This window comes from Ranitomeya variabilis, chromosome 3 (assembly GCF_051348905.1).
Source record: "Ranitomeya variabilis isolate aRanVar5 chromosome 3, aRanVar5.hap1, whole genome shotgun sequence".
In the NCBI taxonomy this organism is placed as follows: Eukaryota; Metazoa; Chordata; class Amphibia; order Anura; family Dendrobatidae; genus Ranitomeya; species Ranitomeya variabilis.
The window spans coordinates 400259419-400331507 of NC_135234.1; the positions used below are offsets into that span (position 1 = coordinate 400259419).

At 43.9% G+C, this 72089-nt stretch overlaps 1 protein-coding gene across 1 annotated transcript; it reads left to right on the plus strand.

The window, feature by feature from the left end:
- The first annotated feature begins 2523 nt into the window (after positions 1-2523).
- PPIE (peptidylprolyl isomerase E) lies at positions 2524-29931 on the plus strand. Its single transcript, XM_077296168.1, has 10 exons — positions 2524-2677; positions 2771-2869; positions 5516-5559; positions 5681-5707; positions 9981-10062; positions 10145-10245; positions 13863-13986; positions 21914-22099; positions 29288-29430; positions 29730-29931. Exons 1-10 carry the CDS (start codon positions 2647-2649, stop codon positions 29796-29798), a joined length of 906 nt encoding a protein of 301 aa, XP_077152283.1. The 5' UTR covers positions 2524-2646; the 3' UTR covers positions 29799-29931.
- The last annotated feature ends 42158 nt before the right edge of the window (positions 29932-72089 follow it).

Here is a 72089-nt window from a genome sequence, read left to right on the forward strand (position 1 = left end):
AGCCAGTCTTCCAGAAATTGCTCGGGTTGTTGACCCTCCGAACGCTCCGGGAGACCGATAATTCGAATATTGTTACGACGTAATCTATTTTCCAAATCATCCGCCTTCTGTTTCCAAGCGTTTACGGAGCCAGCAGCTTTTGTCAGTTTAGCCTCCATAGGAGTAATGGTATCTTCTATATGAGACACTCTTGTTTCAACCTGCAAGATACGCCCTCTCATAGCTTGCATGTCATGCCGCAAACGGCCCACCTCAGTATGCACATCCTCTATTTTCTCTGTAAGAGAAGATCTAGTGAGGGAGATAGCCTGCATTAACTGCTCGGATGCTTGTTTGAGAGTAAGTTCGTCTTGTTCTCCCTCCTCATTACTATCAGAAGGACGGCCCTTACGCTGGGCAGGTGCAGGGTTATTTCTGAGAGTGCGCACATTATCAGGGGGATCATCCCTGGCATATTTCCTTAGTTTATCAGCAGCCCCTGTTCCCTTAGGGTGTTGCATGGTAGGCAGCAAAAAAGGGACTCCACAAAGTAATCACAGTTGTAATTATAAATAGACAGTGTCTCAATTTCAAACCCCGTAGGGTTAAATACTGGACTGTATTCCAAGGATGCCACTGGACAGGCAGCTGGGGTATTGAAAGTTACAAAGGCAGTAGCTGTAATTTTCACCTGAGCTCTCTATATATCTAAGCAAGTCCACAGTCTCCACAGGGGGAACAGCAGGGAGGGGGTTAATCCCTCTTGTTATGGCGCCGGCAGTTGAGGTATCTATCTGATAGGGGGGCGCAGGGCCCAATTTCTCAGGGCACACACTGCATCACCCCTTTATTATCTCAGGTTATGAGCTCACCTTCCTATCGGCAGATGTAACAAGAAGCACCGCTCCCCTTGCTGTTAGGGCACGTGCTGTGATAATGGCCGCTGTCCCCCGCAGGCACCGCCGTCCATCTCAGGTATCCATACTCCTGCACACAGATCTTCCACAGCGCTCACCGCTAAGGTCCGGCGACCGCTGATTCCCAGGAGGTTGAAGCCCAGCTCTAGGAGAAGCCGGCGCCGCGTCCTGTATCCTGGAGCGCGCACCTCTAAAAATGGCCGCCGCTGCACGTGTAGTCCTCTGAGCGTCCCAACCACCGCAGCTCCCGACGCCTCAGATCCTTATAGTAACTGCTCGGAGAGCTCACCAGACTCCTGGGGGTATAGGGCTCCAGCCCCAGCTGTCGCAGCTCGTTAGCAAGTAGTTCACACGGCAGGATAGGATCAGGATACTTGGAGCTCACATTAGGTGCGTCTTCCTCCTTCGGCTACATAGCCACGCCCCCCAAGGTGTTATTAATAATTTAAGGAGAGTAGGGTCCAAATATAAGAGAGTGGCTTATCGGAGACACTTGCTGGGTCAGGACCTGCCTGTTGGTGGTTTGGTGTGTTTGTTCAATTTTGAGTTCAAAAAGTCAATCAGCGCTCCTTCCGTTCCGTGCCCTGCTTTGCGCCAAAACAGTAGTTTTATCACACATATGGGGTATCTGCATATTCAAGAGGAATTGCACAACACTTTTTGGGGTCCATTTTCTCCTGTTACCCATGTGAAAATAAAAAGTTTGGGGCTAAAAGTACATTTGTGTAAAAAAAAAAAAAAAAAATTTTTTTTTTTTACATTTTCACAGCTTGATGTTATAAATTTCTGTGAAGCACCTGGGGATTCAAAGTTTTTGCAATATATTTACATAAGTTCCTTGCGGGGTCTAGTTTCCAAAATGGGGTCACTTGTGGGGGTATCCACTGTTTATGCGCATCAGGGGCTCTTCAAATGCGACAGGGCATCCTCTCTTGATTCCAGCCAATTTTGTTTTCAGAAAGTCAAACGGCACTCTTTCGCATCCAAGCCCTGCTGTGCATCCAAACAGTAGTTTTCTCCCACATATGGGGTATCGGTGTACTTTGGAGAAATTGCACAACAAATTTTGCGGCCCATTTTTTCCGGTTACCCTTGTGAAAATAAAAAACATGTGGGTCTAAAGTAAATAGTAAGTGAAAATGTTAATTTTTTCCTTCCACGTTGCTTCAGTTCCTGTGAAGCATAGGAAGGGTTAATAAACTTATTGAATGTGCTTTTGAGAACCTTGAGGGGTGCAGTTTTTAGAATGGTGTCACTTTTGGGTACTAAAAAGTCATATCGAATAAATTTTACCACTAACATGAAGTACAATGTGTCACGAAAAAATAAAGATAGAATCAGTGGGATGTGTTGAAGCGTGGTCAGAATTGTAAACTTTGGTCAGGAAGATGACAACAGGAAATATTAAAGTTGTGCTCATTCTATGCTGGAAGTCATGCTGACCAGTATTATTGCTGACTACTATTGTATAACTTGGCAGGGTAACGCCATAGAGGGCTCCATTACTCCGTGAGGACGGCTAGGAGCTATTATACAGGGAGCTATTATAATTATACGTAACAAGAAGAGGAAATAGTTTATCCCTAGTGACTGTGGAAAGCTTCTGACAAAGCGCATGCGCACTGCGGGAAGCCTGAGCTAGGAGCCCGTGACAGAAGACGCCGCTCTTCCTTTTCCCTCTAGTGTTTGCAGACGTCGTACGTCGTGACGTTAATGACGTGGAGGGTAAAGGTGAACGATTTAATCCAACATGTCTGCCACCAAGCGGGTGTTGTACGTGGGTTAGTAATGAGTGCCTGTCGGTGAACCGGCGCCATAGACAGGTGTTGTCTCTCCCGACTGCGGACGTTACAGCTGTTCTCTGTGTGTTGCAGGCGGCCTGGCTGAGGAGGTGGATGAGAAGATCCTGCACGCAGCGTTCATCCCCTTCGGAGACATCACAGACATTCAGATACCTCTGGACTATGAAACGGGTGGGTATTACAGTGGGGGGCGCTAGTGAGCCCAAAGTGTGAGCTGTCTGGTGACCGAGTCACCGCAGGGACACGGAGCATGGCCGGCTGCAGGACAGCACTGGTATGGTGAGGTGGCCGGTAACCTTGGCAGCAAGCTGTGAATCATAGAGTGAAAAATCCCACCTTTCTTCAGATGAATCTGTTCATTAATAGGAGGCAGAGATGCTTAGTTACAAGGACTTTGCACATGTACCCATCTAATAAGATGAGACAAGGAGGTTTTCTCACTTTATGTGAGTAAACTCTAAAGGGATTGTGCGCAGTAACCTACAGACAGTGTCAGGTCGGCGCCGTTATACTGATTACACTGATACCGGAGGTGATGAAATCCGTCTTGTGGTTGTTGTTTAATCTGCAGTTGTAGTTTTCAGTTAATGATATGCTCGTGCTTTGGGCGGCCTGTGGGGGGTCTGCACTTGGTTCTCTGCTTCTGCTTAGGTATTCGTCTGTATTGGCTTACGACAGGTCAGTGACCTGCTTTGTTAGTCCAAGGATGACAATTGCGATGAAGTTTAGAATGGGCTGTGTTTAGGCAGTGATAGTGAACGAACGCTGCCCCGGCCGTTGGCAAGCATGCAAGAATCACTGCTGGTTCACCTACACGGTGGATACCGCTACTGGGTAAGGTAGTGACGTCACTCCCATACCTATGGTCAGGTCTATCGGGTGATGTAAGGGTCTCAGTCCGACGCGTTTCGGGAGCTAACGTCAACTTGTCTTGCAGAAAACAGTCCCTCGTGTGGCTATGTCAACGGAGAAATACAAAAGCTTTCATTGAAGGAATAAATGGAGGATAAAACTTAATCCCCACATTTTCCGTGGCTGTGAGGGGTGACACTAGAGCTAATGACCAGTGAAAAGATTACACTTCATGTGTTCCTTTTTATTTATTTTTTTAAGTACCGTATATTATGGTTTCGCCTCCCTTGTAACCCACAGAAAGTCTTTGGTTTAGACTCATATTAGAATTGTGGATTGGTTACAAACTTGCTTGGCAGTTTCCTAAAATTATCAGACTTAAAGTGAGCCTGTCAGTAGAGCAAGACAGAGCAGTAGAGCAAATTTGATTGGGTCAGGGTTTATTCGGCAAGCTATAGATCTTACCGACTAAGCTGCAGGGTAGAGCTGAGCGAGTGTGGCGGCTGTGTGACAGACAGGACACATGCCTGGATAGCCCAACACACAGGCTCTCCATGCATGTGCTGTGACAGTGAAACAGCCGTGACACATGCAGCTGCGGAGCTGATCAGCCGGTGCGCTCCATGTATCCGGGTTCCCTCTGCAGCTTATTCGATTAGCGCTATAGCTTGCTAAATAAGGAGGGACCCGATGAAATTCGCTCATCTCTACCTGTCAGCTAATACATGCTTCCCAAACTATGGGCAGCTTGTTGAAATACTGGCTGTAGTATCCCAGCCATGGATGTTTGTCTCTAAAATGCTGCAGTGTTTCATAGAAAAACATACTTTTAACAGCCCCCGGTGACCGAGCCGCGTTATTTACTAGTCTTACAGGCAGGTCCCTGATGCGGCTTCTCCCCGCCCGCTGATACTAAGAATCCTCTGCCTATATGACTAATCAATAGCACCGCTCAGTCCCTGGCAGCTATTAAATGTAAGTGTTTCTCATCTGCAGCGCAATAATCTCCGTCCCATCACATGCACAGTGGTGAGCGAGCTGTCACATGCCACCCACATCCCCCCCTGACACAGTAGAAGTCTATAGTCATATGTGTGCAAGAGTGAAAATATATAGTGAAGAGCTGCATAATACACAACTCAGCTGCTGCAGAACCTCCCAATACTTCTTAGCTGTTATCATTGCATTAAATTGATAGGATGGCTTTTATTTCCACATTGAGCCATTACATGATGATCTGGAGATGGCAGTATGTAAAGTATGATGCTGAGGCTTCCAATGTTATTTTGACACACTATAAGGAACGTGGCAGCTGATTCCTACTGCTCGACCCCCGGGCCGCATGAATCGGACATTGGCTCAATTATTGCAGATGTTTGTTTTACTCTGATGCCGCATTTCTGATGCAACATAGGTTTGATACCTGTCCGGCAGCTATGGTGACTAGCTCCAGTGTCCGGTCCTTTACGCCTTTTCCCTGCTTTGCTCCCGTAGGCTGACAGGAGTATCCCTGTGTTTGTACTTCTGCAAGTTGACACTGACATGCTGAGTCCTAAAGTTGTGTAATATGCGCTCTGTTGGGATTTTACTCTACTTGCTGATTCCAGCGTTCGTCACGAGATCGCTCACATGCGCTTTGCAGACTTGTGGTGATGTGCCGACTGATGTTCCTCCTGCTTCTCTCAATTGAAAATTGGAACAGAGACAAAGCAGATGCCCTGTGATGATCAAGGAAATCTGTCGGGGCCTTATGCAGCAGAATGTAGTGACAGGCAATCTAGTGTCAGGTTTGGCAATTAGGAGTTAAAGGGGTTGTCTGGGCTTTCTGAATAATGGGTGTACCTAGGCTGCAGAATGCTGACAGGTTGTAATATATAGAACTCCCTGCCTCTTTAGTTGTGCTTTCTGAGTGCTCGTTTTCTGTACTTTTTATTTTTACCATTTGTTATTGTGTTTTCTTAACAGAAAAGCACAGAGGATTTGCTTTTGTTGAGTTTGAGCTTCCAGAGGTTAGTTGAACTTTTTTTTTTTTTCCTTTTCTTTTTACCCTTCTAATGCACAGTAATAAATGTATGAACTTTTGAATGTAATTCTAACCTTGGCAAATTTTTTTTTTTTTCCTTTTTTTAGGATGCGGCTGCAGCTATTGATAACATGGTAAGATATGGACTTCTTTTCTCTTGCGGAAATGTGCTGTATGGCTAAATATAGTTCAAACTGTGTGATCCCGCAGTGTTGATAAGTAGTGATGAGTGAGTATACTCGTCGCTCGGGTTTTCCCAAGCACGTTCGGGGGGTCTCCGATTATTGGTGACTGCTCAGAGATTGTTTTCTTTGCCGCAGCTGCATGATTTGCGGCTACTAGACAGCTTGATTACATGTGGGGATTCCCTAGCAACCAGGCAACCCCCACATGTACTCAGGCTGGCTAATAGCTGTAACTCATGTAGCTGCCGCAATGAAAACTAAATCTCCGAGCACTAACAAATATTCGGAGACCACCCGAGCGTGCTCAGGAAAACCCAAGCAACGAGTACACTCGCTCATCACTAGTGATGAGCGCAAGTGCTCGTTACTCGATTTTGCCTGTTGGGCACCTGTATGCACCGAGTATCGCTTTTGAAGTTTAATTTAAAAGTTAAATATTTTTAGAAATGTAACAAATAACGGCACAATATACAACGTTTTATCAGATTGTTTCAGTATAAACAGCCTAACCTATAGAGGACAGAAAAGAAAGCAACTTAACCATGCAAATATCATGCAATAAGGAAGAGTGAGCTTCCACCTCCAGAAAAGGCGAACCTTAGCGAAAGTCTACCATAATTGTAATGGTTTTAGAGACAAAGTAATAGTGTGTCCGTAAAGTCATGGTGCACTTTTGACCAGTCACTGGTAAGCAACAAAAAACGATAGAAATGTGAAGTCTGCTCCAAATAAAAGAAAAACTCTCCCAGTTTCATGTTTACTCAGTTAAGTTTGATGTGGGCCCCATTTGTTGTCCTACACACATCCAAACGATAGCATAAGCTTGTGGTTGCATGATGTTATAGACTTGGCAGTGTATTAATCAGAGTTCAGTTTATCAGGGGTTAATCTGACTGGGGGCTCAGCAACAGCTTAAATGAGTTTGTGTTGTTTGATTGGTTCTTGTTATCTCTCCTCATGAACAGATCTGATATGATTGGGCCAGAGAAAGGGCGCCAAAATCTTTTAAACTATAAAAGTGCACCATGACTTTACGGACACACTGTAGTTTTTCATTCAGCTTTTTGAGCTAAAACCTGCAGTGAACCTAGTAGGAAAGAGATGTGTAGGTCCTTACTGTTAGTTGTGTATTTTTAATTTTTTTATCTGTGTGAAACAACTCTTATAGGATATCTGAACACACACAGTTCAGGCCTAAGGAGAGATCAATTATTAGCAAAAAAGAAAATTGAAGTATTTCTATATATGATCTGCTTCACTGGTTAGCGTTGCTCATTCAAGTGAATGGGTCCTTGAAAATAAATCAGATAACACACGGATGCCATGTGTGCGTCTTCTGTGTGCTGTTTTCTGCTGAGCAATTGATGGAGAAAAGCTTTGAAAAATCTATAGAATATGTATTTTTGTGAAATAAAATGAAACCTTAAATTTAATATCTGACACACTGGACTAATGAGTCCAGCACACTGTATAAAACGGTCGACTTTCACCTTTGAGGAAACAAAACAGTCCTATGAATAAGACCTTTTGAAGACTAGGTCCTTTGCAATGCAGAGGGTGAAATCTGTGACAAGAATCCAGCAAGACCAGTGAATGGTTTGTGGTCATATTCTAAAAAAAGAGAGGACTGGGCAAAAATTGATTGATTTTGTAATAGAGAAAATTATGTAAAATAGCAAACTTAAACCCGAGTGCTTACTGGAAACCCACACAAGCACAGGGACAGCATAGAAACTCCTTCAAGATGATGTCTTGATGGGATTTGAACCCAGGACTGCAAGGCTGCAGTATTACTCATTAAGGTGAAAAGGCATCTGACTTGCCATTGCTAATGTAGAAAAACCACCAAAAACTTAATGGAGAGTGGGAAGGGAAGTCAAAACAGAGGACTAACACCACCCTTTCTACTGCCACAGGCCATTGAGATTAGAAAGAATTGTAGTATTAATTTAAAGGGAACCTGTCGGGAGGATTGTGCACAGTAACCTACAGACCGTGTCAGGTTGGTGCTGTTATACTGATTACAATGATACCTTGGTTGATGAAGTCCGTCTTGTGGTTGTTTAATCTTTATTCTCAGTTTTCAGTTATTGAGATTCCCGTGCTCTGGGGCGGCCTGTGTGGGGGCTTCATGTGGTGCACTGCTTACATATTCATCCTTTACGGTTTATGACAGGTCACTGATTCTTCAGTGACCAGCCCCCTATATTTTTCATACTGCATAGAATATTGTTTGAAAAAAAAAATTTACATTTATCAGGCAGGCAGCGGCGCCTGCGCTGTAGCATGATACAATACATAACATGCCTGTATTCATTTGATTTTGTTGGGGGGGGGGGAGAAATCTTAATCAAAATGGCGCCAGTGGCCGCACATGCGCAATAGCATCATTCGAAACGGGTTAGATGCTGCTGTGTTGGCATCATTTGGCTCCATAAATATGGCTTTGCTGCAGTTTTGCTAGAAAAAAAAATTGGCTCCATCAAAATGGCAGCGGTGGCACCACCTGTGCAGTAGCATCTATCTGCGATCCAATAGATGATGCTGCGCCGACGCCATCTTGATGGAGCCAATTTTTTCCTCTAGCAAAATGGCGGTAGCACAGTAGCATCTATCGCGTTCCGTTTGATGCTACCTCCCAGGTGCGGCCACTGGCGCCATTTTGATATATATGTGTATATATATTTTTTTTCATTTCCCCCCCCCCCCCCCATCAAAATTCTGACAAAATCAAATGAATATAGGCATGTTATCCATCGTATCATGCTGCAATGCAGGGACTGGCGCCTGACTGATAAATGTTACATTTTTTATTTTTTGTTCAAACAATATTCTATGCAGTATGTAAAATCGAGAACAGGTCACTAGGGGATCAGTGACCTGTCATACGCCATACTGATGAATATGTAAGCAGAGCATCACATAAAGCCCCCCCACAGGCCTCCCCGGAGCACGAGGATCTCATCTGAAAGCTGAAAATAAAGATTACACAACAACCACAAGATGGATTTCATCAACCAAGGTATCATTATAATCAGTGTAACAGCGCCAGCCTGACACTGTTTGTAGTTTATTGAGCACAGTAATGCTTATAGGTATAGTGTAAAAGTGATGGCAAAATTATCTATACATATTTTGCACCCTCTTATTAGAAAGTGTGTATGTATACTCTTTTGCCAGAGTTCACTGTGTAAAAAGCTTTATGCAGTTCTACAGCAAGGCATAAGACTTCTCTAGTTGCAAAATAACCCCCAAAAGCTTGAACCAAAGATAACATTTAGGATTTGAATGTTTGGGTAGACTTCCCAATGCGTTTTGCAATAATTCTCACAACCACTCCTAATAAGAAATATGGGATACAAAATCTGACAGGATTGATCGTTTCCCAGGTTGGCAATAATAAAAATTCAGTCTTAAGGGGTTGTTGTAATTAGCAGCAGGGTTTGTATGTTAAAATTAAAAGGAAGGTCAACCAGTATATTTTTGGGTGCTGTGACTGGAGAACATTTCAGATTCTCGTGCACGGACAGTGAAAGGTGCACCAAATTCAATAGGAGGCATAGATTTGGGGCATCTTTACTCAAGCACACCATATAACAAGAGTGATGTATAAAATATATCAAGCTTGATTAATTTTCCCATAGTGCTAAAGTCGATGTCTGGATTATGGCAGCCTCTAGATGGTGCTATGTACTTTGTGTGCTCTACAATGTCATTATTATTGAAAGACTGCAGCGTTCCTTTTACATGATAACTATAATTATTTAGGCCATATAAAAGGTGATCAGTGGATAGACATGCAAATGGATGATCACGTTCATCTTTACCCAGGCCGTTGATGAGAAACTAGCTTTATTACAAGCTTGCATGTGGCTCATTATCGACCGAAGTAAAATTCCCTTTAGTAGTCGCTGAGACATTTTGTAGTTTGACATTTTTCCATGGAGTAGTCAAAACGTCAACAAGTAATTTTTTGCATATTAGTCTGAAAGAATAAAGTTGCTTTTACCTTTCAGAATCTCTAGAAAATTTCAAGTCACCCAATTTATTCCTATGGACAGTGATTTTTGAAAGAAGATGGGAAGGGTCAAAAAATTTTAAGTGTAACCCTAACCTAAGGCTGCTGACAAGTCCACTATATATTCATTTTAATCTTCTGCAGTATATTTTGTTAATGCTTCACATTCAAACTAATAATTAACACTTGTCATATAATATCTAGAATGAATCTGAACTTTTTGGTCGAACCATACGTGTAAATCTTGCAAAACCTATGAGGCTAAAGGAAGGCTCTTCAAAGGCAGGTTAGTTCAACTAATGTATACAGTACAATTTTTTTACTCTTTTTTGCAAACTCTAATTTTTTTTTCATTTTACAAATCATAGTTTGGTCTGATGACGACTGGCTCAAAAGATTTTCTGGTAAAACACTGGATGAGACTGAACAGGCTGAAGGGACAGATGCTCCTAAAACTGCAGCACAAGAGGTAATGGTCATCTAATAATCATTGCTCAATGGGAAAGTATAGCTATCCGCTATATTAAGGGCCGATTCATTTAGGTGTTTACAACAGAATTGTGGTGTAAAACACCTTTAATCATTTTCAATATTTTTCACGCAAATTCCAAAAATATTGTGACCTTTTGGAGTTTACACACTAGCCTCGGCTAGCTACACCCATATGGGCGTAGCATGGGTGGGACAGGATGTGTCTATGCCCTCCTGTCAAATTCATGACTAGTTACACTGCTTAAGTGGCATAACTGTCTCCTGAAATGTACTCTAATTCCTCATGGTGTACATTTTTGGTGGAGGCATACAATCAGTTGTGCCTAATTCATGAAGTTGCCTGTGCCTCTTAATGAATTATGCGCATTGTACTCTAGCTAGACCCTTCATTGGCACTGGCATGCTGAACTCCAGTCAGGTTTTTCTTGGGTGCAATTTAACCCCTTAGTGACTGACTGAGCCAATTTTAACCTGATCTCCTTCACGACATGTACAGAAACCTTTGTTTGGAGAAACAGCAGGGCTCAGAAGGAAGGTGCACCATTTGAAGTTAGGAACACAAATTTGGTTGAAATATATTGTCGGCACCATGTTGCATTTGCAGGGTCCCTAAGGCACCCAAACAGAAAAAAATACCCACAAGTGACCCCATTTTGGAAACTGCTCCCCTCAAAGATTTTATCCAGGGATATAGTGAGCATTTTGTTTTTGTTTTTTCATGAAAATTTTGCTTTAGCCCCAAATTTTTTCACTTTTGCAAGAGGTAACATGAGAAAGTGGACCACAAAGTTTGTTACCCACTTCTCAGCTTGGCAATATCCCACATGTAGTCAAACATTTCTGTTTGGACACACTGCAGGGCTCGGAAAGTAAGAAGCAAAATTCTCTATTTGGAATGAAAATTTGGCTGGAATAGATTGTGCAAACACCATGTCTTATTTGCAGAGCCCCTGAGGTACCAAAACAGAAGAAACCCCCCACAAGTGACTACATTTTGGAAACTAGACTCCTCAAGAAATTCATATAGGGGGAGTTGAGCTTGTTGAAACCTGTAGGTGCTTCACAAAAACATTTTAAAATGTGAATACGAAAATTACATTTTTTTTTTTTCTTCTACAATGTTGTAAAAAAAAACATACATTTTTTAGCAATTCCTTCCAAAAAGAAGGTGCCAGAACAGCAGAAAACCCCCAAAGTGTCCCCATTGTAGAAATTGCACCTCTCAATTACTTCATCTACGGCTGCAGAGACTATTTTGTAACATCCCATGCCAGGATTTTTTTCTGAATTGCAAATCTGCCAGTTTAGTGCCCATACATTTGTGTCCCCATACAGTGTAGAGCTCCCATATATTGTAGCGCCCCATATATTGTGCCTAGCTTGTGCTTCTGGCAAGACACACCCCGGAAATTGTTAAATGCTCTCCCCACTACAACAATGCCAAACATGTGGCCGCTTACTGTGGTTTAGGCACAATGGGGATCAGAAGGAGGGGAGCATTTGGATTTGGGAGCGCAGAATTCACTGGATTTTATTTGAGTGGGCGTAAGCCATGTCGCTTTTCCAGAGTCTTTGTTCTACCAGTAACGTATAGTTGCAGTGACAGATGATGGACCTGAGTGGGGGCTGGTTTTGTGCGGTATAAATTAGAGTTTTTATTGGTAACATTATGGGGTACATATTTTTCGGTCACTTCCAGAATAAGACTGGATCACATTCTTGTATTCTATGCTGAGCACGTACGTCGGGGTTTCCGTGTGGATCACACAAAAATGTGATTCAGACTAAACCCCAACAGAACCATTCACTATAATGAGGCAGATGGAGACACTTTTGAGTCCATTTGGCTTCTGCTCCAGTGGTCTTTTACACATGCACAGATCTGTGGTCGCCCACACTTGTGCACTAAAAGACACCTAAAAAGATGGGACACCACTGGAACACAGACCCGATGGAGCACAAAGCGACTCCATGTTCCTCATAAGTGTGTAGTTCTTTCGGGGTTTTGTCCGAGTCATGGTTTTGGAGATTTACACGGAAACCCCAGACGTAAGCACTCAGAGAAGAGCACAGAATAAATATGAGCAGAGCCTTATTCCAATTTTTGGGAGGCACAATGCACAAATAGACAGCAGTACGAGACTAGTCTTTATTTTTGCATGGTAAAAGTGATCAGACGGCTTTATTCTTTGGTTCTTTGGGTCAGTGATATTACAGCGATACCAAATTTAGCTAGCTTTTTTTTTTATGTCTATCTCACAGTAAAAGTGCTTTTTATAAAATAGTTGTTTCATCGCGATGTTCTGAGAGCTGTAACTCTTGTATTGTTTGTTGAACACAGCTGTGTGAGGGCTTATTTTTTGCGTGACGAGTTGGAGATTTTTTTTGGTACCAATTTGGGGCACATAACATTTTTTGATTGTCTTAAAAATCTGAATAAAAAGCACAGAATGAACTAAAACCAGCAATTCGGTTAGTTCATTGTGCGTTGAAATTTATAAGACTTTTTCTTGTCAGTACAATTCTAGCAATATCAGATTTATATAGTAAGTTTTTTCCATGCTTGCTGCTTTTACAGACTAGAAACAGTATTTACAAAAATGATTTTGATTTTTGCATTTCCATATTCTGAGAGCTGTAACTTTTTAATCTCTTTTTCCCCAAGTGAGCCATATTACTTGTTTTTTTGCGGGACGGTTTGGCATTTTTATGTATACCATTTGTTATTTTTTTTATTTTTTACATGTGACTTTGATCGCTTTTTTGTGTCAGTATGATATAAAAGCAACATTTTCTTTTGTGTTTTTCTTTTTGCTTTGTTTGTTTGTTTGTTTTTCTACGGTGTTCACCGTTCAGAATAAATGACGGTTTTATAGATCTGGTTATTACAGAGCGGCGATATCAGTCATGTTTACTTTTTGTTTCTTTTCTGCTTATCTTTGTTTAATCACAAGGATTGTGTTTTTAGTAGCAAAACGGCTTTTCATGTTTTGTGTGCTTTTTTTTTTTTTTTAACATTTTATTTGACTTCTTTTCAGTTTTACACTTGGTCTCACTGTGGGACATGTGTATTATTTAACTTTGATCGCTGGTCTCATGTGCTGCAGTACTCGTGTACTGTAGTGCCTGAGACCTGTCAGTGAGTCACTGACATATCCTGCTATAAGCAGGGTCTCACAGGTTCTAACAGGCCACTGTACCCTGGGGTCATCAGATGGCCTCAGAGTACCATGGTAACAATCGGCATCGTGTTTACGATCATGGGGAGTCCAATCTGCCCTAGAGGGTCTTTTAACCACTTGGATACCGCGGTCGCTATTCAAAGCAGTATTTGTGGGGGTTAATCTGCCCCAATCGGCTAAAAAATTGTCCGGGGCCAATACCGAAGGGTGTCGAATGTCATGTACCACCTGGAATTTTGTCTGCAAGGCAGCGCTATAAACCTATTCTTACGAGGGAATAAGGCCCCTTAACTGCCACTGTTTAAATCATAATGGCGGGCATTATGGGTTAATGTTAGACTGAGAATAACGGAACAAATGTTCTTATTTACTTTTAGACCTCTTATCTTTGTGCTCCTTTTGATGCATACAGGGAGAGCCACCTCCTAAAAAAATACGAGCTAACCCCCAGGTCTACATGGATATCAAGATTGGGAACAAGCCCGCCGGACGTATTCGCTTTTTATTACGAGCAGATGTTGTTCCCATGACAGTAGGTGAGTGTCCATGAATTATTTATTGGATCTCAGATAATGGAATCTGTAAATTAGAAGAAAAGCAAAGTATTGGTATCTGTGGTTAGAGATAAATATTATTTGTCAGAAGTGTCATTTGTATATGTGTAAAATAAGTGTTTATCGTTCTCCTCTTGTTCTCTTGCGCTCCCTTTTCTTTCTCTCACTCTCCCTTTTCTTTCTCTCGCTCTCCCTTTTCTTTCTCTCAATTCATTTGAATTTGCCTTTCTCAGGACAAGGTACATGTTAGCATTGCCAAAGCAAGTGGTAAAATAACAGGGGGATGGGGATTTGGACACATCTAGGGAGGGGTATAGGAGTCCCTGACATATCAGGCTCCTCTTAGTCTGTGGCAGCCACTGACTTCTTGCGCTGCTATGGCCGCTGCACTTTCCTCTTCCCCACTGTAGTATAGGCAGTTTCTCTTATTCCTCCATGGAGGTGAAGTCTAGGAGGAGATCGGTGTGTCCCTCCCTGTTGAGTATTTGGAGCACCTCAGCAAGAAGTTGGCATCATCTTCCATGGCTTCCTGGGGGCACTGCTGGCAGCCGGTTCTCTCTGGGCTTGTAGTTCTGTCGCGGCAACCTGGATTCGATGAGTAGGCTGTGGGTGCTCAGTCTGTACCGGCTTAGTATCTGTTGCTCTTTGGGGTTTGCTAGTTTCTCTAGATATGGGACCAGTTTATATTCCCTGTGTAGGTTCTGGTATACTGTCAGTTTCTGTGATTTGTTCATGTCATTCTTACAGAAGCTGAGATATTCCTCTTTGCCTTTGTGTACCATCTTCTGAATTTTGCCTTTTGTGAGGTCATGCAGGTTGGTGGGTTGGTAAGGCTGGTTCTGGGTGATTTGTGTTGGGGGGGCTTCGTTCTCCTGGGGCTTTCTGGTGTAGCAAAGCATTGTGATGGTAGTAGCTGGGACTACTACTTTGTAGATAGCAAAGTAGATTGCTACTACTTGAATGATAGCACCTTCTTTTGGATCAGAAGGTGCAGTGGGAAACTGCTCAGCAGGCACTGTTTCATGTGCTCCTATGGACTTGGAGGAAGTGTTTTCAGAACTTAAGGTGGAATATTTCTGTTGGCCCAGTGTCCCACATCAACCGGTTTGGGAATGAGACTGGACCCCTGACTTTGCTGCTATAGAGAAGGATTGGGGAAATGATGTCTGACTAAAAATATTTGATACCGATTGTACTGGTGGCATAGAAGGCTTTGCACGCCTTGTCTTTCAGCAACTCTAAGCTCCCTGATTGTAAGTTTCCTTGACGGGTGAATGGCAAGCTGTTTTTTTTTGTTTTTTTTCTTTTCTGGATCACCATATTAGTTTTCTTCCAGTTGATTGGCAGTGCCCTTGTCGTGTAAAGGTCTCTAGGGTTTTCAGATTATCTTGAGGCCTTTCTCAGTTGGTGATAACAGCACGATTTTATCAGCATACTGCAGAAATTTCACCTTGGTGTCATGGAGGGTAAGTCCTGGTGCTGAGGAAGGCTCCAGAGCCACTGCCAGCTCATTGATGTAATGTTGAAGAGCATTGGACTGAGGCTGTCGCCCTGTCTCATTCATCAGCTCTGGTGGAAATAGGCTGTCCTCCTTCCATTTACACTCACACTGCAGTCTCTTTTTCTCATGCCAGTGCCGTGTGTCGCTGGCATAGTCTGTTCTCCCACGGCTTATATGTCTGTCGGCGCCGTCCTGTTTCCACCTCTAGGCCGTGGGCACTCAATCTGCACAGACTATCTTTGGGGTGACGTAACCGCTTCAGATATGGGGCCAAAGTGTAATCCCTCCGCAGTGACTGATAGATGGTGAGTTTCTGGACATTTTCTAATTCACTCATCCATCCCTTTATGTATCCCTTCTTGCCGCTTTCTGAGGTCCCCTTTATTTGGGCTTTTGTCTGGGTGTGTTGCTGACTTTGGCTGGACTGGCTGCTGTGGTTTCAGCAGGGCTTTATAATTGTAGGAGCTGGGGTTGCTGCTTTGTATGTGCGCCTGGTATTATAAATTGAGCCATATGGGAAATCGGCCCTGAATACTGCCAGCACTCTCGCTTTCTCGCTCTTTCGCTTTTTCACGCTTTCGCTTTTTCACGCTTTCGCTTTTTTGCCCTCTCTCGCTTTCACTTTTTTGCGCTTTCGCTTTTTTGCGCTCTCTCGCTTTCGCTTTTTTGCGCTCTCGCTTTCGCTTTTTTGCGCTCTCTCGCTTTTGCTTTTTTGCGCTTTTGCTTTTTTGCGCTCTCTCGCTTTCGCTTTTTTGCGCTCTCTCGCTTTCGCTTTTTTGCGCTCTCGCTTTCGCTTTTTTGCGCTCTCTTGCTTTCGCTTTTTTGCGCTCTCTTGCTTTCGCTTTTTTGCGCTCTCTCGCTTTCGCTTTTTCGCGCTCCCTCGCTCTTGCTTTTTCGCTCTCCCTCGCTTTTGCTTTTTCGTTCTCGCTTTTTCTCTCTCTCCTCAATAACTGTTTGCTTGTCATTAATCTTGCCTCTGCTGTTGTTGAGACATATAGATACAGACACGGAAAGCACATATGACTCCTATAGCAAAAAAATGGCATAATGCCATGAAAAGAAGTCAAAATTGGAAATGATGTGTAGGACACACCAAAATATATATAAACCACAACAAAAAAAGTGTACTAGTCCAGATTAAATAGAAATATAAACTTTATTAAAGTACAACCATTTACAAAACAAGGCTAAAATGACGAGGGGTAAAAAACCAACCCTCAAATTGCACATATAAGGGGGATCCAGCAACCCACATCCTACAAATGAATGTATGCTAGTCCATAAAAGCCCAAAAGATTCCACTGCTCATCCATATATATACACAAATCAACCTAACAGTGAGAGAATAGACAAATAGCAGCGGGCAGAGGCACAGCGGACCAACAGCATACCTGATGACAATGTAGACCGGATGTGAGATGCGGCGTCCCCCACCTCCCTACGCGCGTTTCGGATGTTCCTTCCTCAGGAGAGGCATGTCAGCAGTCATAAACCCCATCCTTTTATGCGCCGCGAGACCGGAAACCAATTCGCCATTCAGCCGCCCACCGCACTGGTTCACATGGGCCCATGTGACCAAATGCGGGGAGACGGCAGGAAACGGCAGAGAGGTAACAGAGCGCATATCGCGCATAACCGGAAATAGAGCCGCGGCCATCTTGGAAAAGGTAATATGTGCCCTCAAAGATATACACTCCATATAAGCGGCATTCAATGATGAAACACAGGTGTGCCGATATACATATATAACAATTAAATGCGAAATAAGGACAGAGTGGCCATCCAAATTAATTAAGACAATATAACATTTATCAGAATCAACTTAAATAACATTTATCAAAAATATCAGGACACTGGTATATACTGAATAGCAACAAAATCATGACCAGTATACAATTTCGGCACATAGCAAAACATATAAATAAATAAATAAATAAATGACCATACATATATGAAGCTAGGCAAAACATGCGGATATGATAACCGCATAATTATACAAAATAACATGATATATATTACTACAACACACTACATAACAGCCATATATCACAGATATTGATGAAATAAGAAGATGGTATCGGCACAATCATTTCAGATGAAGAGGCAGCACATAATACAGACTGCAAGTAATAAAGAAAACAAGATTAGAAACACAAAATAAAATCAAGAATTAAAAACAAGTACAACAGAGCGCTTGGTTACTATGCACAGCAGCCAGCAGACATCCATTTACAGAAAAGGAGCAAAGGAGAGTCCCTCGTTCAGCCCAAACGGATGAATAGTATTAAGTTGCCAGATCCATCTGGTCTCCAGTCTACCCAGTCTTTTGGTGAGGACACCCCCCCTGATGTTAATTTTGAGTGCATCAATCCCTCTCACCCTCAAGTGTGATGGTGCTTCCTTGAGGGTGAGAGGGATTGATGCACTCAAAATTAACATCAGGGGGGGTGTCCTCACCAAAAGACTGGGTAGACTGGAGACCAGATGGATCTGGCAACTTAATACTATTCATCCGTTTGGGCTGAACGAGGGACTCTCCTTTGCTCCTTTTCTGTAAATGGATGTCTGCTGGCTGCTGTGCATAGTAACCAAGCGCTCTGTTGTACTTGTTTTTAATTCTTGATTTTATTTTGTGTTTCTAATCTTGTTTTCTTTATTACTTGCAGTCTGTATTATGTGCTGCCTCTTCATCTGAAATGATTGTGCCGATACCATCTTCTTATTTCATCAATATCTGTGATATATGGCTGTTATGTAGTGTGTTGTAGTAATATATATCATGTTATTTTGTATAATTATGCGGTTATCATATCCGCATGTTTTGCCTAGCTTCATATATGTATGGTCATTTATTTATTTATTTATTTATATGTTTTGCTATGTGCCGAAATTGTATACTGGTCATGATTTTGTTGCTATTCAGTATATACCAGTGTCCTGATATTTTTGATATATGTTATTTAAGTTGATTCTGATAAATGTTATATTGTCTTAATTAATTTGGATGGCCACTCTGTCCTTATTTCGCATTTAATTGTTATATATGTATATCGGCACACCTGTGTTTCATCATTGAATGCCGCTTATATGGAGTGTATATCTTTGAGGGCACATATTACCTTTTCCAAGATGGCCGCGGCTCTATTTCCGGTTATGCGCGATATGCGCTCTGTTACCTCTCTGCCGTTTCCTGCCGTCTCCCCGCATTTGGTCACATGGGCCCATGTGAACCAGTGCGGTGGGCGGCTGAATGGCGAATTGGTTTCCGGTCTCGCGGCGCATAAAAGGATGGGGTTTATGACTGCTGACATGCCTCTCCTGAGGAAGGAACATCCGAAACGCGCGTAGGGAGGTGGGGGACGCCGCATCTCACATCCGGTCTACATTGTCATCAGGTATGCTGTTGGTCCGCTGTGCCTCTGCCCGCTGCTATTTGTCTATTCTCTCACTGTTAGGTTGATTTGTGTATATATATGGATGAGCAGTGGAATCTTTTGGGCTTTTATGGACTAGCATACATTCATTTGTAGGATGTGGGTTGCTGGATCCCCCTTATATGTGCAATTTGAGGGTTGGTTTTTTACCCCTCGTCATTTTAGCCTTGTTTTGTAAATGGTTGTACTTTAATAAAGTTTATATTTCTATTTAATCTGGACTAGTACACTTTTTTTGTTGTGGTTTATATGTTGTTGAGACATGTCAAGTGTTCTGTACAGAACAGAGGAAGTATGAGTGTAAGGTAGGGTAGCCTCAATGGCAAATGTGAACATTTTGAAATTTTCCTATATACAAATTGTGATCCTACAAATAAGCCAAATTTTATTTGTGTGTGTGTGATTCTAATGCATCGGGTATTCTAGAATATGTATGCGTAGTGTATAGCGCAGCCCACGTAGTACTTTGCGCAGCCCACGTTGTATAGTCATGCAGTATATTGCCCAGCCACGTAGTATATAGCACAGCCCATGTGGTATATTGCCCAGCCCATGTAGTATGTTGTGCAGCCACGTAGTATATAGCACAACCCATGTAGTATATTGCCCTGCCACGTAGTATATTGCACAGCCCATGTAGTATATTGCACCGCCCAAGTAGTATATAGCAATGTGGGCATCATACTCCTGTTAAAAAAAAAAAAAAAGTTATATACTCACCTTCCGGAGCCCCCGGATCCAAGCGAAGCGGTTACCGATGCTGCTCGTGCGCTCTGGTCTCAAGAGCGCATTGCGGTCTCACGTGATGATGACATAGCGGTCTCGCGAGACCGCTACGTCATCATCTCGCGAGATCGCAGCATGGACCGGTTACCGGAGTGTCGCGAGCGGGAAAGGCCTGTTGTCGATCCGGGGGCCGACTGACGGTGAGTATATAACTTTTTTTAAATTATTTTTAACATTAGATCGTTTTACTAATCATGCTGCATAGAGGCAGCATGAATAGTAAAAAGTTGGTCACACAGGGTTAATAGCCGCGGTAACGGAGTGCATTACACCGCGGCATAACGCGGTCCATTACCGCTGCTATTAACCCTGTGTGAGGGGAGTACCGAGCGGGCACTGACTGTGGGGAGGAAGGAGCTGCCATTTTTCCGCCGGACTGTGCCCGTCGCTGATTGGTCGTGGCTGTTTTGCCACGACCAATCAGCGACTTGGATTACATGACAGACAGAGGCCGCGACCAATGAATATCCGTGACAGACAGACAGAAGGATGGAAGTAACCCTTAGACAATTATATAGTAGATAGATATATACACACACACACACACACACACACACACACACACACACACACACACACACACACACACACACACACACACACACACGTGCTTCTCACAAAAATATCATCAAAAAGTTAATTTATTTCAGTTCTTAAGTATAAAAAGTGAAACTCATATATATTATATAGTTGTTACAAACATAGTGATCTATTTCAAGTGTTTATTTCTGTTAATGTTGATGATTATGGCTTACAGCCAATGAAAACCCAAAAGTCATTATCTCAGTAAATTAGTGTGAAGTTTCCACAATCGGTGATGGTTTGGGGAGCCATGTCTTCTGCTGGTGCAGGTCCACTGTGTTTTATCAAGACCAAAGTCAGCACAGCCGTCTACCAGGAAATTTTAGAGCACTTCATGCTTCCCTCTGCCAACAAGCTTTTTGGAGATGTAAATTTCACTCTCCAGCAGGACTTGGTACCTGTCCACACTGCCAAAATTATCAATACCTGGTTTAAAAACAACAGTATCACTGTGCTTGATTGGCCAGCAAACTCGCCTCACCTTAACCCCATAGAGAATCTATGGGGCATTGTCAACAGGAAGATGAGACACCAGACCCAACAATGCAGACTAGCTGAAGGCTGCTATCAAAGTAACCTGGGCTTCCATAACACCTCAGCAGTGCCACAGGCTGATCGCCTCCATGCCACGCTGCATTGATGCAGTAACTGATGCAAAAGGAGCTCTGACCAAGTATTGAGTGCATTTTCTGAACATACATTTCAGTAGGCCAACATTTCAGATTGTTCAAGCTGGTGTTAGAAAGTATTCTAATTTACTGAGATAATGACTTTTGGGTTTTCATTGGTGTAAGCCACAATCCTCAACATTAACAGAAATAAACACTTGAAATACATCACTCTGTTTGTAATGACTCTATAATATGAGTTTCACTTTTTGTATTGAAGAACTGAAATAAATTAACTTTTTGATATTCTAATTTTGTGAGAAGAACCTGTATATGTTAACGCAAACCTATGATTTAAATAGGTCCGTTTCTGATAATACGCTCTTTTGCTAACCTTTTTTCCTTCCTTATATAATGATTAAGATTTGTTAAATGGAATCTGTCAGCAAGTTTGGCCATGTAGTCAGACAACAGCATGATGTAGAGACTGAGACCATGATTCCAGCAAATGTATTAATTTTCTGGGTGCAACAGTTATGATAGAATCACACTTTTCTCTGCAGCTGATCTAGCAGAGCTCCGATGTGGAGCTGTGTATAACCCACCCACACCACTGATTGGCAGTGTTCTGTGTACATTGTATATTGACAGCTGCCAATCAGATCTGGGGGCATGGATGGACTAGGAGGGTAGCTTGTCTAGTAGCGATAATCTCCTGCTGATAAAACACTAATTTTATGGAAACAGCAAAATACAGCCCAGGAAGTGGCACGTTGCTGGAATCGGTCTCTGCCCCTGCATCATGGTGCTCTCAGATTACATAGCAAAAACCTGTTAACAGATTCCTTTTAACATTACATTAGAAAACCGATTTTAATTCTAAAATATAGTAGCAGATAAGTAATTGTGAGTTCAAAACCTAGCTATTTGTTTATATCAGAACTTATTTATTATTAATATACACTTTGTCCTTACGAATCTTTATTGGTTCCATGCAGAAAACTTCCGCTGTCTCTGCACACATGAGAAGGGTTTTGGCTTCAAAGGAAGCAGTTTCCATAGAGTTATCCCACAGTTCATGTGTCAGGGGGGTGACTTCACCAATCATAATGGCACAGGAGGAAAATCCATCTATGGGCGGAAATTCGATGATGAGAATTTCATTCTGAAGCACACCGGTCCAGGTAGGTAAGCTGCTTATGACAGATTAATCCCTTCATGACCAGAGGCATTTTCTTTTTTTGCGTTTTCGTTTTTTGCTCCCCTTCTTCCCAGAGCCATAACTTTTTTTTTTTTTTTTTTTTTTCATTTTCCATCAATATAGCCATATGAGGGCTGTTTTTTGTGGGACAAGTTGTGCTTTGGAATGACACCATTGGTTTTAACATATCGTGTACTGGAAAACAGGAAAAAAAATTCCAAGTGTGGGGAAATTTCAAAAAAAGGGCAATCACACGCTTGTTTTTTGTTTGGCTTTTTTGCTAGGTTCACTAACTGATAAAACTGACCTGTCATTATGATTCTCCAGGTCATTATGAGTTCATATGCATGTTCATAGCCTTTTCACTAGGCACTGCTCCTAATAGCCAGTTTCCTACTCCACACTGATGAGGGGCAAATACCCCGAAACAGCTGTCTGTGGATGGATACCATGTTTTGGCATAGGTGGTTTTCCTTTATTGGATGCTGCCCTTCCCGTGGTTGTTCCTTCCCGGTGAAAGACCTGGCTATTCATTGCTTGCGTTGAGAAACACGTGATGGTGTCTCCGCAGCTTTTCTACATGCATTTGCATATTTCCCATAAGGGATGGGGGCAGTGATCTGGATCACTGCGTTGAGAAACACGTGATGGTGTCTCCGCGGTGTTGGATGTTTTGATCTCCCCGAGGTCATTCATCCTTATGTTCATATTCATTTCATTATGAGTTCATAGACACCAAACATGTCTAGGTTCTTTTTTATCTAAGTGGTAAAAAAAATTCCAAACTTTGTTAAAAAAAAAATTGTGCCATTTTCCGATACCCGTAGAGTCTCCATTTTTTTGTGATCTCGGTTTGGGTAAGGGCTTATTTTTTGCACGCCAAGCTGATGGTTTTAATTATGCCATTTTGATGCAGATACAAGCTTTTGATCGCCTGTTATTGCATTTTAATGCAGTGTCACGGCGACCAAAAAAAAATGTAATTCTGGCATTTTAACTTTTTTCTCTCTACACGGTTTAGCTATCAGGTTAATCCTTTTTTATTGATCGGGCGATTCTCCATGCGCCGATACCAAATATGTGTATGTTTTGATTTTTTTTTTTTTCTTTAATGTTGAATGGGACAAAAGGGGGTGATTTGAACATTTATTTATTTATTTTTAATCTTTTTTTTTTTTTTTTTTTTTGGCATGCTTCACTAGTCTCCGTGGGAGACTAGAAGCTGCCATAACCCGATCGGCTCTTCTACATACAGGCGATGATCAGATCGCCTGTATGTAGCAGAATTGCTCACTTGCTATGAGCGCCGACCACCAGGCGGCACTCATAGCAATCCGGCAGTGACAACCATAGAGGTCTGCTGGAGACCTCTGGTTGTCATGCCAACCCATCGGTGACCTGCGATCACGTGACGGGGTCACCGATGGTCAGATTTCCAGCGCGATTGCCGGAAGTGCATGTTAAATGCCACTGTCAGCGTTTGACAGCTTCATTTAACGGATTAATAGCCGCTGGTGGATCGCGATTCCACTGCGGATGTTCAAAACAGCTGACATGTGCCAGGAAAGATATTGGCTCACCGCCGGAGCCCACATCAAAGGGAGGGAGTCTGACATGGGCGTATTATTATGCCTAACGTCGGAAAGGGGTTAACCCTTTCCCGACCTGTGATGCCACGTAGGCGTCATGAAAGTCGGTGCCAATCCAACCTGTGACGCCTATGTGGCGTCATGGCAGGATTGTTTTCCTGCAGATCGCGTGAAAGGGTTAACTGAAATTTCACCCGACCTGCAGGTACAGGAGGAGTTGTACTTGAGCCCAGGGGGGGTGGCTTTACGACCGCTCCGTTTCACTTTCAATAGCCAATCAAAGCAATCATAATATTTCACCAATGAATATCATCAGCCACGGTTGGAGACCCCGATCTGCCCCCGCCACCGACTGACAGCGGCGATCTGCCGCCGTCAGTCTTTCCTCCCCTCCATCCTGTCCTCCGCTGCCCTCCTCTCCCCTCCCCTCGCGCTCAGATCTCACCCCCCTACCTACCGAGTCAGTCCGTCTTCTCCATGGGGGGCTGCCATCTTTCAAATTGGCACCCACGGAATCTACCGGCCGGCAGATTCATTCCAGGTACATTTTGATCACTGTGATAGTAAATACCCCCCCCCCTTTTATCACGACCGTAGGTAGGGAAAATAATGAAATGAAGAAAATATATTTATTTTTATTTTTCCACTAGGGTTAGGGTTGCAATTAGGGTTAGAATTGGGCTATGTGCGGTTTGGCCGCTGCGGATTCGTGGCAGTTTTCCTTCACATTTACAGTACCATGTAAACCTATGGAAAACCAAATCCGCTGTGCCCATGGTGCGGATAATACCATGCGGAAATGCTGCGTTGTATTTTCCGCAGCATGTCAATTCTTTGGGCGGATTCCGCAACGTTTTACACCTGTTCCTCAATAGGAATCTGCAGGTGAAATTCACACAAAAAACACTGGAAATCCGCAGTAAATCCGCAAGTAAAAAGCAGTGCATTTTACCTGCGGATTTTTCAAAAACGGTGCGGAAAAATCCACACACGAATCCACAACGTGGGCACATAGCCTTAGGGTTAGGGTTGGAACTAGAGTTAGGGTTGGAATTAGGGTTAAAATTAGGGTTAGGCTTGTGGTTAGGGTTAGGGGTGTGTTGGGATTAGGGTTAGGGGTGTGTTGGGGTTAGTGTTGGATTTAGAATTGAGGGGTTTCCACTTTTTAGGCACATCAGGGGGTCTCCAAACGCGACATGGCTCCACCATTGATTCCAGCCAATCTTGCATTCAAAAAGTCAAATGGTGCTCCCTCCCTTCCGAGCTCCAACGTGCGGCCAAACAGTGGTTTACCCAAACATTTGGGGCATAAGCGTACTCAGGAAAAATTGCACAACAACTTTGGGGGTCTAATTTCTCCTGTTGCCCTTGGAAAAATAAAAAAAATGGGGGCTAAAAAATTATTTTTGAGGAAAGAAAAATATTTTTTTTATTTTCATGGCTCTGCGTTATAAACTTCTGTGAAGCACTTAGGGGTTCAAAGTGCTCACCACACATCCAGATAAGTTCCATGGGGGGTCGAGTTTCCAAAATGGGGTCACTTGTGGGGGGTTTCTACTGTTTAGGCACATCACGGGCTCTGCAAACATAACGTGACACGCGCAGACCATTCCATCAAAGTCTGCATTCCAAAACGTCACTACTTCCCTTCCGAGCCCCGACGTGTTCCCAAACAGTGGTTCCCCCCTACATATGGGGTATCAGCGTACTCAGGACAAACTGGACAACAACTTTTGGGGTCCAATTTCTCCTGTTATCCTTGTGAAAATAAAAAATTGCGGGCTAAAAAATTTTTGAGGAAAGAAAAATGATTTTTTATTTTCACTTCTCTGCGTTATAAACTTCTGTGAAGCACTTGGGGGTTCAAAGATCTCACCGCACATCTAGATTAGTTCCTTGGGAGGTCTAGTTTCCAAAATGGGGTCACTTGTGGGGGAGCTCCAATGTTTAGGCACACAGGGGCTCTCCAAACGCGACATGGTGTCCGCTAATGATTGGAGCTAATTTTTCATTCAAAAAGTCAAATGGCGCTCCTTCCCTTCCGAGCCTTAGCATGTGCCCAAACAGTGGTTTACCCCCACATGTGAGGTATCGGTGTACTCAGGAGAAATTGCCCAACAAATTTTAAGATCCATTTTATCCAGTTGCCCATGTGAAAATGAAAAAATTGAGGCTAAAAAATTTTTTTGTGGGGGGAAAAAAAAGTACTTTTTCATTTTTGCGGATCAATTTGTGAAGCACCTGGGGGTTCAAAGTGCTCACTATGCATCTAGATACATTCCTTGGGGGGTCTAGTTTCCAAAATGGGGTCACTTGTGGGGGAGCTCCAATCTTTAGGCACACAGGGGCTCTCCAAATGCGACATGGTGTCCGCTAATGATTGGAGCTAATTTTTCATTCAAAAAGTCAAATGGCGCTCCTTCCCTTCCGAGCCTTAGCATGTGCCCAAACAGTGGTTTACCCCCACATGTGAGGTATCGGTGTACTCAGGAGAAATTGCCCAACAAATTTTAAGATCCATTTTATCCAGTTGCCCATGTGAAAATGAAAAAATTGAGGCTAAAAAAATTTTTTGTGGGGGGGAAAAAAAGTACTTTTTCATTTTTGCGGATCAATTTGTGAAGCACCTGGGGGTTCAAAGTGCTCACTATGCATCTAGATACATTCCTTGGGGGGTCTAGTTTCCAAAATGGGGTCACTTGTGGGGGAGCTCCAATCTTTAGGCACACAGTGGCTCTCCAAATGCGACATGGTGTATGCAAACGATTGGCGCTAATTTTTCATTCAAAAAGTCAAATGGCGCTCCTTCCCTTCCAAGCCCTGTCGTGCACCCAAATAGTGGTTCCCCCCCACATATGGGGTGTCGGCGTACTCAGGACAAATTGTACAACAACTTTCGGGGTCCAGTTTCTCCTTTTACCCTTGGGAAAATAAAAAAATTGTTGCTGTAAGATCATTTTTGTGACTAAAAAGTTAAATGTTCCTTTTTTTTTCCTTCCATGTTGCTTCTGCTGCTGTGAAACACCTGAAGGGTTAATAAACTTCTTGAATGTGGTTTTGAGCACCTTGAGGGGTGCAGTTTTTAGAATGGTGTCACTTTTGGGTATTTTCAGCCATATAGACCCCTCAAACTGACTTCAAATGTGAGGTGGTCCCTAAAAAAAAAATGGTTTTGTAAATTTTGTTGTAAAAACGATAAATTGCTGGTCAAATTTTAACCCTTATAACTTCCTAGCAAAAAAGAAATTTTGTTTCCAAAATTGTGCTGATGTAAATGATGTGGGGAATGTTATTTAACTATTTTGTGTCACATAACTCTCTGGTTTAACAGAATAAAAATTCTAAATTTGAAAATTGCAAAATTTTCAAAATTTTCGCCAAATTTCCATTTTTTTCACAAATAAACGCAAAAATTATCAACCTAAATTTACCACTAACATGAAGCTCAATATGTCACAAACAAACTATCTCAGAATCGCTAGGATCCGTTGAAGCGTTCCTGAGTTATTACCTCATAAAGGGATACTGGTCAGAATTGCAAAAAATGGCCAGGTCATTAAGGTCAAAATAGGCCGGGTCATGAAGGGGTTAAACATTTATTTATTTATTTTTTCCTCCACCGATGGGCAGATTTCCAGCGCGATTGCCGGAAGTGCATGTTAAATGCCACTGTCAGCATTTGACAGCGGCATTTAACTGGTTAATAGCAGCGGGTGGAGCGTGATTCCACCGCAGCTGTTTCGGGCAAAACAGCTGACGTCGGGAAAGATGTTGGCTCACCGCTGGAGCCCACATCAAAGGGAGGGAGTCTGATGTGGGCATATTATGTCCAACGTCGGAAAGGGGTTAAAAGGGGTCATCCAGGTTTAGCAAAAATATAGCTGCTCTCACTACATGTTATGCTGAGCTGAGCTCCAATACTACACAGTACGTGTATAGACCACTATGAATCATTTTGGGGAAGAAAGCTGCCATGTTTTTTAATCCTGGACAACACATTTAAACTAACAAAGATGTGCTCTAAATCTTCACTTCAGGACTGAGCCGCTTTAATATCCCTTTTAGCACAAACATGACAAGCGTGTCCGTCATCGCTGGGATCGTGTCTGGAGTGGTCCATCCACACACATTAAATGTGGTCTATTACATAGCCAGCATCTGTGTCTTAACAGTCATGACCGACAATTTGACAGCGATATTTAAATAAAGACACGGATTACCATGGCAGCCAGGGTCTGCCGAAGGCCCCTTTCGGTTCCATTTTTATACTCCTGTGAAGTTCAGTCATAGGCTCAGCCTTCGCTGGAGACCGCCATTTACACTATATACTGCAATATTGTGGGTTTTTTTAGTCTGTGGTATGATCAGAGGATTGCAGGTTAAAATCCCCATCTCTTCTTGCGATTGCCGTCCTCCTTCCCTGTTTCGTCTGGATGACTCATCCGATGTTATCCATGCAGTGTCCTCCATCGTGCTTCCCCACAGGCGTCCTTCTGGCCTCCACTGCTGAGCGCACATCAAAGTGCTGTAATGTGCATGCGTGGGGAAAGGCCAAAGAGGGCCAGTGCATGCACGCTACAATACTTTGCCCCTCGGAAGTGCAGAGAAGTATGCCTGCGGAGTAGCGCGATGGGGTACACTGGATAACGTAAGATGCGTCATCCACACGAAGCAGGGAAGGAGGAGGGCAATCGCAAGCAGAGATGCTTGTTCTCAGACCAGCAACGCCGTAGGTGAGCATAATGAAAATGGACCGTGCTTTAGGGAACTATGTTTTTCTTGTTTGTTTGTTTTTTGTTTGTTTTTTTATGCAGATTGCATTGGGGACTTATGCACAGTAGTCTAGAATACTGTAACAGAGGACTTGCATGTGCTGGCTGGACTTTATATGGGAGAACCCTAGTGGTATGTTGGCTTTAACATGCAACAGATACATTTTTTTGTAAAAAAAATAAATAAATAAATTTTAAAAAATAACCCTCATCCGACTAAGTAGAAACTAAAATATAAAGTTATGGCTCTTGGAAAAAAGGGAGGGAAAAATACAAACGTAAAACCTTAAATTGGCTGCTGAGGCAAGGGATAAAGAATGGAAAAAAACAACTGTTGTATTTAGTGCTTTTTATTAAAATTTGAGCTATGATTTACTGTAAATATGTTTATGCCACTGCAGTCAGTAGAAAATTTAAATCTGTGACTCGCACCTATTTGGAGTATGGGAATTACCTAAACCACCAGTTAGGTGCTGACTACTTCCATGTAGAAGTGACTGGTGGCCTTTATGGCCTAACTAGTTATAGACGGGGAGGGCAAATGGATGAGTTATGCTGTTAATGTCTAACAGATTCAGATGAATGGAAATGCCTTTAAATATCTGTTTTGCGAACACCCATTTAAGATATTTTGCATACCAAAGGACATCATGACTTATGGTATCTGTTCAGTTTGCTAAAATTTTGCGTAGGTGGAACTGAAAGATTATAGGCCAGCATATTAGTTGTATGATTTTTACTGTAGTTATAGTTATAGAATGTCTAATTTATTTGTCAAGTTTTCAGTCCTAAGGTTCTGTCTATGTGCAGGTTTACTGTCTATGGCAAATTCGGGTCAAAATACAAATGGATCACAGTTCTTCATCACCTGTGACAAGACTGACTGGCTTGATGGGAAGCATGTTATATTTGGAGAGGTTATGGAGGGATTGGATGTTGTACGTCAGATGGAGGTCAGTAACTTGACTTTTAATTATTTTTTCCCTGTTGCTTGTCATGAAACTCAATTGAAGAAAACCGTTCTGTTTTGTTTTCTCTATTAAAACAATCTATTCTGAGAAATTTGATGCATTAGAATCCAAGCAATCCTGCATTGGCCCATGAGCTAAGACCTACAAACCATGTCAGAAACTGAGCTATTTTTTTTTAATTTAAAAACAAAATAAAAATCTTCCCTATCTTATCTCCAGTCTACTTTGGCCAGTATATCTTTTACGACATGTACACTTATAACTTTTATCTTTTATTGAAGGCTCAAGGGAGCAAGGATGGAAAACCAAAACAGAAAATAATCATCTCAGACTGTGGTGAATACGTATGACCTTGAATGATTTGTAACCTACATTCACACTGACAAGACGAATACCAACAAATGTTACCAGAAGACTTTACATTTTCAGCAGAAATTTTTTTGTAAATTATTAATTTCTTAAAAATAAATATTTTGTTTTCTAGCTTTTGGTTTCCTTTGTCTTTTTTTTTTTTTTTTTTTTGAGATCTCCACGGAAAATCCTAAATTATTATTATACATTTATATAGCGCCATTTATTCCATGGCGCTTTACATGTGAAAGGGGCAAATATAGACGAGCACAATAAACATGAGCAAAACAAGGCACTAACGGATACAGAAGGAGAGAGGACCCTGCCCGCAAGCGCTCAGTCTAAAGGGGATGGGTGAGGATACACTAGGAGAGGGTAGAGCTGGTCGTGTAGCAGTTCAGCAGACTAAGGATCACTGCAGGCTGTAGACTTTTTGGAAGACGTGAGTCTTCAGGTTCTTTTTGAAGGTTTCCGTGGTAGATAAGAGTCTGATGTGTTGGGGTAGAGCGTTCCAGAGTATGGGGGAAGCATGGGAGAAGTCTTGTATGTGGGTGTGGGAAGAAGAGATAAGAGGGGAGTAAAAATAAAAAAGCTGTTGCCTGTAATAGACATTACTTTGCATTTTCAGTCTTTACATTGTTTGCCTTCCCACATACACATGTTACTGAAGGGTCACATCCACCCATTGATACACTAAGGAGCGGGAACCATCACTGCTAACTGGCTCGGAGTCCTCTAAGGTTAGAGTCACACTAGCATTTACAAACTCGGTCCTATGCTGATCCAGAAAAGTGGTCCAAGTATCATGCCAGTGTGCTGCGTCCAAAGCGCTGCAGGTTCCTGACTGTGATAACATACCCTTACTCTCCCTCCACTAACCAGGAATTGTTCCTCTTGTTAACTGGCCCTGCCCCTTCCACACTGGAGCTGTTCCCGAACACTTTAACTGTTTCTATCCTAAACCTGTCTATTTCCTGTGCCCACCACTGCACTATACCCAATCAATCCTGTCTTATACAGTGCCTTGCGAAAGTATTCGTCTCCCTGGAACTTTTCAACCTTTTCCCACATATCATGCTTCAAACATAAAGATACCCATACCTCCCAACTTTAGGGGAAGGGAAAGAGGGACAAAGTCAGCGGCGCGCGTAGCGCGCCGCGGCAAATTTTAGGCCACACCCATTTCACAACTAGCCACGCCCCAACCACACCCATTTAGCACTTCTGATCACAATGTTTCGTTAACAATAATTATGAACAAAAAAATATGGCCACACACGACGCTCCATACTGTACAATGGCCATTGGCCACATTATGCTCCATACTGTATAATGGCCCCACATGATGCTGCGTACAGTATACTTGCCCCACGTGATGGGGCACGTATAAAATGCCCCATAGCATAAAATACGCTGACACACCCTGACTACGGATCAATATTTTGGGGACATTTCTCCGTATTACGCCCGTAGTACGGCCGTATAATACGTGGCGTATTGTCTTACGCCGAGTGTGACGCCGGCCTTACTGGTATAATTATTATAGGGGCCAAGTCCCTTTTGTATATATCTCCCTGATATACACCGAGCACCATTTTGTGTTCATGTAATTTGTGTTATGGGTTCGACAGGGCTAAAAACATAGTAACACCCACGGAGCACATCTGCCCGGCACCAGGTCCTCCTGACCCCCGGAGTGCGCATACGTGAAGTGCGACCGAAGATTCCTGAGGCGGTGGAGTCAGAGGTGAGTAACGGGGTGAGGGGTCGGCATGCTGCTGCCGTATTTAGCATTTTGGGTGACAATACCCCTTTAACGATAACCATGGGGAGAGGGGTGCTGCACCAGGTTGGTGGAGAATCCGATGGATGGGTACCAGGGGGAGAGTGGGAGCGGGGTGCGCTGCATGGGGAGACAAAGTTTGTGTCAGTCCTCCTAATGCTGTCAGATCAGAGTCTCTGCTGTAACGGGCAGCGCTGCATGGAGAGGGGGAGAGACACATTCACTTACAGTCAGTCTGCAGATCCCCGCTCGCTGCTCCCGCGGTCACGAGAAACCAGTCCGGGTGCTGGCGCTGCCGCTCTAGTGTCCTCAGAGTCCGCCCACGTTGAGGAGGAAGCCGGAGGCGGGCGGTGAGGCAACTCAAGGGGGCGTGGCTACAACGCAGACAGTCCCAGGCAGGGAACGGAACGAACAGCTGCGGGTACAGTAATCGGGCTCTCTCTACGTCCCGGAAGTGGGCGGGGCTTCACTGGCGGCCGCAAATTCGGGATTTTAAATGCCCGAAGCGGGACAGCGGGACCCCGGTGCCAAAGCGGGACTGTCCCGCTGAAATCGGGACGGTTGGGAGGTATGAGATACCAAATGTAAATTTTTGGTGAAAAATCTACAAGTGGAACACAATTGTGAAGTTGAACGAAATTTATTGGTTATTTAAAATTTTTGTGGAAAATCAAAAACGGAAAAGTGGGGCATGCAATATTATTCGAACCCTTTAACTTAATACTTTGTTGCGCCACCTTTTGCTGCGATTACAGCTGCAAGTTGCTTGGGGTATGTCTCTATCAGTTTTGTACATCGAGAGACTGAAATTCTTGCCCATTCTTCCTTGGCAAACAGCCCGAGCTCAGTGAGGTTTGATGGAGATCATTTGTGAACCGCAGTTTTCAGCTCTTTCCACAGATTCTCGATTGGATTGAGGTCTGGACTTTGACTTGGCCATTCTAACACCTGGATACGTTTATTTGTGAACCATTCCATTGTAGATTTTGCTTTATGTTTGGGATTATTGTCTTGTTGGAAGACAAATCTCCGTCCCAGTCTTAGGTCTTTTGCAGACTCCCAACAGGTTTTCTTCAAGAATGGTCCTGTATCGGTATCTATGGTTAAACTGGCGATTGCTAGACTGTTATTCATAGGAAGGAAATTGATAGCTCGGTTCTGGATCAGGGAGGAGCCTCCAACTAGACGAGACTTTCTTACGCAGGCGGACCATATAATTTTATTGGAAAAAAGTATCTATACTAAGAGAAATAAACTAGATGTATTTCAAAAGATTTGGTAGCCATGGATGGATAGAATGGATTTAGAATTGTGGGGAGGATGCATAATGTTATAGATGATGTTCATACTATACAACTGTATTTGAATTGGGGAAGGAATTTCGTATGGGAATTTGGGAAAGCATTAAAGGGGTCTCGAAGGGGGGGATAGGGAGGGAAAAGGGTGGGGAGGGAGTTATGTTAATAAAATATGATTATCTGTGAATAACAGCTTGATGTCATTTGTTATCATTGATTTTCCTTAATAAAAATTTATCTGATTAAAAAAAAGAATGGTCCTGTATTTGGCTCCATCCATCTTCCCATCAATTTTAACCATCTTCCCTGTCCCTGAAAAGCAGACCCGAACCATGATGCTTCCACCACCATGTTTGACAGTGGGGATGGTGTGCTCAGGGTGATGAGATGTGTTGCCTTTACGCCAAACATTTGGCATTGTTGCAAAAAAGTTCGATTTTGGTTTCATCTGATCAGAGCACCTTCTTCCACATGTTTCATGTCTCCCCCAGGTGGCTTGTTGCAAACTTTAAACGACACCTTTTATGGTTGTCTTTGAGAAATGGCTTTCTTCTTGCCACTCTTCCATAAAGGCCAGATTTGTGCAGTGTACGACTGATTGTTGTCCTATGGACAGACTGTCCCACCTCAGCTGTAGATCTCTGCAGTTCATCCAGAATGATCAAGGGCCTCATGGCTGCATCTCTGTTCAGTCTTCTCCTTGCTTGAGATGAAAGTTTAGAGGGACGGCCGGGTCTTGGTAGATTTGCAGTGGTATGATACTCCTTCCATTTCAATATGATCGCTTGCACAGTGCTCCTTGGGATGTTTAAACTTTTGGAAATTTTGTATCCAAATCGGCTTTAAACTTCACAACAGTATCACGGACCTGCCTGTTGTGTTCCTCGGTCTTCATGATGCTCTCTGTGCTTCAAACAGAACCCTGAGACTATTACAGAGCAGGTTCATTTATACAGAGAATTGATTACACACAGGTGGATTATATTTATCATCATTAGGCATTTAGGACAACATTGGATCATTCAGAGATCCACAATGAACTTCTGAAGTGAGTTTGCTGCACTGAAAGTAAAGGGGCCGAATAATATTGCACTCCCCACTTTTCAGTTTTTGATTTTTCACAAAAATTTAAAATAACCAATAAATGTTGTTCCACTTCACAATTGTGTTCCACTTGTTGATTCTTCACCAAAAATTTACATTTGGTATCTTTATGTTTGAAGCATAATGTGTGGGAAAAGGCTGAAAAGTTCCAGGGAGCCGAATACTTTCGCAAGGTACTGTAAATAGATGATGGATGGGTAGAAAGATGTAGTTGAGACAACTGATCAGTATTTTTCTGACCTTAAGGCCATGTGCACACGTAGGAAGGGTCTCTGCGGGTTCTCCCACAGCGGATTTGATAAATCTGCAGGGCAAAACCGCTGCGGTTATCCCTGCAGATTTATCGCGGTTTGTTTTGCGGTTTCCGCTGCGGGTTTACTCCTATACTATTAATGCTGCATATGCAGTAATATGCAGCATCAATAGTAATGTTAAAAATAATAAAAAATGGTTATATACTCACCCTCTGACGTCCCGATCTCCTCGGCGCTGCACGCGGCGGTCCGGTTCCAAAGATGCTGTGCGAGAAGGACCTTCGTGACGTCACGGTCATCTGACCGCGACGTCACGGTCATGTGACCGCGACGTCACCGCAGGTCCTGCTCGCACAGCGTCGGACGGCCGCGTGCAGCGCTGAGAGGTGAGTATATCATTATTTTTTTATTTTATTTCTTTTTTTTTTTTTACACAAATATGGTTCCCAGGGCCTGGAGGAGAGTCTCCTCTCCTCCGCCCCGGGTACCATCTGCACATTATCCGCTTACTTCCCACATCGTGGGCACAGCCCCATGCGGGAAGTTAGCGGATCAATGCATTCCTATGGGTGCAGAATCGCAGCGATTCTGCACAAAGAAGTGACATGCTGCGGAATGTAAACCACTGCGTTTCTGTGCGTTTTTTCCCGCAGCATGTGCACAGCGGATTGCGGTTTCCATAGGGTTTACATGTAAATGTAGACGCAATGGAAACTGCTGCGGACCCGCAGCTGCAGAAACGCTGCGGATCCGCGGTAAAACCCGCAAAGTGTGAACATGGCCTAAGACTCACCCCAAATTTTGGGGGAAAATTGCAGAAAAAATGATGTTTATTTATTTTTTTTAAAGATGGGGTCTGTCTTATTGTCTGAATTTAAGGTATCTTACCTGAGGGCTAGCGGTGGCAGAGCAGGGTCACAGGAGGCATGGTGTCGGCAGGGATGCTGAGGCGCGGTGGGCAGTACGGCGTGCACCTGAGCAGGGTCCCTTCCTGGTGTCCATGAGTTGGGTTGTGGCAGTGCTGTGGCGGCGGCCGACGTGTGGTCACCTCCTCAGGTGAGGTGACGCCGCGGCCAGGTATTCAAGGCGAGCAGCAGAGCTGTTTATCAATGGTTTCTCGGTGGCGGCAGCCATCTTCCTGAAGCCGCACGTGCGCAGATTGAGTGCTCTGCTTCCCAGGGCTTCAGGAAAGAGGCTACGTGTGCGCAGATGGAGATCGCTGTGGCCATTTTCCTGAAGCCGAGATCTTCATCTGCAAACTCTGCTTCAGGAAAATGGCCGCCGTGATCTCCATCTGCGCACGCGTGGCCTCCTGCGGCCATTTTCCTGAAGCCCCGGGAAGCAGAGCACTCAATCTGCGCACGCGTGGCCTCAGGAAGATGGCCGCCGCCACTGAGAAGCCTGTGATAAACACAGCTCTGCTGCTCGCCTTGGATACCGGGCCGCGGCGTCACCTCACCTGTGGAAGGGACCCTGCTCACGCCATACCGCTCACCGCACCTCATCATCCCCGCACCTCTGCCGCCGCCGCCAAACTACTGCCAGTAAGCCTGCATTCGAACTATAAGACGCACCCCCCATTTTCCTCACAATTTTTTTTGGGGAAAAGTGTGTCTTATAGTCCGAAAAATATGGTACTTTTCGTGTAGTCTTCTGTATTTATTTCAAAATTAAAGAAAAAAAATGATGTTGGGGTCCCCCTAATTTTTATTAACCAGTTGAAGGAAAGCAGACAGCTGAGAGCTGGTCTGAATAGCCTTGCAATGGACCATGGATATTAGCCGCCTCCAAGACTAGGAAAATTAGCCATCACTTGCTGCAGAAATTACGCATCCATTAGGTGAACCAATTGTGGCGCTTAGCCTCCGCTCTTCCAACTTTCCCTGGTGCGGTGGCAAGTGGGGTAATAATATTGAGGTTGATGTCAGCTGACATCAAGCGTGATGTGACCGCTCGGCAAGCCAGCCGGAACACACTGAGATAGCAGCGTGAGAGCGCTCCTGCAGTGTCTAGCTCTAACATGAGTAAAGTCACCGGAGTTCATAGCTAATAAACCCTGGTCACCTTACTGACATCACCGCTCGCATCATGAGAATATTTTTCGTGTTATTATTTCTCATCCACTAAACTTTACAGTTATAATGCAGTCTGGCAGGTAACATTCTTCTGACTGCATTGTACTTGCTGTACAATAGGCTTTTAAGGGGAGGTGACAGGGAGTGAGGGCGCCTCATCGTAACTTGATGACATCTTTTGTGGTTAGGAAGTGATGGGATCATTGGAACAGTGTTGTAGAGATCATGTACAGTATGTAGGGTCCATTATTTTCTATACCTCTGTGACACTATAGACTATTACCCCTATTTGGGGAGTACTACCTTTTGGAATTTTATCCAAAAAGAAAGGGTCTCAGAAAATTACCCTTTACATCAATGTGTCACCCAGGACTCCTATCTCCAATCCCCTACCCTATGGTCCTTTAACTTTTGTGCCAATATTTGTGTGAATGTTAACTTTTATTCATTGGGAAAATTGTTTAATATAAAAAAATTCATATTTGTTTTAAGTAGTAAACAATGTTCTTTTCTCCAGTTAACTTTTGAAATAAAAAAAACGCCTCAACCAGTAGTCTGTACATAGTTTTCTATATTTCACTATAGACCTTCAATTAACATCTGGACCCAATGTTTGACCTCCTTAAATTACGGAAAAGCGCAAAACAGAAAATATCTAAAAAACCTAACACAACTCTTGTGCTTTAAAAGACACAATTATGCAATATACTGTCTGTATCAGTGGTTAAAAATCATGACCTGCACCCAGTTGCAGGACTGATGACAGCCTCAGCCACCATGTATCTGCATGAAGGAAACTCTGCATGAAGATCTGCAATAATTTTAAGCCACAATTCTGCTACACTTGCTGTCCAGTTATCCAAGCAGTAAAGGATTGTGCACCTGTATCTGTTTCATGATTAGGACTGATTTGTACCCCTTGCTAGTAAGCGCTGAAAGAATTCTGATGGAAAAAAACTCTAAATACTTCCACAATTTACTGTGTTGGAGTGGATTTCTGTTACATTTGTGGTATAAATTCTAGTGAATTTTGTTGGTCATGCGCCCTTTAAGCTAAGCCCCATCCTTTTAACAAATTTTTCCCAGTTCACACGCAATTTTTTTTTCCTATGTTTAATGATGCACATGCTATTATTACCCTTTTTTCCCATGGCGTCCCTAATGACAGCACAACAGGAGGTAATCCTACTCCTCCAGGGACAGGAAACACACAAGGTTAAAAGCCCCCCTCCACCTCACCCTCAGTGTTTTTCCTGACCCTAGTAGGACAGAGCACAGAAGCGAAGGAGCGCAGGAGCATGCAGGACTTACCTGGGAGCTCAGTGGAATCTAAGAGGACTGGATCTTTTCCCTTCCCACTGTTAAGAGGTTCTGGGCTGCTACTTCACTGGTCCCTCAGCCTGTCGGTGGAGCAGGATGGAGCTCCCGACATTGCTGCTTCCCTCTCGGTCCATGCTGCTGCCGAGCTTCTGGGTCTTGCACACAGACGTGTGTTCCAGCGTGGAACGTATTTCTGACTTGGGATGCCTTCTGATGACGTGAGTGCGTTCCAGCATGGAGCGCACTTCTGGTTTAGAGGAACATTTCCAATAGGGGTAGCGCAGTGTGCGTTCCACCCAGGAACTCAAGAAAGTGCTATGGGGGTAATATTAAGACCACCTGGACAAAGGAAGGCCCTATAAAAGGGTGCTAACAGAGAGGTGTTGTGTGCACTATCTGAATCATGGATACTAATCCTTAGCGCTCAGAAGCACCAGCCGAGCAGTCCCTGGCGGGGTAAGTAAACCCCCATAATGTCTTTAACGATTTTCATTAGTCCCTTTTAGCTAAGAGCACAAATTTATAAATAGAATTATAAAGGGAAGACGGGAAGGTAGAGTTACTCCAAGAGGGCCCAGTTTTTTTTCTGACTCTAGGAGATCTTGAAGCCAAGAAGGTAAGGGGTGAGACCGCAGTTTTTTTCTGGAAAGGTGGCGGACCATTTTGAACAATCGGTGGATCCTACGAACCATCGGGGAAAGGTACAAGATAGAATTCTCCCATCTCCCTCAACAGTTTTGCACCACCAGACCCCCAGCCCATCTCCGCTTCAAAAAGATTCTGGAGGGATGTCAGGAACCTCTTAAAATTAGGGGCAGTTGTTCCTGTACCAATTTCAGAGATGGGTCAGGGTCACTATTCCTCCCTTTTCTCCATAAAGCCTTCAGGAAAGTATCGTACCATTATAAATCTAAAGCCCTTAAATCAATGGGTCAGGTACAAAAAATTCAAAATGGAGACAGTAAGATCAAGCATTCAGTTGTTGGGGAAAGAGTCCGCCATGTGCACATTGGATCTGAGAGATGCATACTACCATGTGCCAATCCACCCCAACCACCATCCGTTTCTGAGGTTTGCTCTGGAATATCAGGGATCATCAATTGACCACTTCTAGTTCACATGTCTACCAGTTGGCCTTTCCTCAGCACCCTGTATCTTCACGAAGGTAATGCCGGAGGTGGCGGCTTTCCTACGGAAGCAGGGAATTATTGTAGTTCCATACCTGATCGACATCCTTCTAGTAGCAGACTCAACCATCCTCAGGAAGCAGCTCACCCAGACTATCGACATACTAGAGGAACTGGGATGATGCATCAACTGAGAAAAATCCGACTTGCGACCAGGTACTCATAGCAGGATGTCTTCCCTGCCACTCAAAGCAGGAGGAGAACAAGGATAAGATTTGGGCATTGCAGAGAAAGAGGGTAGTCTATCAAGTACGCCATGAGAGTTCAAGGCCTGATGACGTCCTGAATTCCAAGTGTAAGCTGGAGTCAGGCCCACTCAAGACAGCTGCAAGGAGCAATCCTGTCAGTCTGGAACAGACATCCATCTGGCCTAGAAAAGAAAATGAAAATTTCGGCAAGTCTGAGAGATTCCCTGTCATGGTGGACATCAGGGGGAGAAACTCAGGGAAGGAGTACCTTGGATCCTTTCCCTTCATCTGTGTTAAAACTGACACAAGCCAGAGACGATGGGCAGCAGAAGTGGAAGGACAGTACCTGTAGTGTACATGAGCCCTGGAAGACCAGAGAAGATTGTCCAACTACAGAGAGTTAAAGGCAGTATGGGAGACACTGCAACAATGTCAAGACAGGGTCAGAGAATAGTCATGTGAAGTTTTTTTCATACAACATCACAGCGGTTTCCTTTCTGCGTCACCAATGAGGTCTGAGAAACCAGCTTCTACAGGCCTTAGCAGAACAAATATTCCAGTGGGCAGAAATAAACATTCGTTCCATCTCGGCAGTTCACTTAAAGGGCTCTGAAAGCAGAGTAGTGGATTTTCTCAGCAGGCAGAAACTCTGGTCCTCCGAATGGGAGCTACATCCAGAAGTGTTCCACCAGCTGAGACAGAGATGGGGGGTTCCACATATAAATCTGTTTGCAACCCAGCAAAATTCAAAAATGGCAAGGTTTTTCACCATAGACCTAAGAGACAATCCAGAAGGGGTAGATGTCCTATCTCAAACTTGGGAAACATCTTCTTTACTCATTTCCCCCCTTTCCCCTTATACTGAGGGTCCTTAGGAAGATCAAGCCACGGTAATACTGGAGGTCCTTTTCTGCCCAAAAGAAGTTGGTTCCCAGTGTTACACCACATCGCCCTGGAACATCCAGTTTCTCATCCGGACAGATATGACCTACTGCCCAGGATCCCCTCTGGCATCAAGACTCACGCTTTCTGCGCCTGGCAGCATGGATCCTGAGAGGCAGATCCTAAGCGCCAAAGGTCTATCGGATGAAGTAATAACGACTGCAGGCAAGCAGAAATCTGGTTAAAATAGGAAATATTCCTACCGTAATTGTATTTCTAGGAGTCCATCATGACATCTCCATTGCATTCCCTCCCCTGAATTCTGAAAGCTTTTGTGAGGTTAACATTTGTATGTAAGAATTCAATAAGATAGTGTTGCATCCATCCTGGTGTGGTGATTGGTAAAAACACTGAGGGTGAGGTGGACGAGGGGGCGGGAGCTTTTTACCTCTTGTGTATTTCCTGTCCATAGAGGATGGGTAGGACTACCTCCTGTCATGATGGACTCCTGGAAATACAGCTGCTTCTCACAAAATTAGAATACCAGTAAAAAGTTGATTCATTTCAGTTCTTCAATACAAAAAGTGAAACACATATATTATTTAGAGTCATTACAAACAGTGATCTATTTCAAGTGTTTATTTCTGTTAATGTTGTTGATTATGGCTTTCAGCCAATGAAAACCCAAAAGTAATTATCTCAGTAAATTAATTAAGTTTTTGACGCTGCGGATCTGCAGCAGTTTTCCATGTGGTGTACAGTACCTTTTGGAAAACCAAATCCGCTGTGCACAGGCTGCGGAAAAAAACCCGCTGAATCGCAGCTTTGTTTTTTCCGCAGCATGTCAATTCTTTGTGCGGATCTGCAGCGTTTCTGCACCCATTGACTTCCATTGTGTCAGGCCAATCAGCAGCAAAATCGCAGGTGTAAAAAAGATCAGCGGTTTTGCTGGGGAGTTGGGTGTGAAAAACCCTGCAGATCGGGGTGGGCAAAGACGGTGTGTGTGGGCGGAGACTGTGTGTGTGCAGTGAAGATGTGAGTGTTTGGGTGGGTGTTTGTGTGTCTGCGGGGCTGTGTGTGTCTGTGTGCGGGGGTCTGCCTGGAACGTGGGGGTCTGTGGGGATCGCGGGGCTGTGTGTCTGTGCGTGGGTGTGTGTGCGGGTCTGTATGTAGGCAGGCATCGTCCGATGGAACTACTAGTCCCATCCGGCTATGCCTTCTACAGTGACAGGTAGCTGGATGATGGGACAGTAGTAGTCCCTTCATCCGGCTACTGTGTTCAAGTGTAAAAAAAAAATACAGTACATACAACATACAGTATATACAGAACATACAGTACATTCTCACCATCACCTTGATCCCTGAAGCCATTGCTCAGCTGTAAAAAAAAAAAAAATTAAAAATAAGAAACAAATATACTCCCTGATCAGCAGATATCCAATTAATACGAGTGTCCCACGATGATCACCTGTGGAGAGCTGCCACCTCAGCTGATGCGACCGCTCTCCAGTGTGTCTGTCAGTGTGTCATTTGAGGCCCTATAGAGCGGTGACATCACCCGATGTCACTGTTCTATAGGGGAGATCGTCGTGGGACACTCGTTATTAATTGGACTGCGTCGGGCAGGGAGTATACGGTTGTTTTTTTATTTTTGGCAGGCGATCAAGTATGGTAAGTATGGCGAAATTAAGAATATTAAAATAGTTTATTCTGGCTGTCTTTTAACTCTTTCAGTACTATAGGATTAATAATGGATAGGTGTCTTATTGACGCCTCTCCATTATTAACCGGGCTTAATGTCACCTTACAATACAAAGGTGACATTAACCCCTTATTACCCTATATCGCACCGCTACACAGGAGTGGGAAGAGAGGGGCTAAGTGCCAGAATTGGTGAATTGGTGCAGATGCACCATTTCTGGGGCGGCTGAGTGCTGGTATTTGTAGCCGGGGGGGGCAAATATCCATGGCCCCTCTCTATGCTATGAATATCAGCCCGCAGCTGTCTGCGTAGCCTTTCTGGCTATAAAATATAGGGGGACCCCACGTCAATTATTTGGGGCGTCACCCTATTTTAATAGCCAATAAAGGCTACGCAAACGGCTGGGGGCTGATATTCATAGCCTGGGAAGGGGCCATGGGTATTACCCGATTCCCAGGCTACAAATATAATGCCCCCGGCCGTTGGCTTTCCCCCTCTCGCGTAGAAAAGCAGAAAATTGCGCTGGAGCCCATGCCATTTTTTTCCCAAAAATTAAGCATATTGTTCATTAATAAACATCGGCCTTGCTATTATATATCTATTGATATATCTATAGAGACAGATATGGATATATCTATCTATGGATAGATATATCTATAGATAGATATATTAATAGATATATCTATGTATCAATAGATCTATCTATATATACAGTACAGACCAAAAGTTTGGACACACCTCATTTAAAGATTTTTCTGTATTTTCATGACTGAAAATTGTAAATTCACACTGAAGGTATCAAAACTATGAATTAAAACATGTGGAATTATATACTTAACAAAAAAGTGTGAAACAACTGAAAATATGTCTTATATTCTAGGTTCTTCAAAGTAGCCACCTTTTGCTTTGATGACTGCTTTGCACACTCTTGGCATTCTCTTGATGAGCTTCAAGAGGTAGTCACCGGAAATGGTCTTCCAACAATCTTGAAGGAGTTCCCAGAGATGCTTGGTATTTGTTGGCCCTTTTGCCTTCACTCTGTGGTCCAGCTCATCCCAAACCATCTCGATTGGGTTCAGGTCTGGTAACTGTGGAGGCCAGGTCATCTGGCGTAGCACCCCATCACTTTCCTTCTTGGTCAAATAGCCCTTACACAGCCTGGAGGTGTGATTGGGGTCATCGTCCTGTTGAAAAATAAATGATGGTCCAACTAAACGCAAACCGGATGGAATAGCATGCCGCTGCAAGATGATAGCCATGCTGGTTCAGTATGCCTTCAATTTAGAATAAATCCCCAACAGTGTCACCAGCAAAGCAGCCCCACACCTCCTCCATGCTTCACGGTGGGAACCAGGCATGTAGAGTCCATCTATTCACCTTTTCTGTGTCACACAAAGATGGTGGTTGGAACCAAAGATCTGAAATTTGGACTCATCAGACCAAAGTACAGATTTCCACTGGTCCAACGTCCATTCCTTGTGTTCTTTAGCCCAAACAAGTCTCTTCTGCTTGTTGCCTGTCCTTAGCAGTGGTTTCCTAGCATGAAGGCCTGCTGCACAAAGTCTCCTCTTAACAGTTGTTGTAGAGATGTGTCTGCTGCTAGAACTCTGTGTGGCATTGACCTGGTCTCTAATCTGAGCTGCTGTTAACCTGCGATTTCTGAGGCTGGTGACTCGGATAAACTTATCCTCAGAAGCAGAGGTGACTCTTGGTCTTCCTTTCCTGGGGCTGTCCTCATGTGAACCAGTTTCTTTGTAGAGCTTGATGGTTTTTGCCACTGCACTTGGGGACACTTTCAAAGTTTTCCCAATTTTTCGGACTGACTGACCATTATTTCTTAAAGTAATGATGGCCACTCGTTTTTCTTTACTTAGCTGCTTTTTTCTTGCTATAATACAAATTCTAACAGTCTATTCAGTAGGACTATCAGCTGTATATCCAGACTTCTGCTCAACACAACTGATGGTCCCAACCCTATTTATAAGGCAAGAAATCCCACTTATTAAACCTGACAGGGCACACCTGTGAAGTGAAAACCATTCCCGGTGACTACCTCTTGAAGCTCATCAAGAGAATACTAAGAGTGTGCAAAGCAGTCATCAAAGCAAAAGGTGGCTACTTTGAAGAACCTAGAATATAAGACATACTTTCAGTTGTTTCACACTTTTTTCTTACGTATATAATTTCACATGTGTTAATTCATAGTTTTGATGCCTTCAGTGTGAATTTACAATTTTCATAGTCATGAAAATACAGAAAAATCTTTAAATGAGGTGTGTCCAAACTTTTGGTCTGTACTATCTATCTATCTATCTATCTATCTATCTATCTATCTATCCATCTATCCATCTCATTCCTTCTATCGATCTGTCTATCTACTATCTATCTCATTCCTTCTATCGATCTGTCTATCTGTGTGTAATGGAGTGTGGGTTGGACAAATGTAAAAGAGGAGGTTGGACAAGAAATGACATCACAAATCGTTTTTTTGTTCAATAAGAGTTCTTTTTTAAGCTTTCAAAAACGCATACAAATCCGCATCGAAAACGCACCTGCGTTTTCTGCCAAAAGGTGCGGATTCAGTGTGGGAAAAGTCCACAGGCAAATCCGCAATGTGTGCACATAGCCAAAAAAGGTCCCTAAAGGTACCTTCACACTGAACAACTTAACAACAATAACGATAGCGATCCGTGACGTTGCAGCGTCCTGGATAGCGTTATCGTTGTGTTTGACACGCAGCAGCGATCAGGATCCTGCTGTGACATCGTTGGTCGGAGCTAGAAAGCCAGCACCTTATTTCCTCGCTGGATCACCCGCTGACATCGCTGAATAGGTGTGTGTGACGCTGATTCAGCGATGTCTTCACTGGTAACCAGGGTAAACATAGGGTTACTAAGCGCAGGGCCGCGCTTAGTAACCCGATATTTACCCTGGTTACCATTGTAAATGTAAAAAAACCCAAACACTACATATTCACATTCCGGTGTCTGTCGCGTCCCCCGGCGTCCGCTTCCCTGCACTGTGTCAGCGCCGGCCGGCCGTAAAGCAGAGCACAGCGGTGACGTCACCGCTCTGCTTTAGGGCCGGCGCTTACACAGTGCAGGGAAGCAGACGCCGGGGGACCCGACAGACACCGGAATGTAAGTATGTAGTGTTTGGTTTTTTTTACATTTACACTGGTAACCAGGGTAAACATCGGGTTACTAAGCGCGGCCCTGCGCTTAGTAACCCGATGTTTACCCTGGTTACCTGGGGACTTCGGCATCGTTGGTCGCTGGAGAGCTGTCTGTGTGACAGCTCTCCAGCGACCACACAACGACGAAACAGCGACGCTGCAGCGATCGGCATCGTTGTCTATGTCGCTGCAGCGTCACTTAATGTGACGGTACCTTTAGTCTGTATCAGTAGGCTCCACAATCATAGGGAAGACTGCTGACTTGACACACTCCACAAGGAGGGTTAGCCAGAAAAGGTCATTGCTAAGCTGACTGTTCACAGAATGCTATATCCAAGCATATTAATGGAAAGTTGAAGGAAAAAATGTGGTAGAAAAAGGTGCACAAGCAATCAGGATAAACACAGCCTAGAAATGACTGTTAAGAAAAGGCCATTCAAAAATTTGGGGGAGATTCATAAGGAGTGGACTGCTGCTGAAGTCATTGCTTCATGAGCCACCACACACAGACATATCTAGGACATGGGCTGCAAGTGTCACATTCCTTGTGTCAAACCACTCATGGCCAATAGACAAGGTCAGAAGCGTCTTACCTGGGCCAAAGAGAAAAAGAACTGGACTGTTGCTCTGTAGTCCAAGGTGTTGTTTTCAGATTAATGTAAATTTTGCATTTCATTTGGAAATTACAGTCCCAAAGTCTGGAGGAAGAGGGAAGAGTCACACAATCCCAGCTATTTGAGGTCTAGTATGAAGTTTCCACAATCAGTGATGGTTTGGAGAGCCATGTCATCCACTGTGTTTTATCAAGACCAAAGTCAGCACAGCCGTTTACCAGGAAATTTTAGAGCACTTCATGCTTCCCTCTGCCAACAAGCTTTTTGGAGATGGACATTTCATTCTCCAGCAGGACTTGGCACCTGTCCACACTGCCAGAAGTACCAATACATAGTTTAAAAACAACAGTATCACTGTGCTTCATTGGACAGCAAACTCGTCTGACCTTAACCCCATAGAGAATCTACGGGGTATTGTCAAGAGGAAGATGAGAGACACCAGCTCCAACAGTGCAGACAAGCTGAAGGCTGAGATCAAAGCAACCTGGGCTTCTTTAACACCTTAGCAGTGCCACCGGCAGATCGCCTCCATACCACGTCGCATTGATGCAGTAATTGATGCAAAATGAACCCTGACCAAGTATTGAGTGCATTTACTGAAAATACATATCAGTGGGCCAACATTTTGGATTTTAAAATCATTTTTCAAGCTGGTGTTATAAAGTATTCTAATTTACTGAGATAATGACTTTTGGGTTTTCATTGGCTGTAAGCCATAATCATCAACATTAACATAAATATACACTTGAAATAGATCACTCTGATTGTAATGACACTATATAATAAGTTTCTCTTTTTGTATTGAAGAACTGAAATAAATTACCATATATACACATGTACAGGTCCTTCTCAAAAAATTAGCATATAGTGTTAAATTTCATTATTTACCATAATGTAATGATTACAATTAAACTTTCATATATTATAGATTCATTATCCACCAACTGAAATTTGTCAGGTCTTTTATTGTTTTAATACTGATGATTTTGGCATACAACTCCTGATAACCCAAAAAACCTGTCTCAATAAATTAGCATATTTCACCCGTCCAATCAAATAAAAGTGTTTTTTAATAACAAACAAAAAAACCATCAAATAATAATGTTCAGTTATGCACTCAATACTTGGTCGGGAATCCTTTGGCAGAAATGACTGCTTCAATGCGGCGTGGCATGGAGGCAATCAGCCTGTGACACTGCTGAGATGTTATGGAGGCCCAGGATGCTTCAATAGCGGCCTTAAGCTCATTCAGAGTGTTGGGTCTTGCGTCTCTCAACTTTCTCTTCACAATATCCCACAGATTCTCTATGGGGTTCAGGTCAGGAGAGTTGGCAGGCCAATTGAGCACAGTAATACCATGGTCAGTAAACCATTTACCAGTGGTTTTGGCACTGTGAGCAGGTGCCAGGTCGTGCTGAAAAATGAAATCTTCATCTCCATAAAGCATTTCAGCTGATGGAAGCATGAAGTGCTCCAAAATCTCCTGATAGCTAGCTGCATTGACCCTGCCCTTGATGAAACACAGTGGACCAACACCAGCAGCTGACATGGCACCCCACACCATCACTGACTGTGGGTACTTGACACTGGACTTCAGGCATTTTGGCATTTCCTTCTCCCCAGTCTTCCTCCAGACTCTGGCACCTTGATTTCCGAATGACATGCAAAATTTGCTTTCATCAGAAAAAAGTACTTGGGACCACTTAGCAACAGTCCAGTGCTGCTTCTCTGTAGCCCAGGTCAGGCGCTTCTGCCGCTGTTTATGGTTCAAAAGTGGCTTTACCTGGGGAATGCGGCACCTGTAGCCCATTTCCTGCACACGCCTGTGCACGGTGGCTCTGGATGTTTCCACACCAGACTCAGTCCACTGCTTCCTCAGGTTCCCCAAGGTCTGGAATCGGTCCTTCTCCACAATCTTCCTCAGGGTCCGGTCACCTCTTCTCGTTGTACAGCGTTTTCTGCCACATTTTTGCCTTCCAACAGACTTACCATTGAGGTGCCTTGATACAGCACTCTGGGAACAGCCTATTTGTTGAGAAATTTCTTTCTGGGTCTTACCCTCTTGCTTGAGGGTGTCAATGATGGCCTTCTTGACATCTGTCAGGTCGCTAGTCTTACCCATGATGGGGGTTTTGAGTAATGAACCAGGCAGGGAGTTTTTAAAAGCCTCAGGTATCTTTTGCATGTGTTTAGAGTTAATTAGTTGATTCAGAAGATTAGGGTAATAGGTCGTTTAGAGAACCTTTTCTTGATATGCTAATTTATTGAGACAGTTTTTTTGGGTTATCAGGAGTTGTATGCCAAAATCATCAGTATTAAAACAATAAAAGACCTGACAAATTTCAGTTGGTGGATAATGAATCTATAATATATGAAAGTTTAATTGTAATCATTACATTATGGTAAATAATGAAATTTAACACTATATGCTAATTTTTTGAGAAGGACCTGTATAAGCCGAGTTTTTCAGCACATCTTTTTGTGCTGAAAATGCCCCCTCGGCTTATACACGAGTCACTGTCTCAGTTTATGGCTGGGGAGTGGCGGTATCAGTGACTCGCATGAGGCAGGAGCCGGCGGCTGCGCCTAAAGCCTGTGCCCGCTGCTAAAGATAAATGAATATTCACTGCACTGGCAATAAATATTAATTTCTCTTATAGCGCCGCACAGGTACAGCCGCAACCGCCGGCTTCCAGTAGCTGGCTTCCAACAGCTGCCTGGCTCTCATGGGTGCCCACTCATTAAGGTAATGAGTATTCACCACTCCCATAGGCATGGAGAGGTGAATATTCATTACCTTAATGAGTGGAGACACGTGAACGCTCGGCGAAAAGAGCTGCTGCCAGCGGAACAAGATGCTGTGAGGGTGAGCAGGGAAGGTAAGTAGGATCTCTCTTTTTTTTTTTAATGCTTTTCTTATGGGGGCAATACATACAAGGATGGGGATGAGGAACCTTGCATACAAGGATGGGAATAAGGAGCCATGCAGACAAGGATGGGAATGAGGAGCCATGCAGACAAGCATGGGAATGAGGAGCCATGCATACCAGGATGGGAATGAGGAGCCATGCAGACAAGGATGGGAATGAGGAGCCATGCATACCAGGATGGGAATGAGGAGCCATGCATACCAGGAGGGGAATGAGGAGCCATGCATACCACGATGGGAATGAGGAGCCATGCATACCAGGATGGGAATGAGGAACCATGCATACCAGAGTAGGGATAAGGGAACAATGCATACCCAGCTTATACTGGAGTCAATAAGTTTATACTCGGGTCTACTTATAAACAAGTATATACGGTAACTTTACTGATAGGATTAATTCCTATTTTTTTTGCTACTCTTTTCCTAGTTGTACAATAGGAAGAACAGATTTACCCATCCTAATGATGGAGAAAATATGATGGGCCCAATTTATCAAAACTTTTAAGCCAAAATTCTGGTATAAAAAGCTTTGCAAAGTTGCAAAATTTGTGTGCAACTCACTGCTGTCCTAAAATTTTTGTGACTTTTGGGGTTCTTATAAAAGTGGTGGAGCTGGGACCGGAGCGTTATGACCACCGCTTGTCATATTCATGATTGCCAGCGATGTTCACTATGCCACAAATCTTACTACAGCAAGGACTGAATTAAGATTTAGTGGTGAGGCATGCACCACTTTGAGCCTCACTTGATTTATTATGAGGCGTGCACTCTCTTAATGAATCTGGATCCTCTCATTCCACCCCCCACGCACACTCATCAAGACCAGCGTGAAGATTGCCGGTCTTGAAGAATCAGGGCCGATATCACTAAATGTAACTTGTATCACCTGTAATTTTCACATGTTCCTGCTCAGCTTTAGAACTCTATTTTTTAACAGGGTGCATTACACAAGATTTAAATTCCCTGGCACTATGCTCTGTATTTGTCTAATATAATAAACAATTCTGCTTTGCTACTTGCTGGCTCTAGTAGAAGCATTACTAACCTAAGTAAATGAGCACACTAATGAATTGCTGATTACATGCCAAGAGCAAATTCAAACCAGCAGCAGACACTGAGCCAGACTCCCTCTGAATTGTACCCACCTCATCATGTACAAGAGCAATTTCCCTTCTTAGGTGACCTTATTCTTCAGTAAGTCATTTAAGCGAGTGCCATGCCTGAAGCAAGCAGAAAGGCATGGCCACTACAGCTTATTTCTGCTTCATCCTTTTATGATATTGGCCGTTCTGGAAATAGGCAACTGTAGTCATCACTCAACAGACTTACAATGCATATACCAAGCAATCCAAAATTACGTTGCGTGCCTTTTTATAAATTTGCCACATTTGGCTTGTCAAAAAGATTAAATTCACACTGGCAACTATTTTTTTAAAATTTGCATCCAAACTTTACAAACATAAGTGACAAGAGCAGTTGCAAACGAGTACACATTTATCACACATTATAATTTATATTTATATACTCTAAGTGGCCTGAACTGCTTGGTGAATGTGGGCCATTGTGTCTCTTTGGCCGGGGTCACACTTGCAAGGGCAATGCAAGAAACTCGCACAAGTCTCTCACATCAATACCCGGCACTCAGAACTGGAGCGCTCAGCTGCATAGAAATACATGCAGCCGCACGCTCCGGTCCGAGTGCCGGCGGCTGTGCCGGGTATTGATATGAGAGACTCGTGCAAGTTTCTCGCATTGCACTCGCAAGTGTGACACTGGTCTTTAAAGTTATGCTTATGCAGAGATTTGTAATTTAAAAAAAAAGCTCAGACCACTAAAACGATACATTAACCTCTTCACCCTGAAGCCTGTTTTAACCTTCATGACCAGGCCAATTTTTTTTAAATTCTGACCACTGTTACTTTATGAAGTCATAATTCTGGAACGCTTCGGCTGTGTGCACACGTTCAAGATTTTTCGCGTTTTTTCGCTATAAAAACACAATAAAAACACAAAAAATGCATATATTAAGCATCCTATTATTAGAATGCAATCCGCAATTTTTGTGCACATGTTGCGTTTTTTTCCGTGGCAAAAATGCATTCCAGAAAAAAACGCAGCATGTACATTCTTTGTGCGGAATTGCGGGGATTCCACACACATAGGAATGCATTGATCCGCTTACTTTACGCATGTGGCTATGCCCACCATGTGGGAAGTAAGCGGATCATGTGCGGTTGGTACCCAGGGTGGAGGAGAGGAGACTCTCCTCCAGGCCCTGGGAACCATACACCTGTAAAAAAAAGAATTAAAATACAAAATCGTGATATTCTGACCTTCCAGCGGCCCCGGCAGCCTTCCCGCTCCTCGCGATGCTTCCGTTCCCAGGGATACTTTGCGCCAATGACCTGTGATGATGTGATACGTCATCTGGGGTCATTGCGCGAGGCATTATTGGGAACGGGAGCATCGCGAGGAGCGGGAACGCTGCGGGGGACGCCGGAAGGTGAGAATATCACAATTTTTTATTTTTTTAATTATTTTTACATTAGATCTTTTTACCATTGATGCTGCATAGGCAGCATCAATAGTAAAAAGTTGGTCACACTTGTCAAACACTTGTTTAACAACTGCGACCAACCTGTCAATCAGTTTTCCAAGCAATGCTACAGATCGCTTGGAAAACGCTAGCATTCTGCAAGCTAATTAAGCTTGCAAAATGCTAGTGTTTAGCGGGAAAACGCATGCCAATTCCGCATGCGTTTTACCCGCGGCACAGTTGCAGAATTCCCGCGGAAATTTCTGTGGCAATTCCGGACGTGTGCACATAGCCTTCAATGGATCCCACTGATTCTGAGGTTGTTTTTTCGTAACATACTGAACTTCATGTTAGTGGTAAAATTTCTTTCATATGACTTGCGTTTACTTATGAAAAAAATCGGAAATTTGGGAAAATTTACAATTTTCAAACTTTCAACCCCTTTCCAACATCGGTCGTACATTTACGCCGATGTCGGACTCCCTTCCTTTGATGTGGGCTCCGGCACTGAGGCCACATCTTTCCCGGAACATGTCAGCTGTTTTGAACAGCTGACATGTGCCCGGAATAGCCGTGGTGGGAATCACGATCCACCCGTGGCTATTAACTAGTTAAATGCCGCTGTCAAACGCTGACATCGGCATTTAACTCGTGCTTCCAGTCAACGGGCCAGATACCCACCCACCAGTGACAACCATCACGTGATCGTGGGTCACCAGTTCATTGGCATGACAGCCAGAGGTCTCCTGGAGACCTCTATGTTTGTCAGTGCCTGCTTGCTGTGAGCGCCACCCGGTGGACGGCGCTCATAGCAACTGAGTAATTCTGCTACATATAGGTGAACTGATCATCGCCTCTATGTAGTAGAGCCGATCGGGTTATGGCAGCTTCTAGTTTCCCACAGAAAAAAAAAATAAAACAAAAAAATATGAAAGTTCAAATTGCCCCCCTTTCTCCCCATTCAAAGTAAAACAATAAAAAAAAAATCAAACATACATATATTTGGTATCGCCGCTATCAGAATCGCCAAAGCTATCAATAAAAAAGGATTAACCGAATCGCTAAACGGCGTAGCGAGAAATAAGTCAAAACGTCAGAATTATGTTTTTTTTGGTCACCGCGACATTGCAATAGAATGCAATAACAGGTGATCAAAAGAAGGTATCTGCACCAAAATGGTATCAATAAAAACGGCAGCTCGGCGCACAAAAGGTAAGCCTTCACCCAACCCGAGATCACGAAAAATAGAGACGCTACGGGTATCGGAAAATGGCGCAATTTTTTAATTTTTTTAACAAAGTTTTTTTTTCACCATTTAAATAAAAAAAAACTAAATATTGTTTGGCGTTTTGAACTCGTAGTGACCTGGAGAATCATAATGGCAGGTCAGTTTTAGTATTTAGTGAACCTAGCAAAAAAGCCAAACAAAAAACAAGTGTGGGATTGCACTTGTTTTTGCAATTTCACCGCACTTGGAATTTTTTTCCCGTTTTCTAGTACACAGCATGGTAAAACCAATGATGTCGTTCAAAAGTACAACTCGGCCCGCAAAAAATAAGCCCTCACATGGCCATATTGATGGAAAAATAAAAAAGTTATGGCTTTGAGAAGAAGGGAAGCAAAAAGCGAAAACAAAAACAACAAAAAAAAAAAGCTCTGGTCATGAAGGGGTTAATTTTTATGCCCTTAAATTAGAGAGTTGTGTTACACAAATAGTTTATAAATAACATTTCCCACATGTCTACTTTACATAAGCATAATTTTTGAAATATAATTTATTTTTTTTGTTATGAAGTTATAAGTGTTAAAATTTGACCATCGATTTCTCATTTTTACAACAAAATTTACAAAACCATTTTTTTTTAAGAACCACCTCACATTTGAAGTGACTTTGAGGAGCCTATATGACAGGAAATACCCAAAACTGACACCATTCTTAAAAGTGCACCCCTCTATGTGCTCAAAACCACATTCAAGAAGTTTATTAACCCTTCAGGTGCTTCACAGGAATTAATGGAATGTGGAAGGAAAAAATTAACATTTTACTTTTTTTCACACAAATTTAGTTTTCAGACCCACTTTTTTTACTTTCACAATGGTAAAAGGAGAAAATGGGCCAAACAATTTGTTGTGCAATTTCTCCTGAGCATGCCGATACCACTGTTTGGGTGCACATCAGGGCTCGGAACAGAAGGAGCGCCATTTGACTTCTTGAATGTAAAATTTGCTGGAATTATTAGCGGATGCCTTGTTGCGTTTGGAGAGCCCCTGATGTGCCTAAACAGTGGAAAACCACCACAAGTAACACCATTTTGTAAACTAGACCCCTCAGTGAACTTATCTGGAAATGTGGTAAGCACCTTGAAACCCCAGGTGCTACACAGAAGTTTATAACGTCATGAAAATAAAAAATCACATTTTTGCCAGAAAAATTTTTTTAGCCCCAAATTTTGTATTTTCACAAGTGTAATAGAAGAAAATGGACCCCAAAGTTTGTTGTACAATTTCTCCTGAGTTCACCGATACCCCATATGTGGTCGAAAACTACTTTTCAAGCACAGTGCAAAGCTCAGAAGGCAAGGTGCACTATATTACAGTGTAGATTTTGCTGCACTGGATTGAGGGTGCCATGTCACATTGGCAGAGCCCTTGAGGTGCCAGAGAAGCAGAACCACCCCACCCATAAGTGTCCCCATTTTACAAACTACACCTCTCAATAAATTCATCTAGGGGTGCAGTGATTATATTGACACCACATGTGTGTCTCAGAATTTTATACCATTGGGCAGTGAAGAAAAAATTATTTATGTGTTATCCCCAAATTTTACATTTTCATACTGGGAAATGGGTAAAAATGGCACAAAAATTTGTTCCACAATTTCTGCTGAATGTAGAAATACCCTATGTATGGCTGTATTGTACTACTTAGCCACATGGAGGGAGGAACGGAGCGCTATTTGCCTCCTGGAGCACAGCTTTTCCTACAATAGTTTGCGGACTTCATATACAAAACCCTTAAGTGCTAGAAAAGCAAAATCCCCCCCTCACTTGTATAATCCCCATTTTGGGGATTATACCCTTTGGGAATTTATCTCCAGGTATAGTGACGATTTTGACTCCATGGGTGTTTTCCAGAAACAAGCAGCAGTGGATGTTGCTGAGTGAAAATTGCAAACTGCCATTGTAGTGACCAGTATGTTGAAGTGACCAGTACATTATACTCATCTCATGCTTCTGGAAACAGGCATAAATTAGGCGGGCTCTCATCACTGCAGAAATGCCAAACATGTGGGCACTAAATGTGGATTAGTCACACTGGGGCTCAGAAGGGAGGGGGCGCATTTGGATTTGGGAGCAAGGAATTTGCTAAATTTCTTTTGAGGGGCGAGGAGCCATTTTGCTTTTTCAGAGCATGTGTGCTACTAGTAACGTGGAAGCTCCCTATATTTCCGTTAACAGATGACAGACCTGAATGGGGACTTGCTTTTTTGTGGATTGAGTTGAAGCTTTTATTGGGAGCCTTTAGGATTACATTTATCTGGCGCTCTACGCTGAGCACTTACTTTAGGGTTTCCATCTAAATCTGTGAATGATGTGACAGATCAAACCCCCGAGGGATCCATTCACTATAACGAGGCAGCAGAGTTACTCTTGACTCAGTCTGGCCTCTGTTCAGCATTGTCCTTCTTTTCAGAAGTGCACAAAACTGTGGTCAACCACACTTTTATGCTCACCTAAAAAGACGGACACTGCCAGATCACAGGTCCTATGGCATTCACAGTAACTCCATCTGCCTCATTATAGGGAATCTTCCACTGGGGGTTCCGTCTGAATCATGTATTTTGGAGATTTACATGGGAACCCCAGTGTAAGTGCTCAGCGCAGAGTGCAGGATAAATGTGAGCCAACCTTTACTGCGATCTTTGAGAGGCAGAATGAACAAATCAACAGCAGGTGAAGAATTATTTTCTTTTAATTTTTTTACACCGTCTTGCACTGTAAGTGATTATACGACTTTATTCTTCGGGTCAGAGTGATTACAGAGATACCAGATTTATATTGGGTTTTTATGTTTAGTTGGTGTCGCAAACTAAAAGACTTTTTATTGCAAAAAGTATTTTTTGCAACCCCTTATTTAGACAGCTATAATTTTTCATATTTCGGTCAACAGACTTATGTGACAGCTTCTTTTTTTGTGGCATGAGTTGACATTTTTATTGGTACCATTTTCGGGCATGTGACATTTTTTGATTGCTTTCTATTTTGATTTTTGGGAGGTAGAATGAACAAAAACCAGCAATTCAGGAATTGTTATGTTTATTTTTGGGGGGTGTTTATACCGTTCCGCGTGTGATAAAATTGATAAGACATATTTATTCTTTGGGTCAGTACAATTACAGCGATTATATCTTTTTTATGTTTTGGCCGTTTTACACAATAAAAACTATTTTAGAGAAAAAAATAAATTTTGCATCGCTTTATTCTGAGAGCTATAACTTTTTTTTAAAATTTTCCGCTGACCGAGCTTTATGGCATCTTGTTTTTGGAAGGACAGGATGATGTTTTCAGTGATACCATGTTTAATTACATTCACTTTTTTAATTGCGTTTCATTGTATTTTTTTACGGTGTTCACTGAATGGGTTAACTTTTTTGTTTATCGGAATAATAATATATATCTATATATATAATTGTCTAAGGGTTTTTCCGTCTGTCTGTCTTTCTGTCTGTCTGTCCTGGAAATCCCGCGTCTCTGATTGGTCGAGGCTGCCAGGCCTCGACCAATCAGCGACGGGCACAATATCGACGTAGATGTCATAATGGTTGCCATGGCGATGATGATGTCATAAAGGTTGCCTCGACCAATCAGCGACGGGCACAGTCTGTCGCTAATTCTGGAATCATCATTGTCCATATACTACGGGGACATGCATATTCTAGAATACCCGATGCGTTAGAATCGGGCCACAATCTAGTATATATATATATATATATATATATCTACTATATAATTGTCTAAGGGGTACTTCCGTCTTTCTGTCTGTCCTTCTGTCTGTCTGTGTTTCGGATATTCATTGGTCGCGGCCTCTGTCTGTCATGGAATCCAAGTCGCTGATTGGTCGTGGCAAAACGCCCATGACCATTGCCACGACCAATCAGCGACGCGCACAATCCGGAAGAAAATGGCCGCTCCTTACTCCCCGCACTCAGTGCCCAGCGCCCGCATACTCCCCTCCGGTCACCGCTCACACAGGGTTAATGCCGGCGGTAACGGACTGCGTTATGCCGCGGGTAACGCACTCCGTAACCGCTGCTATTAACCCTGTGTGTCCCCAATTTTTTACTATTGATGCTGCCTATGTGGCATCAATAGTAAAAAAATGTAATGTTAAAAATAATAAAAAAACAAAAAACCTGCTATACTCACCCTCCATAGTCCGCCGAGCTGCTCGTGCCGACCGCCATCTTCCGTTCCCGGCGATGCATTGCGAAATTACCCAGAAGACTTAGCAGTCTTGCGAGACCGCTAAGTCATCTGGGTAATTTCGCAATGCATCCTGGGAACGGAAGATGGCGGCCGGCGCGAGCTTCGGTGGATCCCAAGCATCAGTAACCGCTTCCTGGATCCAGGTGCCAACGGAAGGTGAGTATATAACTATTTTTTATTTTAATTCTTTTTTTTTAACAGGGATATCATGCCCACATTGCTATATACGTGGGCTGCGCAATATACAACGTGGGCTGCGCAATATACTTTGTGGGCTGCGCAATATACAACGTGGGCTGCGCAATATACTACGTGAGCTGCGCAATATACAACGTGGGCTGCGCAATATACAATGTGGGCTGCGCAATATACTACGTGCGCTGCGCAATGTACTGCGTGGGCTGCGCAATGTACAACGTGGGCTGCGCAATGTACTACGTGGGCTGCGCAATGTACTACTTGGGCTGCGCAGTATACAACGTGGGCTGCGCAATATACTACGTGGGCTGCGCAATGTACAACTTGGGCTGCGCAATATACAACGTGGGCTGCGCAATATACAACGTGGGCTGCGCAATGTACAACGTGGGCTGCGCAATGTACTGCGTGGGCTGCGCAATGTACTGCGTGGGCAGCGCAATGTACTGCGTTGGCTGCACAATGTACTGCGTTGGCTGCGCAATGTAATGCGTGGGCTGCGCAATGTACTGCGTTGGCTGCGCAATGTACTGCGTTGGCTGCGCAATGTAATGCGTGGGCTGCGCAATGTACTGCGTTGGCTGCGCAATGTACTGTGTGGGCTGCGCAATGTACTGCGTGGGCTGCGCAATGTACTGCCTGGGCTGTGCAATGTACTGCGTGGGCTGCGCAATGTACTGCGTGGCTGTGCAATATACTACGTGGGCTGTGCTATACACTATGCATACATATTCTAGAATACCCGATGCGTTAGAATCGGGCCACCATCTAGTATATATATATATATATATATACTTCTTCTTAGAATATCATCAAAAAGTTAATTTATTTCAGTTCTTCAATACAAAAAGTAAAAATTCATATACAGTATTATATAGAGTTATTACAAACTGAGTGATCTATTTTAAGAGTTTATTTCTGTTACTGTTGATGATTATGGCTTACAGCCAATAAACACCCAAAAGTCATTATCTCAGTAAATTTTAACGCCAGCTTGAAAAATTGTTGGGTCTGGTGTCTCTCATCTTACTCTTGACAATACCCCATAGATTCTCTATGGGGTTAAGGTTAGGCGTGTTTGCAGGCCAATCAAGTACAGTGATACTGTTGTTTTTGAACCACGTATTGGTAGTTTTGGCAGTGTGAACAGGTGCCAAGTCCTGCTAGAGAATGAAATTTCCATCTCCAAAAGCTTGTTGGCAGAGGGAAGCATGAAGTGCTTTAAAATTTCATGGTAGATGGCTGCGCTGACTTTGGTCTTGATAAAACACAGTGGACCTACACCAGCAGATGACATGGCTACCCAAATCATAACTGATTGTGGAAACTTCACACTAGACCTCAAGCAACTTGGATTGTGTGCCTTTCCACTCTTTCTTCAAACTCTGGGACCTTGATTTCCATTTGGACCACTGAGCAACAGACCAGTTGTTTTTTCTCCTTGGCGCAGGTAAGGCTCTTCTGGCATTGTTTATAGGTCATGAGTGGCTTGACACAAGGAATGCGACACTTGTAGCCCATGTCCTGGATACGTCTGTGTGTAGTGGCTCTTGAAGCAATGACTGCAGCAGCAGTCCACTCCTTGTGAATCTCCCCCAAATTTTTGAATCGCCTTTTCTTAACAATCCTTTCAAGGCTGTAGTTATCCCGGTTGCTTGTGCACCTTTTTCTACCACAGTTTTTCCTTCGACTCAACTTTCTATTAATATGCTTAGATACAGCACTCTGTCAACATCCAGCTTCTTTAGCAATGACCTTTTGTGGTTTACCCTCCATGTATAGTGTCTAGTCAGCAGTCTTCCCCATGATTGTGGAGCCTACTGAAACAAACTAAGGGACCTTTTTAAACACTTAGGAAGCCTTTGCATGTGGTTTTGATAATTATTCTAATTTTCTGAGATAATGATTTTTGGGTTTTAATTGGCTGTAAGCCATAATCATCAACATAAACAGAAATAAGCACTTGAAATAGATCACTCTGTTTGTAATGACTACATAACATGAGTTTCACTTTTTGTATTAAAGAACTGAAATAAATTAACTTTGTGATGATATTCTAATTGAGAGGTACACCTCCCTTTCTCTCCATCAGGTTTCGGTCAAGAGGTGTCAGAGGAGAAGATTCAGATAAAGAAGAAGATATAGAAAGAAGACGATTATGAAGACATAGATGAAGATGGAGGAAGATGACAGAAGAAGATGGATGAGTTCTTATTGCCCCCCTATTCTCTAATTTTTATTCAGGGTTTGTAGTGAGATGGGCTTTCAATTTATGTATATTCCTTTTTGGTCTATATGGGGCCTGTTTCCTCCTTCATTCTGGAGATGGGTGGCGCAAGGTTACCTGACAGGCAATGTCCGGGCCTCTGCGCCGCCCTCCCTTGTCTCCGGGGCCTCAGCTACCAATTTAGGCACCGGGTTCAGAGCAGCCTAATTACTGTAGGTAGCTCTGCCCCCCTTTCGGCATCTTCGAGTGGGCTGGGCACGCCCCCTCTTACTATTTCCAGTGGTTAGCTCCGCCCCTCCTCCTCACATCTCGGACGTGTCTAGCACCCGCCTGTCGATGTCATTCACCCCTCTTAGTTCTGGTGGTTAGCTCCACCCACTTCCGGCCTCAGCGAGCAGGCTTTTGCAATAACACACCTTTCTCTTTCCCATGCGAGCCCTCCTCTTCCTCCCTGCAGTAGCAATTTACTGGCATCTGGACCCGGAAGGTGGTATCTCTCTGCAGGGAGCTCTCCATTTCCTCCACAATCGCCCTGTAGCTCTGGTTGTCTCCTGGAGCCCTCTGCAGCCTGAAAGCAGACCTCAGGATCTGCATCTTACTGTGAGTAGCTCTGCTCTGCAGACTGACATTCTCCTCAGCAAAGATCTTTCTGTAACCTTACCTTCTGGCATTAGTTAGTGGGTCTGCTTTCCATCATGCCTAATCGTAAGAGAGAGCGCTGTCGCCCTCCTGCTTCCTCTTCTTCTACTCTTGTCAGACACTTTGTTTGCTCCTCATGTAATTGCAAACTCCCTTCAGGCAAGTCATCCTCCCTCTGTCAGAGCTGCAGCATCCCCCCATGCCAGCTACCCAGGAGTCCCCTACTGCCCCAGGAGAGAGTGGTGCCCCTATTCCATTGTGGGCTTCCTCGGTGTTGGAATTCACTAAGATGTTGCAGACCCTGGTGTCCGTTCTTGACAGATTGCCCGTTCCGCCCTAGTTGCTAGCAGACCGCAGGAGTAATCGCCTACCAACATAGGCCGTAAGAGATCTAGGCAGGAGCGTCGTTTTAGGTCTTCCTACTGCTCCCGCTCTTCCCCTGGTTTCTCTCGGTGGACAGCTTCTTCAAGTAAGGCGGATTCAGATGTACTGTCAGAGGATGACCTGGACCTGGATTCTGACCAGGCCTCTAATTAAGGATACAACTATTAAACCCGCAGAACAGACTGTTTCATTTAGACGATCGAGACCAGCTCCCAAGGTCTTTGCCCCACACAGAAAATTAGAGGAGGTACTTTCTAGGGAACGGGAAAATCCGACCAGATGCTTCCAAAAAAGAAAGTGCCTCAGCATCCTATATCCCTTCGCCCCTGAGCTCACTGCGAACGGGACCACTTATCCAACTGTGGACCCTCCAGTTTCCAGACTGACAACCAACACGGTCCTCCCGCTTATGAATGGAGCATCCCTCAAGGACTCCAATGACAGGATCATAGAGTACTTCACAAAGTCTGCCTATGAAGCGGCCGCTTCTACATTGTGCCCTGCCTTTGCCACCACCTGGGTGTCAAAGTCCATAGCTGCACGGACCAATCAATTCCGCCAGGGCACTGTTTCTGGAGCCCGACCGGAGGAATTGGCTGACCTTGTGGATCAGGTTTCTCATGCAGGGAAGTACATGGTGTAGAATGTAAGCCCGCAAGGGCAGGGTCCTCTTCCCTCTGTACCAGTCTGTCAATGTTAGTTTTGTTTACGGTAAGTGATATTTGTATTTTGATGTAACCCCTTCTCATGTACAGCACCATGGAATCAAAGGTGCTATATAAATAAATAATAATAATAATAATGGTGTCTGCCTCCCTGAACACCGCTTCATGTGCGGCTCAGGTGTCCAGCAATATTGTGGTCATCCAACGGACTATTTGGCTTAAGGCGTGGCAGGCAGACTTATCTTAAAAAAAAAGTCCCTTACCAACTTGCCTTTCCAGAGTTCCCGTCTATTTGGCTCCAAGTTGGACCAAATTAGTAAGGAGGCCAAACCTCGCTGGCCTCCTCTGAAGCGTAAGTTTCTGTACTTTTGGCCCTTTCGCCGTTTCTCTGAGATGGAGGATTTTTCCCTCCAAGAGAGGCCACAGGCTCGCCAGAATAGGAAAAGGGCTTCTTTTAAACCCACCCCCTCCTGGCATACCCAGGAATGCGCAGAGTAGATCCACCAGGTCTAGACCTGGCAGATCTTCCTCAGTATGATTCATCTCCAGACCCAAGGGAATCTCCCAGGCTGGGTGGCTGCCTCTGGTTTCTCAGAGACGTCTGGCTCACCTCAGTGGAGGACGCATGAGTCAGGGAGGTTGTATCCTCAGGATACAAAATAGATTTAATTTTGCAGCCCCGAGATCTATTCTTCGAATCCTGTTCTCCAAGAGATGCTTCTCTGGTTCCGGGATTTTTCATGTCCATTGCCTCCTTTCTCAGTTCAGGTGTCACTGTTCCCGTCCCAGACCAGGAACATTTCACAGGGTTTTATTCTAACCTATTTGTTGTGCCGAAGAAGGACAGCGTGGTGTGACCCATCCTGGATCTAAAGTTAGTGAACAAAGGGGTCCGTCTGCGATATTTCAGAATGGAGTTATTTTGTTCAGTAATTTCTTCCATGGACATCAGAGATTCCTGCGTTTTGCGGTGCGGCAGGGCCATTTTCAGTTTGTCGCCCTGCCGTTCGGGCTCACAACTGCACTCAGGGTTTTCACAAAAATCATGGCAGCGGTAATGGCCATTTTGCAGATCAGAGGTCTAGTGCTCATCCCGTATCTCCACGATATCAAGATTCCATCCTTTTACCAGGCCCAGGAAAGTTTGCTCATCGCTCTTGACACCCTGTCCTGATTTGGATGGCTAATCCACAGGGCAATGTTTTGACTTGTCCTGACTCAGCGCCTCATTTTTCTAGGCATGCTGTTCAACACCTGTCTGACAAGAGAAGAGAGCAATCCTCCAGCAGGGTGTTCTCTCTATACAGGGCCCTCGGCTTCCATCTTTCCGCTCAGCCATGGCAGTCCTGGGAAGGATGGTGGCAACGTCAGAAGCGATTCCATTCAAGACCGCTTCAGCAGGCCATCCTATCTCAATGGAACAAGGCTGTTCTCTCTCTAGATCCTCTGGTTTGGCTCTCCTCCCGAGTCAAACAATCTCTCAATTGGTGGCTGTCATCCCCTCTCATCTTTCAGAGTCGGTACTTCCTTCTCGTTCACTGGCAGGTGGTGATGACGGACGCCAGCCTTATCAGCTGGGGTGTGGTCTTTCGCCACCTGACCATTCAGGGACATTGGTCGGCAGAGGAAGCTTCCCTGCCGGTCAACATCCTTGAGATAAGGGCCATTCTTCTGTCCCTCTGCGACTGGGAAAGGCTTCTCAGGGGTCCACCAATCAGAGTTCAGATGGACAATGTGATGGCAATGGCGGATTCCACAGTTCTTTTCCAGGTTCCGCGATCTTCTTGCGGTGGGTGCCGATGCTCTGGCAATACCCTGGTCACAGTTTGTTCTTCCCTATCTGTTTCCTCTTCTCCTCCTTCTTGCCAGGCTGTTGAAGAAGATCAAGGTGGAAGGGGTGCTGGTCGATCTGATATCACCGGATTGGCCCAGGAGGTCTTGGTTTGCAAAGATCATCAGTCTTCTCACGGACACCCCCTGGAGGCTCCCAGACAAACCAGATCTTCTGTCCCAAGGACCAATATGCCTCCAGAATTCTCAGTCGTTCGATTTAACGGCGTGGCTGTTGGAACCGTGGTTCTGAGAGTGTCCGGGTTTTCAGATCAAGTGATTCAGACCATGATCCAGGCATGGAAGAGGTCTATTATCGGACTTGGAAAGCCTATTTCAAATGGTGAGAGTCTAATCACATCCCGCCTATGTCCTTCCATTCTGGCATCTCTCCAGGCTAGACTTGACGCTGGTCTTGCTCTTAGTTCGCTAAAGTTAGTTCCCGCTCTCACGTCAGAACTTTTTTCCAAGGGGTAGCACACGCTGCACCCCCGTTCTGGACACCCGTGGATTCTTGGGACCTCAATCTAGTCCTGGAGGTCCTTAGGAGTTCTCCCTTTGGACCTCTCAGACCTCTGTCCATTCTGTCTTGGAAGGTGGTGTTTCTTGTGGCCATCACCTCCATCGAGCATGTCTCAGAATTGGCAGCTCTTTCCTGTCAACCCCTTTCCTGATTCTCCACCAGGACAAGGTGGTTTTGGGGCCTCTAGTTTCTTTCCTTCCACAGGTAGTGTCCGCCTTTCACCTAAATGAAGATATTGTCCTCCCTTCATTTTGCCCGGCTCCGACTCATCCTCAGGAGCGTTCTCTGAACAGGTTAGGCCTGGTCAGGGCAGTGGTGGTCAATATGGCTAGGACTACCCCCTTTAGGAAGGCAGACTCTCTTTGTCATTCAAGAGGGTGCATGTAGAGGCCTGCCGGCCTCCAAGGCTATGATTGCTTGCTGGATCCAGACGGCAATTTTGGAGGTATACCGGGTCAAGAACAGAGCGCCTCTCCCTGGGATTAAGGCACACTCTACCTGGGCAGTGGGCTCCTCCTGGGCCATACACCACAGGGCATCCACCCTGCAACTCTGCAAAGCGGCAACCTGGTCCTCCATCCACACGTTCGCCAAATTTTACAGGGTCCATACCTACACTTCAGCGGATGCCAGCCTAGGTAGAAGGATCTTGCAGGCGGTAGTGGTGAGTTCTCCAACCTGAACGGTGTTTCTGCTGTTCACTCCAAGGGACTGCTTTGGGACGGCCCGTTTCCTGTGTCCCACAATGAAGTGATAGAGAAAACAGGATTTTTGGTTACTCACCGTAAAATCTATTTCTTGGAGCCTTCATTGGAGGACACAGCACCCTCCTCTCCTATGTTTATCAGCTCTGTTTACTGTGTTATATTGTTACAGTTTGAGTTTGTTTCTTTTACATGTTGATTCTCCTACTGCTTTCTTACTAACTGATTAATTTAGTGCCAGTCGGTGTGGTGTACATTGTGTAGGAGGAGCTAACTTTTTTTGAGCATAGTGTCAGCCTCCTAGTGGTAACAGCATACACAATGGTTTCCTGTGTCCCCAATGAAGGCTCCGAGAAGCAGATTTTACGGTGAGTAACCAAAAATCCTGTTTTACCGCATTCAATACATTCTATTGATGCAATGCTTGAAAGAATTCTTGTCAATCTCCCAGGTGATCCACAGGCGGCTATGCATGCATAGTGGACATGGGATTTCTAGAAATCCCATCCACTATGCTGTCACAGCTGGCCATTGCAGGTTTGATGCTGCATAAATACGCAGCGTCAAACCCGCAGCAGTTCCTGATCATGGGCACATACCCTTATACTGACAGATCACTGATCTAGTACTCTGCAATGCTCCTGCACTGCAGGGCACCAGAGTAGCATCTGACAGGCAGGGGAAGAGACGTGTCAGCCGCTGTTCTTAGCAGGCGCTCACAATCCACCTTCCCTGCAAGATTCTGTAGGAACCCAAGGCCATCTGCGGCAAAACGTGATTGCACTGCATTGTTCTGATGTGAGCGGACAGAGAGCCCACTCCCTGTGCTATGCTCTTCGATGTCGCTGTCACTTATGATAGCGACATCAGTGGTTTTAAATGTCCATGATGGTGTTAGCACCCATCATGGGTGTTGCTGCAGGGTGACTGCTCTCACACAGAGCTCCCACCCACACCCGATCACCACGGAGCTCTGCGCGAGCCTGCATGATCACGGCGCTGTACATATACTGCGGTTTGTGGGAACGCAGCTCCCATATATGTACTGCGCATATTGGGACGGGGTTAAAGATGCTGTCATTTTCTTTTATTTTTAACAAGGACAGACTAGTGGGGAACACTGGCAGCTGTAGTTTCCCTGTAGGTGAGTGTTTTCATTTTTTTTCCATGGAGACATTTTATAAATTAGAAAAGCTTCTTTAGGAAATAAGTTGCACAATTTTAAAACCTATTTGGAAAAAAAGGGAAAAAAACACTATTGTGTCAGAGTGGACAACACCCATTGGAGTAGATGCTCTTCAAAATGTTCTTCTCAAAGTATCGCGCACCCGCTACATTTTTAGACATATTACATTTCAGTTTGTTGTGATACCTGTGGATGCATGTGATTTTATACACAGTGAAAGTGTTCATGCTGCTTTGCTTCTTTGTGTTACCAGTTTGCTAACAAGCTGTGTTCTGTATCGATTTCACCTCATGCTTCATGTTGTGTTTACCCAGTGACTGTATGAATGGTTGTTCTCAGTGACTGAACAGGATGACCTGCTGAACCAAGTGCTTCTAAATGAAAGCATACAGAAACAGGTATAAAAAAACAAGGCGTTTGAATTTCCACTTGGCAGAGCTTTAAGGATCGTTCTTGTTATTCTAGCCCACTTAAACTGCAACCCTTTATGGATTCCGATCACAAACTGACAGAAACACTGGCTCAGGTTTTCAGGATGTGAAAATGAGCTGATGGCTGAGGAGAAATGACCTGATGACTTGAGGCAAAGAAAATCCCTTCACATAGTAAATATACAGTCACACAATCAGCCATGTGAGTCGCTCAGTCTCTTCCTTTCCAGACAATACCAGTAGAGGCAGTCCAGTCTAGAAGCTCCCTATTGCGGAAGATGTATGCAGTCCTCACTGGTCATAATATAACCTCAAATATGTGTATTATTAAGTAAAGAGACATGAGTCCTTGTCCTACTGCTTGACAGAATCTCTAGTGCAAAATAAGACAATGCCCACTTCCTCCTTCAATAATTTCCTGTTCTTTGGACAGAAAAACTTGGAGTGTGTGGCTTGAGAAGCCATGAAGATGGAACACCTTGATAGACTGAGTGGCTTCCAGCAAAGACTTCAGTGAATGTCAGTTGGATTGGCCTCTAGGTCATAACTCTCTCCTAGGAGCTGTCAAGTTGTCCATGTTCCTGTCCTCTATTGCTGCCTCATGGCTTGGTCTGGCCTGCTGTCTTATGGCTGGGTCCCATGCAAATCCTATTTGGTGCAATCAGATACTGAGGAGGGACCCAGCCAGTTACTTCCACTTGATGGGGGATATTTTGTTTCTGATCCACTGACCCTGCAAGTTCTGGCTACAAAAGGGCCATGTAGGGACACTAACATACCGCTAAGGCCTATTTTTTAGTACTACTTGCCACTGCAAGAGACCAAGTTGTATTCCCATTAACAAAATCCTCCCCTAATGAACCCCCAAACAGAGTGGAAGAAAACGCGTTGGGAGGTTGCACAAACTTTTTTGGGTAAACTTGAGCAGGCTATACTTGGGTACTGCCCTTGTGAGGGCGGGAGCATTGCAGGGGCACAACATGGAGTTATAGGGAAAGAATTGGCAATTTATCTCCCCTCTGCCATCTTTGTTTCCTTCCTGCTCTTGTGTTGTGCATCCAGCATGGAAAACTATATTGGTGAGACCAAACCTTTTTTTATATGAGCATTGGTTATCATGATCACTAGCACTTAATGTCTTGTCTGCATTGATGTCTTGTTTGCATTGTTGTAGGTTGGCCTAAATTTTATGGTAATGATTAAAAGTTATATTTTATTTAATTCCTTACCCTGGTGAAAAATAATTTAATCATTGGAAGGAATAGAAGCCAGTTATAATCCCCTCTACTCTTGTTGAGATTCCTGCAAAAGGGGTTCGAAGAATGCACTGAAGTTTAGGAAAGTCAGTAAAAGCCTAGACAATGTGTCTTAGTTTAGATGAGCAAGCTGCACAAAATCTGAAGAGTTTCGTTCAAACTAAGAACATATCCTGGGCTTTGAGTTTGTGAATGGGGTAGTTTGCTGTAATTCTGGTTAGTGGAAGAATCAATAGATGGACTAAAGTTTCTTACTCACAGGCCAGCACTTTTCGTGAAGGCTATCTTTGGAAAGATAAATACCTTTTTGGAAAGATTTATAATGGTGAAATTAAGTATTTGATACACTGCCGATTTTGCAAGTTTTCCCACCTACAAAGAATGGAGAGGTCTGTAATTTTTATAGTAAGTGTACGGTGAGAGACAAAATCTAAAAATACATACCAGAAAATCACATTGTATGATTTTTAAATTAAATTGGGGCGTGTGGCCAGGATGCAGACCTGAGAGGATGCAAGTTGAGCAGATAATAACCTGCCAGACCCAACTAAAACAATGTCTTTTTAAGCCTCAGAACTGGCCAATACCTCATACTAGATGGGTGCCAGGAAAGCTAGGCCCTCTGCAGCTGTGGGGTCCTCAGCAATGGCACCCGCCACGACACTGGACACCTTTCTCATTAGATAGCCGGTGGGCTTTGGGATCTTGGCGCCATCTTGCTTCATCATAGAGTTGATCCCCACACATGGAGCAGGGGAAGCAGCAGCCAACGACACGGAGGTAGGAGAGGCTGCCGCCTTGCAGGCATCAGAGGGAGAGGATCTGTCAGAGCCTATATACTCGGAATCTGAAGCTTACCAGGAGTACCTGGAGGGGGGAGTTGAAACCAAAGGAGACTTCCTCGCAGAGTATAATGATGATATGCACAAGTGAGGGTCACACAGGAAGTAAGGTTCTGTCAGCCCCTGAACCACATGACTTCATTGCTCAGACCTCTCTGTCTCCCACTGCTGTGAGATCATGTCCTCCCAGGAAAGCTAGGGCAGATGGGGATCATGGAGAGGCCCTGAATATTAAAACTAAAAGCAAAGTCTCGGATGGAGTGGGGGCCGAGGTTCTGGAGCACACCCCAAGATGAGGACTAGCAGGATCAGGACTTCTCCTTATCCCTCTCTGAAATAATAAAGTACTTCAAGCATCTGCCTTCTACAGAGGACTTTAGGAACCTGATTACAGAGGTTAAGCAAACCTGTAGATTCAAAATTGCTTGTGTCCGTCAGGACCTAGAGCACCTCAGAGGAGCATTGCGGCTTTAAGTTTCCTCATCTCGGCATGCTTAGCATGTCACACTCCACAAGGAGAAACAATACTTCTTGTTCTTGTTTTTTTGAAAGTGCTCTCCCCAGGGGTTGAGAGCTGCCAATTTTTTTTTATATTGCTAAGTGGGTTCACATAGTGCCACAGAAACAGCCCTTTTCCAGGATTTACCCTGGGAATATTGTTAAACTTATATGATTTATTTTTTTCTATGTTTAAATTATATGTTTATTGTGGTCTTCGTCTACCTTTTGCCCTTTTGTGTCTCTTACCTCCTATCCTGACAGATCAAGCAACCCCATTAAAGGAGGGATGGTGTGTTGAGAAAAACGTTAAACAGTGCCCTTATAAAAGGGGTTGGGAGACTACAGGTATATGCCAGCTTGGGTCTGTGAGTATGATTATAAGCATGAGGATTATTTTCCCAGTAGGTTGTTTTTATGGTGCATGTGCTATCTTTTAATGTAAGGGGCCTGAACTCCTCTAGAAAAAGAAGATTTGTTTTGAGGGAATTGAGTGCCTAAAGGGAAGATGTTGTCTTATATGATAATATGGGAACCTTTTAATTTGCCGCTAATCATTTTCCAGTTACATACTGGAAAATGTATTATATTGGAAGGCCTAATTGGGGGCAAGCCTACTATCTTATGTAATTTTTATGCACCAAATAGAGGTCAGTTGGTCAGTTACACTTTATACGTAAAATATTCCATACTCCTTTTACTCCCCCACCTCTCCGTACACGAATACAAGAATAGATTTATTTCTTGCAAATATTTTAGCTCTCGTAACTAGGGTTGAGCGACTTTCATTTTTTTAAGATCGAGTAGGGTTTTGGGAAACCCGATTTTGTCCAGAGTCGAGTCGAGTGCAGTCGGCCGATTATCGCTAAAAATCGGGGATCGACCGAAACACGAAACCCAATGCAAGTCAATGGGGAAGCATAGTCGGCAGTGAGTGGAGGCCAGGAAAACACCTACAGTGCCCATTTTAATGCCAAAAACATCCATTCTTGTTTCTGAAGCTTGCCAATCTTAATTAACTGTATAATAATAGTTGGGCATAGGGAATTGGGGGAAAGTTGTGGGGGGAGTAGGGCTGGCTCAAGTTTTTCGTGGGCCCAGGAAATGCGGACTACGTCACGGCGGTGTTGCAGGGAAAGGTAAGTATTTAAAAGTTGCAAGTGCTGTGATCCTGAGCAAGCAGGGGGGGCCCACTCGTTCGCATTGCCACTGGCACAGGGCCCCTCAAAGTACGGCGGTGTGTTTGCATGGCGGGGGCGCCTCCCACCAGCAGCGACACTTTTGCGTACTCTGAGGGGCCCTGTGCCAGTGACGTCGCCAACGAGTATGCCCCCCCACCTGATGAAGGAACCTGCACTTTCATCTGCACCTTCCTCTTTGTCCCTGTGTAAGGTGGTATAACATGCGGGAAGGGGAACCTTACTTTCAGCAGGGACAGATTCTGGCTGTGTAGAGTACAAGGGGAATGTAGTGGTCTAGGTCAATGTACCAGCAGACTCATTTAGCAGTGGCTGGGCAATGGGCAGGATGAGGAGGAAACAGATATAGGGCCAAAGAATAAAGTAGGCTACATGCAGTTCAAAATTGGTAACAGGACTAAACAGGCGGCATTGCTTTGTTCAGTGGAGTAGCAAACCCAAGAGCAGCAGACACTGTTTCAAGGGCCTAACCACACTAGTAGGCCAAATGCAGTTTAATATCTGATAGTATAGGGCGAAAGCCAGAATGTGGAAGCTCAGCTTTGTTCAGTTGAGGACAACACCAGGGAGGGGCAGACACCTTTAGTAGGCCGGAAAAGCCTATTGCATTTTTTAAAATGGTAATTTGGAGCAGAAGGTTGAAGCTCAGCTTTATTTAGTTGAGGGCAACACCAGGGAGGGGCAGAAGCCGTTAGTAGGCCCTAACCACCATTTTTTTTTTTTTTAAAACCACTTAATGAGAGCCGGAAGGTTGAAGCTCAGCTTTATTTAGTTGAGGACAACACCAGGGAGGGGCAGAAGCCGTTAGTAGGCCCTAACCACCATTTTTTTTTTAAAACCACTTAATGAGAGCCGGAAGGTTGAAGCTCAGCTTTATTTAGTTGAGGACAACACCAGGGAGGGGCAGAAGCCGTTAGTAGGCCCTAACCACCATTTTTTTTTTTTTTAAAACCACTTAATGAGAGCCGGAAGGTTGAAGCTCAGCTTTATTTAGTTGAGGACAACACCAGGGAGGGGCAGAAGCCGTTAGTAGGCCCTAACCACCATTTTTTTTTTAAAACCACTTAATGAGAGCCGGAAGGTTGAAGCTCAGCTTTATTTAGTTGAGGACAACACCAGGGAGGGGCAGAAGCCGTTAGTAGGCCCTAACCACCATTTTTTTTTTTTTTAAAACCACTTAATGAGAGCCGGAAGGTTGAAGCTCAGCTTTATTTAGTTGAGGACAACACCAGGGAGGGGCAGAAGCCGTTAGTAGGCCCTAACCACCATTTTTTTTTTAAAACCACTTAATGAGAGCCGGAAGGTTGAAGCTCAGCTTTATTTAGTTGAGGACAACACCAGGGAGGGGCAGAAGCCGTTAGTAGGCCCTAACCACCATTTTTTTTTTTTAAACCACATAATGAGAGCCGGAAGGTTGAAGCTCAGCTTTATTTAGTTGAGGACAACACCAGGGAGGGGCAGAAGCCGTTAGTAGGCCCTAACCACCATTTTTTTTTTTTTTAAAACCACTTAATGAGAGCCGGAAGGTTGAAGCTCAGCTTTATTTAGTTGAGGACAACACCAGGGAGGGGCAGAAGCCGTTAGTAGGCCCTAACCACCATTTTTTTTTTTTTTAAAACCACTTAATGAGAGCCGGAAGGTTGAAGCTCAGCTTTATTTAGTTGAGGACAACACCAGGGAGGGGCAGAAGCCGTTAGTAGGCCCTAACCACCATTTTTTTTTTAAAACCACTTAATGAGAGCCGGAAGGTTGAAGCTCAGCTTTATTTAGTTGAGGACAACACCAGGGAGGGGCAGAAGCCGTTAGTAGGCCCTAACCACCATTTTTTTTTTTTAAACCACATAATGAGAGCCGGAAGGTTGAAGCTCAGCTTTATTTAGTTGAGGACAACACCAGGGAGGGGCAGAAGCCGTTAGTAGGCCCTAACCACCATTTTTTTTTTTTTTAAAACCACTTAATGAGAGCCGGAAGGTTGAAGCTCAGCTTTATTTAGTTGAGGACAACACCAGGGAGGGGCAGAAGCCGTTAGTAGGCCCTAACCACCATTTTTTTTTAAAAACCACTTAATGAGAGCCGGAAGGTTGAAGCTCAGCTTTATTTAGTTGAGGACAACACCAGGGAGGGGCAGAAGCCGTTAGTAGGCCCTAACCACCATTTTTTTTTTTAAAACCACATAATGAGAGCCGGAAGGTTGAAGCTCAGCTTTATTTAGTTGAGGACAACACCAGGGAGGGGCAGAAGCCGTTAGTAGGCCCTAACCAAAGTTGAAGGCCAAATGCAGTTTAATTTCTGATACTATAGGCCGAAAGCCAGAAGGTGGAAGTTCCGATTTAGACAGTGGAGGACAATTTGAATTAGGGACTGCAGACAGACTTAGTAGGCTGTCCCCTGTGGACCATGCATCCACCACATTAACCCATTGCGCCGTAATGGACACGTAATCTTCCGTGGCCATGCCTACAGGTCCATGCGTCTGTTGTCAGGTGCACCTTTGTACTCACAGATTGCCAGAGTGCATGGACAATGCGGTCTTCTACATGCTGGTGGAGGGTTGGGATGGCTTTTCTCGCAAAAGAAGTGTCGACTGGTTAGCTTGTAGCGTGGTACAGCGTAGTCCATCATGGCCTTATTAATAGTAAATAAAATATATAACTAGGCTCTATGAACTTTTAAATAGGTTCCAGGGGTACACGGGCAGCATTGGTGTGGTCAGTGGAGGAGTATTGCAAGTAGGGGCTGCAGACAGGCTATCAAAGGCCTAAAATAACAAACAGTAGGCAGTCATGGCAGTTTTACATCGGTTACATGGATACACAGGCAGGCACTCCAGGCAGCATTGTGCTCAGTGGAGGAGTATTGCAAGTAGGGGCCGCAGACAGGCTATCAAAGGCCTAAAATAACAAACAGTAGGCAGTCATGGCAGTTTTACATCGGTTACATGGATACACAGGCAGGCACTCCAGGCAGCATTGTGGTCAGTGGAGGAGTATTGCAAGTAGGGGCCGCAGACAGGCTATCAAAGGCCTAAAATAACAAACAGTAGGCAGTCATGGCAGTTTTACATCGGTTACATGGATACACAGGCAGCTAGGTGGTGAGTGGAGGAGTATTTAAAGTAAGGACCGCAGACAGGCTATCAAAGGCCTAACATAACAAACAATAGGCTCATGGCAG

Bases quoted from the DNA above. Each gene is read 5' to 3' on its own strand.
- PPIE (XM_077296168.1), top strand. From the start codon at position 2,647: ATGTCTGCCACCAAGCGGGTGTTGTACGTGG. The intron at 10,246-13,862 runs GTAATGGTCATC...TGATGCATACAG, and splicing joins CTAAAACTGCAGCACAAGAG to GGAGAGCCACCTCCTAAAAA. The intron at 13,987-21,913 runs GTGAGTGTCCAT...GGTTCCATGCAG, and splicing joins TGTTGTTCCCATGACAGTAG to AAAACTTCCGCTGTCTCTGC.